The sequence below is a fragment of the Haemaphysalis longicornis genome, unplaced genomic scaffold, assembly GCF_048455015.1.
Source record: "Haemaphysalis longicornis isolate Haplotype H1 unplaced genomic scaffold, Haemaphysalis longicornis Haplotype H1 scaffold_14, whole genome shotgun sequence".
Lineage (NCBI taxonomy): Eukaryota > Metazoa > Arthropoda > Arachnida > Ixodida > Ixodidae > Haemaphysalis > Haemaphysalis longicornis.
The window spans coordinates 52,810,240-52,882,328 of NW_027526245.1; the positions used below are offsets into that span (position 1 = coordinate 52,810,240).

General features: G+C 46.3%; 1 protein-coding gene across 1 annotated transcript; it reads left to right on the top strand.

Moving 5' to 3' along the window:
* The first annotated feature begins 19,253 nt into the window (after positions 1-19,253).
* LOC144165100 (uncharacterized) lies at positions 19,254-41,370 on the top strand. The gene is made up of 5 exons (XM_077695222.1): positions 19,254-19,387; positions 22,992-23,146; positions 25,056-25,129; positions 28,378-28,461; positions 41,179-41,370. Exons 1-5 carry the CDS (start codon positions 19,265-19,267, stop codon positions 41,298-41,300), a joined length of 558 nt encoding a protein of 185 aa, XP_077551348.1. The 5' UTR covers positions 19,254-19,264; the 3' UTR covers positions 41,301-41,370.
* The last annotated feature ends 30,719 nt before the right edge of the window (positions 41,371-72,089 follow it).

The window sequence follows — 72,089 nt, forward strand, 5'->3', positions numbered from 1 at the left end:
AGGGGGGGGGGGGCTTATGTTTGGAAATTGTCTAGGGATAAAAATTAGCGAAAATTAGGAAAAAAAAACAGAGCTAAGATAACAACGTTACCAAACATGCAACAGAGTTCTTAGAGTTATGCTACTACTTCTCTTTCTTAGGCGCTTGAGTGAACTTGAAACGGTGGCAATTCTAGTTTTCCAACTAACTTGGACAAAACTGGTCTGTGACCTCCCAGGACGCTAATAAAATAAGTTAGGCAGTAATCTTATTAATTACAATTATTGTTATGTGTTCCATATTTCGGCGTCACCTTCTTCGGAGATTACGTTCTAAAAAAATAGTGCGCAGCGAAACAATTTAAAAATGCATGGGCAGTATTGCAGTAGAAAGCTTACATAAATGTCATTAGATTGGCGTGTGCACTCAACAATGCTTTCAAAGGAACGGCAAAGTAAGGTTATTTCAAAAAGCAAGAAAAATTTCACGCTGTCCTTAAAATAACAAGCTCTTATATCGTAGGCACCTAACCGAAGCAATTAAAACAAGCAACGCCAGAAAACGGGTATTTGTGCTTGCACGCACATGTAATTTTTTTGCTCTCCACCGCACATCACCGGCAGGTAATTTTATACTTTTTGCTGTACACAGACAACGTCATCATTTAATTAGGGAGCAACGCGGAAAATAATTGTAAATGCTCGCGTCTTTAACATACAAAAAAAGATAAACACCTGTTAGCTTCAGGGACCATCAAGTAAAAATATTTGCTTCATAAATACTCGTGACACCTAAAAGAAACTCGTTTAAGTACACCCTTTAGACGCAAATGGGAAATTGAGGCTTCTAAACACACACAACCGCCAAGCTGCCCATGCTGTTTTCGGTGCTGGCACATTTCTGAAATTCTCCGGTGGCGTGGTCCAGCGTTAGCGCGTCGGGTTCCGCGTGTCTGTCACTCGACCACGAGCGGCCTAAGGGCCTCTCGGAACGCGCACACGTGTTCGTGAATGCGCTACGAAATGAATACAGCAAGGAGGGAAAAAGTTGCAAGGAAACACAAAAGAGGAAGGGGCCAACGTCCTGAAGTTTCGCGAAGTTTTGGGGGGAGCAATCCAAGGAACAAAAAGAGACGAACCCGCCCGGGGGACCCGTTCCGGGAACCGAGGGGTCTCGCGCAGGGAACTGGTTGCCTGCCTCGAAGTCCCCCTCCCCACCCGCATTCCTTCTCCTTCCTTCCTTTGCTGGTTCTTGGTTCTGGGTGGCGGTAGGAACAGAAACTGATTGTAACTTAGCGGCTACTCTCATACAGTTTGTCTTAGATGGACAAATAATTTGTAGTCCCTGGGCATGAAGCACCTTCGCTACTGCCACATGCACCAAAGATTACGTGGGTCGCTTTTAACACTTTTGGTCACTTTGAAACAGACGGCATAAGCTCTTTCATGGCTTTAGTTGACAGAATGGCGACATGCGACCGACAAAAATCGCGAAGGCTGCTCGGATTGCCGCCGTACGGCCGTATGCCACAAACTGGCTTCCTTCCCCGTACGGCGGCTCCTGTGAACATGCGCAGCTGTGAGCGGCTGCTGCGAACAGAAAACAAAAGAAAGCTGCGTCCCTGGATACACTTCGCAAATTTCTCAAGCGCGTAAACATGGACGGCGGACTTTCTGTGAACAGGCTGTGCTAAAAACGTTCCTGGCGGTTATGTGTTTAATGCAAGTGTTAGTCCTCAATGAGTACTCGATCTACAAGGAAACTCGTAGCAACAGTCCCCCGTCCACTCAGCAGGGCCCGAGCTAAAAATTAGGCGCAAAAAGGAAAGCACTAAAATCCATTTTTTTACGTCTTCTTGCTGTCGTTGATTTGTGAGTACATTCCCTTGCACGGCGTAGTTACGGTAGGAAATCTTGCTCGCAGGTGGAGGTAAGCTTAACAACCACGTCCGGATTTTATAAAGGGCATTAGCACTCTTCGATTGCAAGGCAAACATACGTCAATTAATTGTAGTGCGACACCGTACGCGCAAATAGCCGGTATATCGTGCTTACCTTGGCTAGACGGCCAACGCCGCTGCAACGCGCCGTCCAAGTAGAGACTGCGTCCACCCGACGACCGCGCGTTGAGGAGTCCGAAACAGGACAGGCAAAAGAAACGCAGCGAAGGCAGACAAAACGTGAAGGCGGGGTGCGCCGCTCAGCTCGCGCCGCAGGTGCCGGGCACAGAGGAGGAGGTAGTGAGCGGCAGTGAGAGGCTCCGAGCTGCTCGCCCTCCCAAGCATAGCCAGGGTTGTCCATCTAAGGCGAATATTTTTCAGAAAAAGAAAATTTTCCAAGCCTCCACAGCGATACCGTCGTAACAACGCTGGCAAAGTGCAAGTGTTTTCGTACATATATATACTCGTTGAATTCGATGTTTTTTCTTTGCCGATTGCGTTGGAACACCGCCGCTTACATATTTGTACGCCGAGTTTCTCTCTAATACGCAGAGTTATGTCTGCTTTAGGCAGCGCAGTAAGTGAGAGTATCTCCCTCAGTTTCTTTTATTATAAGTAAACATCGCGGAGAAATTCTCAGTACGTTTATTCATTTGAGATGTATTTTATCCGGCACTTCAGATATGCTTTATGTGAATCTTACAATTCAGCAACTGAAGCAGCGCCTGTAGTGTACTCGAAATGTATTTCGGCAAAGCTTTATGAATACATTTAAAATGTATTTTCTATAAGTATTTTTCATGCATTAAGAGTGTATTTCTACCATGTTCGTTCGACAAACGTAAAAGGCATTTGAAATGTATTTCGAATATATTCGGAGTATATTTCCATGCTTCAGCACACTTTTAAAGTATATAGTGCTGCTCTAAATGTAGTTAGGTAAGTGTATTTTTATAATATTTACAGTGCATTTACACCATGATCGTTTGGCGGGAAGAAATACATTTTCAATATATTCTGAATGCCTTAAGCGCACATTCGTGAGGTTCAGTGCATTTTTAATCTATTTGGAGGGTACTTAAAAGCACTGTATTTTTCCCGTATTTTTAATAATGTATTTTCAATATTTACTAAAAATTGAGAAAATGCAATTTTTAATGCACTTAAAATACATTTACAAATACCAAGCATATTTGAAGTGCACTTCAAGCGTACTCGTACGTATTTCAAATGTATTACTTTTCGCTAAGGGGAGCTACGCCATAAATTAATTCCCTCTCCATCCTACCTTTCCCATCGCATTGATCACGCTCACAAAGTAGGTCTCAATTCATGTCTTACGAGAACGTTCGCGCAATCATTTATACCCCGTACATCACGAAACTGGAACCACCTTCCTGCAGAAGTTGTATCGATTACTGATAACCATTTTTTTCACGATACCCTACCTAACATTGTATAATAAGGTCAACTAATCTTTACATAACAAACTGATTGCTTTATTTGCGTTTGTATTATATCTGACTGCTTTTGTTATTTACCTGAATTGTTTATTTACTTGAACTGAATGTATCTTTATATAACAAACTTATTGCTTTATTTGCGTTTGTATTGTAACTGACTGCTTTTTTATTATGTTTGTATTGTAGATTGTAACCACTCCCCTCTGTAATGCCTTCCGGCCCTGAGGGTAAATAAATAAATAAATAAATAAATAAATTTGCTTGCCGTAAAAAAAGAGCGAATATAAATTAACGACTTCTTCAGAATAAAAAAAAACATGTACAAAAGAATTCGATCAGTTGTCTGCATGACAGGTGTTCCTTGAACGAATTATAAAACAAAAATATACAAATGCTCGACTTCTAAGAATAACTGGCAAAAATCAAACAAGGCATCAACATAACACTGCAATCACTTCACTAGATTGCTGTTCATAGCCCCCGTTATGCAAAAATAAAAAAAACGTCTTTTTCAAACTATAGCAAGCACCCGATAATTCGGTCACCGAAAACTTCTCACACCGAACTGTCCGTGCATTGAAATGTCCGTGGACCGGTATGTCCGTGGACCCATATGTCCGTACACCGATATGTCTGTGCACCGAGATGCCCTGCACCGAAATGTCCTACACAGGTATCCGGACATTTCGGTGGAGGACATTTCGGTGCAGCACGTTTCGGTGCAGTCATTTCGATGCACAGACTTTCCGGTGTACGGACACTTCCCAGCCCAGTCTGGCCGTGGTGGGGTGCAGGAACAAATGGTCCCAGAACAAATGGCCCCGGAACTTATGGTCCCGGAACTTATGACCTCAGAACAAATGGTCCCGGACACCTCTTCGGGCAAAATGATTCCACAAAACCTTACGTTGGCTCTTTGTTTAAATATGTTGCATCTTGCTGAAGTATTGTATCGCCTTCTGTAGCAAAAACTGTGAGTAAGCCATCGCTTTATTTTAGTATGCATTTTTGCGCAAATGCAAATGCATGGCGTAACACAGTTGGCCTGTTTCTTGTTATTTTTTATTTGTGTTTCCGCGATTATTTTCCGTCTTTCATTTCATTCTTTGTTGTAGATGTTTGAAAATACATTTTTATTTCTTTAGTTGTTTGCATTATTTCTTACTTTTTTATTTCTTTCGTATTATTTAGTTATTATTTATTTATTTTGTATATATCAAAAATACGCACTACAATTTATCTCTATTTACGCTATTATAAATATTAAAGCGTTACATCCGGTAAATATATATTTTTTTGTAGTTCTTCCCACCCCTCTTCGTGGTTTTCCTTGTCACAGCAACTACACTAACAGCAACTAAGTCAAGGCACGGCCAGTCTTCACGCTCCTTTCTCACTCACGAAGATAGTTTTTGAGTCCGGCCGTGTCCCAGGAAGGCACACCTGTCGCGAGGAGCCGCCGCGAGTAAGAGAGTTTGGTGACAGGCAAAGTTCCGAGATATGGGCATGCCTGATTACGCCTACATCGCGCACCATCGGCTGGGCCGCTGGTCTAACGTAGCTATCACGACATTCAGCACCATGACTAATTTCTTCTAAAGAGGGCAACGAGGGCCAGATCAAGCAAAAGATATATTGTACCGAAGCGAACCACCTACACTCCCCCCGCCCGCTCCTTCCTGTTTGATCTCGCTTTTTAAGGGTCGTCCCAAAAAGGCAAGTCTGGCGGCGTGGTGCATCAACTTGCATCAATGGGCTTTTCATTGAACCATGACAAGTGACAGTCTTTGGTTCTCGCAATTTCTTGGAAAGTAAAGCCTCCAGAAAGACGAGCGAAAACATGTTTTCGTATTTGCGCAAATAAACTGCATATATTTGTACTTAAATGCAATTCCGAACAATAAAGTTTGTTGTTGATGGTGGGTGACCAGTTCCGATGAGCTCACCTGCTGCCTTTAGCGATTGTTACGCTCCCGCAGCACGCCGGAAAAATTAACAAATCATGTTAGCAGCAGTCTTCTAAACCTTCCAGCAAGATGCGAGGCGTATAATTAGCTACATTGCATATTTTTAGAGAAAAACAAAAGTATCTAAGCTGAAAGCTGCCAAATTATCAAGGTCCAAACTCTTTATTAGCGCCACTTCGCTTGATCCTAATTGCAGATATCCAAGCCTTTCAGATGGAGAGCGCAGTAACGCAGCTTAGGTAACGAAATATACCATTCATCGTGTAAAATGTTTTACTGAAATAGCGATAAATCGGCGAGCGTGATGCACTAGTACAGCTCTATGTTGTCTGATATCCAGCAGTACCGGCCTACTCACATTTTCGATACTTCATATAACCTAAATAATACTGCCACAGTAAATAGGCTCCTCGCAAAGGTTCAAGTGGAGCTCGCTTCACAAGCTTTAATAAACAGAAGAACAAAGCAAAGGAAGCGCGGGAGTACATACACGTACGATGACAAATTTGTATGCAGCATTTAACTCAAGTAAATTCAGCCTTAGCAAATTTGTTATACAGGGTGATCGAAGTTAAGTCGACAGGATTTATTTTAGGCCTTTAATTTTACGTGAAGACCACCTCTACAGTGAGGTTATGCGTACAGGGGACACATAATGAGGTGCTAATTATTGATGTCGGTGGCTTAATTACTGAAATTGAATAATTAACTTTTTGTGGCTGCAGTTAGCAGGCATATTTGTATTGAGAAGTTACATGTAGTTTCATTTGGCAGAATTCTTCTAGCGCATCCGTACTACGAGATATCGAACTGTGAAGTTTAATTACCCTTCGCATGATTACGCATGCTAGATAGAGACGACCGGCGCAAAGCTCCTCCCCTTTGTTCTGTTTAGATTGCGGTTCTAGCTGAGTACTGCAGATTGCGATAACGCCAGCCAAGACTGAGAGGGTACCGGTTATCACTTTTTCTTATGCCTTTACCTCGTTGTCGAACTAAACACCGTACACAGCTGGCGCGTCACAAAAGGGAGGAGCTTTGCGCTGGTCTTCACTGTCTTGCATGCGCAATCATGCGAATGGCAATTAAACTTCACGGTTCGACATCTCAGAGCACGAATGCGCTAAAAGAATTCTGCCAAATGGAACTGCGTGGAAACACGCTTGCCCGTAAATTTTTAATACAGACAGTCCTGCTTACTGCAGCCGCTAAAAGTTAATTAATCAATTTAAGTTAATTAAGCTACGGACACCTTTAGTTGCCACCTTACTGTGTGCTCCTCTTGGCGCATAACCTCACTGTAGCGGTGGTCTTCACGTATATCAAAACGTGTAATTTTAAAAATAAATGACGACTTAAGTTTGATCAGCCAGCAAAATACATTGTGCACAAATACAGACATATAAATATAAATACACTGACCCGTCCCTCGTTTTCTCATAGAGGCACTCACGCATAGATGCAGTAGTGGTGGCACCTTTTTTTCCTACTTTGAAGTTGGCAGCATTTGTTCCTGGACTATTTGTTCCGGAACCATTAGTTCCGGGCCATTTCTTCCGGGACCATTTTTTCCGCGACTGGGCGTGGTGTAGTACCGGTGAGCGTATAGCGCGAGAAAATCAACACGGCCGCTGTTTGAGCCGGCGGGCGTGCCCCTGTCATACCCGTGAATTCAAGTGTTGAAAAAAATTCCCCCGCACCTCCCCGAAGGGAATCGTGCAGAAATGTAAATGCATTGGGTGCACCGATGAGTGTGTTGCGAGTAATGGCGTAATTAATGACGAGAGTGTGAATGTAATCATTTATTCATCAGCACCTGTTTGTGTTATCATTGTACCTGACGGCCACAATCACTGCCTTGTGATCGCTAAAGTGCACGGTCAAAGGGTCTTTGAGAAGCATACGCGCGTCACAGTTTTGCGTAAAGACCACATCAATGCAACTCCCGTGAATGGTAGTGCGGCACGTTTTTTCTCACCCGTTGACCATAGACTCGCGGCACGAGGCACACACCAGGTACGACCTGAACGGCGCCAGACGAGGGTTGTCGTCAAAGACCGCGATGATGGCGTCACCGTTCTCATCACCTCCTCTTCCAAACTCGTTCCAAAGAACCCGAAGCGCGTTCAAACGACTTGACTCCTTCTTGATGTTCCCGAGCGCGTAAAGCGTTCGGCATTACGCGCTCTTCGCTTCGCAGACTTGTCTTGTTCTTCTCCAACCGATGATGATGACGTGGAAGCAACTGCAGTGACGTCACCGCCAGGGAGAGGCGTAATGCTCACGTTGCATTGTGTGAACCCCCGACTAAGAAATGCATTCGCATTTACGACGACGACGAAGGCAGAACTAGGAGGCGCGCGCTCACGTGCGCTCGCGCTGGAGGAATGCAGGCGCACGCCGGCCAACGGAGCAAGACAACCCCCGGCTAATCAATGCATTCGCATTCCACCTCCCCGAAGGGGATCGTGCGGAAATGCGAATGCATCGGGTGCACCGATGAGTGCGCTGCGGCAAGCAGTAAATGAGAGAGGCGTGCGCTCCACTGCATTTATATACATTTTCCGAGCGCAGCGAGCGGAGAGAGGGTACGCGGAGAGGAGAGAGAGACCCGCGCAACACGCTCGCCCCGCGCGCGATCTCTCTCTCCCGCCGAGCTCCGCGATGCGAGCGCCCTCACACGCCCGAGCGCGCTCCTCCTCTCCACTCACTCTCCGCTACTCCGCCCGAGCTCCGCGATGCGAGCGCCCTCACACGCCCGAGCGCTCTCCTCCTCTCCCCTTGCCCTCCCCTACTCCCGCCCGAGCTACCACCTGCTCCGGTTGCTAGGCGCGCCACAGCTGTTGCTAGGGGCGAGGAGGAGCGCGGAGAGATAACACCTGCGGGCGCACGCCGACGGAGCACGACAACCCCCGACTAAGAAATGCATTCGCATTTACGACGACGACGACGACGAAGGCAGAACTACGAGGCGCGCGCTCACGTGCGCTCGTTACGACGACGACGACGACGAAGGCAGAACTACGAGGCGCGCGCTCACGTGCGCTCGCGCTGGAGGAATGCAGGCGCACGCCGGCCAACGGAGCAAGACAACCCGAGGCTAATAAATGCATTCGCATTTAAAACAAATTGAGCGAACGCGTGCCTCAAACGACCGCGTAATTCGCGGGTCAAGTGGGAGAGGGCAGCAATCGTTGCATGATAGAGACTAAAGCAGTGGGGGGGGGGCGGAATTTCTAGGCCCGGCCCAACCCCGCCTAGTTGAGACACGGCCAGGGCCAGGCCCGAGCACGACAAAACATTAAGATAAAAGTCCGACAGCATTTAATAAAAGAAACCCGATCCCGCGCACTGTTTTAAGCTCAGCCTGAGTCGGCCACTCCAAACATGAGCCCTCAAAGTTTTTTTTTAGCCTAAAATGAGCCTAGAAGGAGTATATTGAATTTACACTTGTTCAATACTTAGACCTATATGTGTACAACATAAATATCCTGACCTAAAAATGTATCTTTACGGAATATTTTGGTAAAACAGGCGCTGCATTTGCGACAGTCTTCCAACCTAAAGCACAATGAGGATCGCCTAAATGATGCTAAGAAAAGTGGATAATTTTATTTATGCATTTCTTGGACAGATATTTCAAGTTTCGTTATTTCATTCAATTCGTTTCCCAAACAACTCTCTTTCCTACTTGATTTTGACGCTAGCACACTCTGCCAAGAGCTAGTTTAACTTGTACACTCTCTCAATTTAATTTGCCAAGGTTCGTTGTCGGTTAGCACCAGGTGTATATCCAAGTAGACCTAAGTTCCTCCCATGCTCAGAAAGTTTTCTGCACAAAAAGTCGCATTAAGGGCAAAAAGGTATGAGTATAAAAAGCTTTAAGAAAGACCCAAGGGTACTTTGCTTATCTTTGATGGTATGGTCTGCACAAAGTGCGATGTCCAAGTCACATTTGTTCCTTTTGTTTTAGTTTGAAAAACAGAGGAAAGAGACAATCATGTACTCTACTACCAGAGTGCTCTCGTTTTCTGACCCTTTCTCTCCCACTATTGATGAAGTCCATACGTTTTCTTTTGTTGGCTTGAAGGCTTCCTAAGTACAATACGTCATTTTGTTATTTTTTTAGCATCGCCACGGCGACAGACTGACAGCACTTTCGCTTTTTTTTGTTTTCATTTCTCCCAAAGCTCAATGAGCCGAATTTTTGTTGTCAAGATTGCCCGGATTCATTACACGACTGCCGGGATTCAGGGTTTGCCCGGGCAGGCTCGGCCCAAAAAGTGTTTTCGTTCCAGCCCAAGCCCGGCCCGGGCCCGAGAAAATGCATGCTACCCGGCCCGAACACCGGCCCCGGGCCGGGCCGGGCTGGGCTCGTCCTTTTCGAACATCCCGGGCCCGAGCTGTCCCCTAACTAGAGCACAACTGGGGCCGCAATTTCAAGGCCGAGCCCGAACCTGTCCAATAGAGACACGGCCCGGGCCTAGGCCCGGCCCGGGCCTGGCAAACTTCTCAAATGTGGGCGCGAACCCGACCCGAGCCCGGCAGAATTTGATAAAATAAGCATGAGCCCGCCATGCTGTTGTTAAATGTCCTCCCTAGTGCGACAGGCTATAAACATGAACTCGAAGAAGATTTCTGTTAGCTTAAAAAGCGTAAGCACAAAGCGAATACGACTAATTTGGATTTAAATTTCGATTAAACTTGGACCGAACTTTGTACAACTTCAATATCCTCGCTTAGAAACTGTTTTTTCAGTAGTCATGAACTCCATTTTCTACTTCATTTGCCAGTCTTCGAAATCAAGACACACCAAGGATACTTTAAATGATTCGGAGCAAGTGGATAATTTTTGTAATATTGTACTCCTTCAGAAGATACTGCAGCTGTCGCTGTTCCATTACTTCCTGAAATTTGAGCAGACGATGCGTCTGGCTTCACCTCTTCCTTTTAGTATTTTCCTCTTGTTAAGTTGGTAGCAATATTTTATTGGCGCTTCTGTTCCTTTTTGCTTTTCTTCATGGTTTAAAAAAAATTCTTCCCGTAAGAAATCATGGGCTCTGCTTCAAAAATTGGTCCTTCAAACTCGGCACATAGTGCAAACTGCAGGCCGCGTTTGTTCTGTTTGTGTTTGTTTGAAAAGAAAAGGGAAAAGACAATCACGTTGTGCTGTGTAGCTAGAGTGCCGTCTTCTCTGGCCCACTCTCTCCCACTATGCTGATGGGTCCCAGATATTTTTATTGATTTAAAGGTTTTCTAAACGCCATCGTCTTTTATCATATCTTTTAACAGCGCCGTATTGAATTTACACTTCACTTCTTTTTATTCTCACTCAACCTGAAAGATCACCAAAAATGTTTTTGTTGTCAACAATTTATAATTTGAGGCACAGGATTGCCCGGCCTCAGGGATGGCCCGTGCGGCTCGGGGTGGCACGGCCCGAAAAAATTTTGGTCCAAGCCAGAGCCCGGCCCAGGCCCGAGAAAATGCGTGCTACCCGGCCCGACCCTGCCCTGCCAGTGCACTACGACAGACTACCTAGCTGCGCCACCGCACCCAACTGTTTCACTGTCTCAGGGCTGTGCCCTTGCGGTGTGCTGTTTGGTCGTGTGCTGTTTTGACGCCTTGCAATTTTGTCGCGTGCGCTTTTGTCGCTGTGCTTTTTTGACGTGTGTGCTTTTGACGGTGTGCCCTTCTGACGCTGCGCTGTTCTGTCGCGTGCTGTTTTGTCGAGTGCCCTTTTGACGCCGTGCTGTTGTGGCCGTGCTGTTTTGTCGCGTGACCTTTCGTCGCGTGCTGTTCTGTCGGTATACCGATTTGTGCCATTGTTCATGGTGTCGTGTGTCATGGGAATGTGAGTTCTCGTGTGAGGTAGCGCTGTCAGACAGAAAAATAACGTCGTTTTGTATTTGAGTTTGGTATAGTGGGAGAATGCGAAATTCGTAAATGTTATTGCCTTTCATAACGCGGTATTTAGAAAACAACGGACTGGAAGGTGGTCAAGATGGAACACGAACAGTTGCCCGTGAGGACTATTTCTGTAATGCCACATTTATGGTCGGCAACCGCAGCATCATGCTATGCTTGGTCAAATTGGAGCAGCGGTTGCTCGCGCCCGGCAATGACTTGAAACAGCCAAAGCTCACTGCCTTTTCTTACACCTGAATAAAGTTTTGCTTCACTGAGTACATTGCATTTTGATTCTTTGAAGTTGTGGCACAATTAATGCTGAACTGCTTTACCTCCTCTCGAGAGGTCGCTTATATCAACGTAACACTTATAACGAATTCTTTCGCCGTCCCCCTGACTTCGTTGTAACAAGAGATTACTGTATATATATATATATATATATATATATATATATATATATATATATATATATATATATATATATATATATATATATATATATATATATATAGAAATAAGGGTTGGCAGTCAATAAAACCTCGGAAAGCAAAGGGGAGGATGTGATAGGTCATTGAATCAGAGGAAGAATTTGGAAAGAAAAAAAATTGGCGAGAAAATGCCCGCCGGGTTGGATCCGAACAGCCGACCTCCAGAATACCAGTCTGGTGCGATGACCACTACGCTACCGGCGGGGCTATTTTCCCCTCCACTTCCGGGGTACTTATGTTGAGGTATTTTTTGTTTCCTGCACCTGGGGGTGATAGCCAGTGCCACTCGGACTATTCGGGGTGAAGGGGACCTTTATTTAACCCCGGGTCGTGAATCGAGTGTCTACGACATGTCGAGAGTGGTCGACTAACGTTGAAGCCTCTTAGGCTCCCCATGGTACCAAGACTGCCAGAACAGACGCCCTCGCTATGCATGTAGCGAATAAGAATAGGAAAAGAGGGGCTTGTTGAAATAAGACAGAAATAAGGGTTGGCAGTCAATAAAACCTCGGAAAGCAAAGGGGAGGATGTGGCAGGTCATTGAAACAGATAAAGAATATGGAAAGAAAGAAAGTGAAGAGAAAATGCCCACGGGTGGGATCTGAGCCTACGACCTCCAGAATACCGGTCTGGTGCGATGACCACTACGCTACCGGCGGGGCTATTTTCCACTCCACTTTCTAGGGTATTTATAATCAGGTATTTTTTGTTTCCTGCACCTGGGGATGGTAGCCAGCGCCACTCCGACTACTCGGGGTGAAGGGGACCTTCTTTTTAACCCCCGGGACGTGAACCGAGTGTCTACGACATGTCGAGAGTGGTCGATCAGATGAAGAGGCGTCGTCTCAGTTTGGTCTCTTGTGTGACTCGATGGCCTGCAAGTCGTTCACACTTAAGACAGATGCGACGCCTATCGTGCCTATCTTTCTGCCACAGTATTGATGGCTCTTTACCGTGGTAAAACAGATAATAGCGAGTTTTGGCTGACCATTTTTCACGGCCCGCTCCGCTCCGATAGCAAGCGGGAGCGCCACTGCGCATACGTGGCGCGCTTTGCCGCGAATGCCATCGGCTCCGGTTGCGCCGAGCAGGCCGCCGATACCGGAGCGGACCGTCGAAACCGGTCAGCTAAAACTGTGCTAGTGATGCGGTGTAACAGGGAGACTACGTCACTGGGAAGGACTTCGCTGCCACAGACACGCTCTATAAAGCGACTCTTCATCACACTGGCGACACAGAGATCGGGAGCGACGCCGAATCTTTCGTACCCTGCGTGAGAACAGCCCTTCCAGTAAACCCTTCCTGACGTCGGGGCTTCATCCAACCACTCAAGGCACCGCAGCCCTGAGAGCTTGGAAGAGCAACAGGTTTGAGACCCACTAGCGTCCATCTTCGGCAAATCTCCAAGCAGGGCTGGCGCGAAGGGTGAGGCTTAGGCATCATTCACACAAACGTTTTTCACCCCGTCACGTCACCACCCCGTCACCGTCCTTCGTCACAGGCCACGGTTTCTCAGGCAATTTCTCGCTGAAAACGGTGCGACGGCTACGAGAAGCCGAGCTCTACGTTTCCGTTCCGCCAACGCGACGGGACCACGCCCCGCGGCAACACAGCCAATCAGAAAACTTAAATTTTTATGGATACATGTAGCGAAAAGTGAGCATACGCATAAATCTAAACCGTTAGTTATTTTTGAATTACCGCAATTATAGTCCCCCAGCATTGCATCTATCACGACATTTTATTTACTTTCAAGACTAAGTACGCTCAATGGTAGGCTAAGCTGATCACTAGTAAATAAACCCTGCACTCTGACGGAGAGTTCCAGCATGAACGCTACTCCGTTACGTCTCCGTCGCGGTTTTCAGATGCAAAGCATCTCTTAGTCGACCCTCCGTGGTCCCTCGGCGTCCGGCGTCCGCACCTCTCCTCCTTGTCCCCCTCTCCACGCCAGCTGTGATAACGGCGCTCTCCTCTTCGCTGCTCGGCTCGTCTCGTACGAGCTCAGGAAGACACCGGCAACACTGTCGCTCCAGGAGCCCTTAAAGGGGTAGCGTGCCCGTCTCATGCCGGCCCAGGAAGACACCGGTGACACTGTCGCCCCACGAGCCATCTCATGGTCGGGGCTAAGTCCCTCTCTTGTTGTTGCGCCGTCCACACCGCGCATGCGCGTCTCTCCTCCATTCTCCTCTCCTCCAGCTGTAAAAAAGTAGGTGCGCCCGCTGCGTGGCGTTCAGTCTGCTCGGAGACACCACCTGCGCCGTTTCTGTTCTGGTGTGGAACCTCCACGGAACCCCCATGTTTTGCATCACCACATAGTTCCCTTCGGGGAGATGGTGTAATATTTTTACGTGACGGTGCCGTGACGGAGAAAGGGGCGGCTGTGTGAACGATGGCTTAGACGTTGACATGAGGCCTTTTGACGAGAACCGTGAAGAACTCACACTAGAGAATCTTATGCTACTCTATATATGCAGCCCGAGCGGTTACCTCACTCACCTGCAAGATGAAAATTTTTAGACTTCTGCATGAAAGTCACTTCGAAATCACGAAAACGCCGGCGCGCGCTAAGGACCGTGTTTGGTGGCCGACAGCGGCCAAAGATATCACAACCCCACTGGAACACTTCCATAAACGCATCAAGGCGTCCCACAACCGCAATATGCCCCTCCGGCGTTTTTATTTCGACCTCGTCAGCAAGTTGCAATGGACATTTCCTTCTTGAATAGTCACTGGGGGGTAATCGTTAAAGAATATTTCTCTCCGTATTCTGAACTCGCTCGTTTAGAGAAGGATTGCGGGTGGAATTTTTGTTAACTTTAAATTCATTCCCCACGCCCATGGTGTCCCGGAAATGGCGTTATCAGACAATAGTTCGCAGTTATCATTGTCTGGCTTTGTCGAGTTTGCTCTAGTCACCAGGTTCACTAACGCCACCTTGAGCGCGCACTACCATTTATATTAATAATCACGCCAAAGCTTGCGTTAAAAGTACCAAGATTTTCACAAAAAGGATGCCACACATTCCGTCTTCGCGCAGGTCAGCAGATGCGGTCTGCGTGCGAGACGATTCATTTTCCATGCACAAAAATACTAAAGTTTTCGCAATAAAATATGCCCAACCAGTAGAATTAGAATCCACACCATTCGCATAACTTGGAACAGTGCGAGCCCTACCCGTTCAGTTTCAGGACTGTTCTGCTGTGCCGTTTACAAATGTCCTTATGTTTATCGAGGAATGTGATGCCTTTATATGTTTTGCCAAACGGTGTCCAGAGGTGTGTCGAAATTCTGGGAGCCTCTTCTATGCCGTGGGTCACCAGGCCATGCAGTGAACTCCATTTCAGTACATGTAGATATGACAACCGAGGATTTGAACGGCCATTTATTGAGCATATGAGGAAAAGTATAAAAACAAATTTTCAGAAACACTTAAGGAAAGAAGCACCTGTATTTCCGGTTTCAAGATAGAAATTTTTACGTACGGTACTAGCGATAGTACCAGGCGATGCCCGGGTGGGTCAACATAGCAATGAGTATAGCACATTTATTAGTTACTTTTCGTGATTAGTTCACCACAAAATTTTACACAGTTAACAATTTCCCCTGATGACAATACATGAGCTCCTGGTAGGTTAGTGGTGATGGGCAATGGTTGGAACTGGCGTTTTATTGGAACTGTCGAGAAGCAAATTGCAACCAAGGGGGAGAGAGTAGCTGTAGTTGCATTGCACGGACGACTGAAGTCTCTTCGGTATACGGTATTTTCTGGCAAACAGACATGTGAACAATTGTTTTTACTTCCATGGGACGGTCGTAAAGCATGAAGCCTAAATGACCTCTTTCGCCTCATAGAAATGGGCTCTAGAATTGTCAAGCCTAAAGGTTCAGCATTTTCTTCTGTATGTTGATCTCTCATGTTAACCATGTTATCGTGGCGGAGGGCGGGGATGCAATGTCAAGTATGCCGGCCGTGTCCTGGACAAAATCGTAAAACCTGTATTTGGGCATTTTTGTGTTATAACGTCGGTATGAAGAACAATTTAAATTTTTTGGCAGGCTTTACATTTCTTGAGTGATCATTAAAAACACGTATTTCAAACAAATTCTGATTCGTCAAATTAGGGACTGGTCAAGGAAGAGCCCGTAGATCAGTCTTCGTGTTTTCGAATGTCTTACATTCACAGGCAAAATACAATTCCGTATCCTAACATGTAGACAATTTACTGAGAAATTTTTGAAAACACCTTTACCCCTTTTCCTCTATTTGCGGTAGTACCTTTATAAAATCAAGCAGTTGAGGCTGTCTACGGCGTGGTAGCAATGTACAGCAAATATTTCAAGCCTCTGGAACCAGGAGTTATCGGTAGCATTCATCATAACAGGTGCGACGCCAGTTTCAACTCTTCAGACACAACATTGTATTGCGAGAAGTTGTGAACACGTGGTTGCGCCATAACAAGGACAGCATATCTGGTTCTAAAACTTTCGGTGTTCCCTAGAACAAATATGGCCCCGTTTCACATCATTCAGATGGAGCAAAGCTGACACTTGATACCCATTTGAACCACCCCGACGAGACGTACCAGTTGTATCTAGGGGACGTCCTCGTTATTCACCGTTGAGCAAGCCCTCACCTGCCATCATATTGTCACGGGCTCGGTTCCTTGGCTCCTTACTATAAATGGAACCAGTGTCCAACAACCGATCTGCGGGTATGCGCCCTCTGGGATAAGCGAACTCATAGGCTAGAGAAGAAGAAGACGCTCGATGAGTTGGTGTGCGTGCAGTACCTGGGACATCGCGGCTGCCTTGTCTGCCTTTACTATACCGTCCATTTTTGTAATTACAATTTCTAAATACATCCCCTTCCTTGCCACGTCAAAATATCATCGAAGGCAGCGCAGAGTCGGGGTTCAGTGCCCTTGCGCTGGAGAAACATGTTTGCAGTGTGACTAACGCACGGAAACATGCAGGTGCATTAAAGACCTTCAGTAATGCGCTGGAAGCTAAGTTAGGGACTCGTTTGTTTTCCTTCACAGCCAGGGTTGCGTACTTTGTTAGAAAATGTCGTTGGGCAAGGAGCACCGAAAATATTACGCCTAATGCGCTCACGGTGATCGGTGCTCTCGCCCTTCAACTAACTTGCGGGAAAAAAAACCGGGCGATCTCCACTAGCGTGAAACCTGGGGAGGGGCACCGCAGGCTGTGCGTCTGTGTATTGAAAGTGTATAAGTCTATCTTGCCACACGGTGTTTGTGGATATACGCGACATCCTAGTTGGAAACGGAGAACTGCAAATTTTAAAGTTAACGAAAGTACGGAGCGAATTAGAAACGAGCAAGCAAGCAAGAACGAAAAACGATTGTCCCGGTGTGTTCTCTTAGTAAGCGTTTGTGCCCACGTACATTCTTTGGCAAAATAAATAAAAGTTCGTCGCCGAGGTGACTAACGGCTTTTGCCGCGATCATACAACTCTTTGGGGACTCAGTGGAACCGGACGAGCGGTTCGTTCGCTTCACGAGTGCTTCACCCGGTTGGTTCGTTCCGATACTTTTCAAGTACGAACTGCTGAAAGAGAGTCAAAGAACAACAACAACAACAAAAACTAGCACCAGCGGGGACCGAATGACCGACTCCCGCGACTATACACAAGCAACCGAATACGCTAACACTACACCGCACTACCGAACGGAGGTTCGTGAAACAAAACATTGAAGTGTACAGCGTGTAGGACTGTGCGCAACGCGAGAGATTGATTGTAACTGGTATCCGAATTTCTATCGAGAGAACGTGACCGCGATTTGCGATTTCCGCTTTGCTAACGGTGGGGACTATCGCTCAGTTCGATTCTAAGCAGAGCCTCACAAACATATTTTTTTCTCGTAAAGAGCAATAAACTCGTAGCTTAGTTTAGCCTAGTTGAGTTGTGTTGAACATGAGTTGAGACAGGCGGCTGGGTGAAAGGGCAACTCATTGGTTTCTGCAGAAATTAACGCAATCTGAGTGTATTCTTAGTGTTCTCGACAAGTGTTAAGTGCTGTCGGTATCGTATGTGAGAGCGGTTGTCTGTGTGAGTGACATAATAGGGAAACACACCATATTTCCCTCAATCGGCGAAACAAAATTCCGGGTTTCTTAGCCTGAATTCTTCAAGTTAGCGTTGCTGGAAGATGGGGACTGGGAAATGCAGCCGGGTTTTACAGCACTTCCAGCAGCATTGTGGTGCCCAATGCAATTATGTACCGAGTGTAAAAGATAACTTCAAGGCACTTAGCTGCAGCGAGAATTTTTAATTTGCAGTTGTCATCAGCAACTAATACATTTTTCTCGGCTGTTAAACATATACATATTCATTACGACAGGGAATCAACGTTTGCTATCATCACTAATATTCGTCTTATTGTTGACGAGCTTGAAATTCTTTCCCACTATTACCTCACGCGAATCGTATGCAAAGAGACTAAATGCATTCGTTTTGGTTTCCTGTTACTCCTTATAGATCGGCGGGGACGGACATATGGTCCGCATTTGTGCTGCACCCACTCTGCCACAGATACTCCCCTTGAAAATGAACGCGAAGACCAACGGCTGTATTTTAGTCCTATTTTAGTCTCTTTGCCTAACAGTGTAGATTAGACGTTCTATCGCGAACCACTGGCAAACGATTGCCCCGGTGTTTTAATACCGTGACCACATGGTACTACGACGACGACGACGACATAAGACGCATGACACGCCTACAGCCCGAGGACCTACGGTGCTTCGTACCTAATGTGAAGGAGGACTGGCCGTTACCAATGGGGGCCGTGCCACAACGGGGGGTACTTGCACGAATACCTTAGCGCGGCTAGTAAAGCTTTGAACAGTCGGATGTACTTTTTATGTTATGGTCGGATGTATCCGCCAGACATGCAGTATTTTAATATACACGCTTGCTCAGATAGAAATATACCCTACACTTTATCCAGGCGAACACACTTTTTTTTTTTACACGTGTACAACTCCTTCGTGATTTATGCCATGTCCTCGTAAATTTACATAGTGAGCTCGGGTCAAAGGGGTCACAGAATATATTTTCCTTAATAGTATTTCCATGTACCTACGTGAACGAGCATACGGTGGCATATGGTCCGTAAAACGCCCCTTCAAAGTCACGCTCGTAATGCAGATTGGAGGGCAAGTGACACGTGCGACTTGCAAATTTGGATATTTTATTCAATTTTTCTTAGTTGTTGCGCGCGCGTGCATTCCGGACAGCAGCAGCAGCAGCAGTGAGGTGACTCTCGTAACTTAGGCCCTGCATAAAAGGCGTGCCCTTTATTTCATTTTCTTATCGGAAATTCTTTACACGTGCCAGGAAATTCGTGAATAAAAAATTAGCTTTTCAAAAACCCCGTTTCAAACGACAAAAACACTGTTGGAACGAGTGCATGGAAGGTCAGGGTCAACACAGTGAAATAAAAGCCGCCTACCACATACCCCGGCATCATCGCCTCCCAATTGCGGCAACAACGATGGGATCCCTTGAATATCAACTTGTAGCCATTGCAGCCGTTGTTTTTCCCTCGGCGCTTCTGGGGCATGCAGCACTTCTAGGCAACAACCCCGCCCTTGGCGAGTTCCAGAATGAAGGGAATGTGAGTTTTACGTTGACGGGAAACCGCTGGGGGGGGTTTCTTATTGGCTATGACAAGCAGTATTATCTTTGACTACATATCCGCAATATTTATTGTCGAGGTTTAAAATCCCGACTTCTACTTATTCGGCCGCGAGTAAGAACGCACTGATATTTTTGCCAATGTATTTTAGGATAGTAATCAAGACCGTAGCTAAGATATCGTATTTCAGTGTGTTAGTGGTACAAAGTGCTGAGGTACTTGAAATGTTTTCCACGCTTTGAATTGACATAAATTATGGTTACCCACGGAGATAGTGATCAGAGACTGCGTTACCGGTACATCATATTTGCGTCTGCTTCTTCCCTTTCCATCTCTAGTTATTTGCTTCAATCTTTGCCCTTCATGCTTCGGCCTTATTGGTGTATTTTAAGGTCGACATCACTTAGCCGTTACAGAAATTACGCGTTCGTCAGACGCAGTAGCCCTTTCTCACCAACCCATCTGCTATTACAATTACGGGCTGGCGGGCGGCATCTCTTGTCACTGCTGCTCTAGAATCAGCTGTGGCTATGAAAGGGATGCACCTGTCTCTCTCACCTACGTCCAGTGTACCCCTTTTTCACTATATATGCCGCCACGGTACCAATAATGCACGCATAAGTCTCCCTGTAGCTCAGCCGTGATGGCGTCGGTGTGATGTGAGTGCCCGTATTGCCACTGGGAAGTCTGTGTTCCATTCCCACCGTCACAAAAATGTACAAAACTTTCTCCGTAGCCGTTTATTTTTGGTTGCAAGAAGCACTATGAAAATTTAGACATTCATTAGAGCTTTTATGACGTGGTTCCCGTATGTGCCGTCTGCATTTTTGTTACCGCTCGCTGTAGTCGTCGAAAAAAAAACAGAATTCTTTACTGTGGGTATTTTGTGCCTTTGAAGTCAGAGATGGTTAAAATCTGGCGCGATTAGAAACCGTAAATTTTTTTTGGCGTTTGCAGTAAATATTCTTTGCAAAGAGAATTCACTTGCCTAACCATCGCAACGTTTGCTTATCAGGTACTACCACCGCCTAAGAGCGTATGGCTACTGACTGTCAAACTGTGTATAGGAGTTCAGTGATGTGGTGTCAATATCATGAAAAACCACGCAGCCAGAACTTCTTTGACTCTATTTCACGAGCTTTCGTGACTGTTTTTCATATCCTAAGCAAGTCAGGATAAGTATGATCGAATTCACATCTGCTAGCCGGAACCCATCCCATAACAACGACTAGGCTGCGTCATGCGGAAAATTGCTGACTCAAGCAGATGTAGTTTTGGTTATGCTTGTGGAAACAATGCCCGCAGGTGAGTTGCATCCAAAGCATTGATCTGTTGTCATGATGCAGGTGGGAACTCGCCATAAAATATTTTTAACAAATTGAAATCGCCAACATCACATAGTGCTCCCGAAGCAGCCATCGATCATTAGCTGCGGTATAATGCTCATCTGACGCGTGGCATCGACTAGAGGCCGTCGCTCATGTGGAGTACAGCAGAAGCTGTAATTTCAACTAACCGGTTAGCCTTGCTCTCTGACTTCGACGACCAGGCAACAAAGTGAGAAAGTCAATCCCAGGAGTTATTTCTACCATTAGGAGCAATAGTGTTCGCCTGTAAAGAGTGGTATTCCTTCCCTACTAAGAGATTATGCTTTGATGGACAGCCACGTAATAAGGACTCTAGACCATTGATGACACAGGGGAGGGGTTGATGCGGGAAAGAATCATCCTCCAAACGAGGCGTCTCAAACACACTACCCGCGAACCCTTTGATTGCTGCCCGTCCCACTCATGAGCATCTTCGTTAATTTGTTTTTGCTTGTTTTTTTAGAAATAATTCGTGAGTGCGCGCCTTGCTCGCTTAGTCAAGGTCACAAATGGCCAACGACTGCACGAAACTGAGTTCATATCGTCTTTCACGTCCTAACGCTACCAGAGTGGACATCCCTTTGGGCATTTTGGCGATTGGTATCAATGTGTTTCTCGAATCCTCCCACCAAATTCTATTCAAAAATGACCCGAAATATTTACAAGACGTGAGAAAGGACTTGTTTCTTTCGAATGGCAGCGCCGGCTGACCTTTTGTTACCCCCCCACGTTTCAACCCTCTTCGCTGTCCCGGCCCTTGCTGCACTAAATTTAGTTACTGTGGCCCGCTCACTCATGTGACTTTGAGACACCTGCTCTAAACATTAACTTTGGATCCGCTTGAGGCATGATCAGACCCCCCGCAAGGATACAGCGACTGAGCTGACTGATCACAGCCCCCCCCCCACCTTGCATTGATCCTGCCAGACATCTGCGATGGCTTAGGTGCCTATATAATGCTTAATCCAGCATCGCGACCAAGACGGTTTTGAAGCAAAGCTTTCTACCTCTAACAGTTAACGCTGTCGTTGTGGCGTCCGCCACAACAAACTTCCAACGAGGATAAATAAACACTACTGACACCGCCAGACATCGAACGTGGGCCCGAAGAGCAGCGGAGCGAGAGCCCGTCCTCTTAGCGACTAAGCTGCGCCCACACGTGGAGACGGGGGAGACAAACGCTGGTTTTGATTCAGCGGCTGAGGAGGGAGAGGGTACTTTGGAGGCGACACATGCATCAAGAGTGACGGGGAGGCAGTGAGAGATATACCGCACTAGCCGCGCGTGCCGCCCTTTTCCTCACCCTTCGAGAGAAGCTCCTCTCTGTTTTATTTTTGCTGACGCATGGCCGGGCTACAGCGGCGGCGTCCTCCGCTCTAGCCTAGCCGTGGCCGACGCTGCTGCGTTCGGTACGCCACCCCCGCGAATCCCAGTCAACGGCTGGAAGAATCTCTGGTTTTCCTCTTTCTATAGCCACTTCTGTGAATTCAAGTGACGTTGCATGGGTAATTGTTGTGGGTGTCGTTTAAAGCTTCGCTTTCCAACCACATTCTCAGGGTGAATTGGGGCGCATTTTTTGTAGAAGGCTCATGGGGCGCGAACGATGCAAGTTTTGGCTGCCCCGCTGGCAACCTTGAGCCTGATACATTAAATGAGGCATGTTGAATAGATTCTGGGAGTGCCAAGCCATCCAAATGTGTGCTGGCTACTCAGGGCGGAGACGATTTGCAGTATCACGGGAGTTAAGACATAGATAATGCAGTCACGTTATGCGGGTTGTGTGCATCAAACACTGTAAGGTGTTAACGAAGACTTGGTATTTTGCACGACGAAAGCAATGTGTTATATTTCTCCGCAATGCATCTGTGAAGGTAGCGCTGATATACTTCAAGAGTGATAAAAGCTGACTCAACATAAATATCGCCGATACATGCGCGAATATTGAACGCAAGCTAAAAAATCAAACCTACTTCCTCAAGAGTAAGATGATTAAAGAGGGGAGCGTTCTCTCAAGCAACGTGAGTTCAACTCGAAGTTCACAATAAGAACTGCTTCGACCGTCTTGGATTGGCGCTGTCGGATAGACGTTGGCTTCATAACGCGCTTCAGACGTTGGCTTCATAACGAGCCACGCCGGTTGCCTTAGTAGAATGTAGATTATGAAGCTTAAACCAGACCCCTTCAAACTTACTCTAATGGCTCCCTTTTCTTTGCAGTGTTTTCCAGTAAACGAAACCTGGTACATTACCCAGAGGAACTACCTTTTTGACCCATACTTCGGTGGCCTACCCGCATGCACCACCATTAGTGCCGCAGGGCCTTTTGCCAACAACACCGGGAAGTTTAAGGTGCAAGTGGGAATTCTCCCTATGTGAGTATTATTTCAAGGGGCTGGGTGACCCTATCCTACTCGAATCACGTCATGGACCCAAATAGAAATTTGTGGGGATAGATGGGGAACTTGTATTCCTTTCTCGTATATTTATATTAGTTACAAAAACCTAATGCGTAACTGTTCAAGATAAATAATTTAGGGATTACAGAGGTACATGAAGTTTTGCAGCAGCACTTTAAAAGACTTAACGAGAAGTAAGCAATGCTAGTATTTACCATACCGCATTCCAGTGCGATGCCTGCAAACAGGAGAAATGAGATGCATTCCCCAGCACAAGAAACGTACTACGCAACGCTGCCGCCTAACAATTCAACAAGGCTTAACGAAGCACTGACACAAAAATTTTGCTTCTTGGTTTTTTTGTCGCGATAATTAGCTGATGACCTACTTATCCCATGTGGAACCCTCATGTGCTTCTGCGTGCCACGATTTTTTAATTAGAGGCGTTTTCAATGCGGCCAGTCACAGTTTCGGTTTCAGCGGGTGCCGCGAAACGTGAGTTTTGTGTAAACAAAGCTGTTCACGTGAATGTCAGACGGATATCACACAGCAGAACTGCCGTAGCACTCTCGAATCCTCGTCGCCGGCAGTTCCTGCAAATGCCCCCACATACTGATGTCGTGAGCCGCTTAATTAAAAAAGTGACAGTGGACGTGAGGCAAGCTCTGTGAGTGCAAATTGCTTCCGCAGCTAGAAAACGATGCGCGACGCTCGAGACAGTGGATGGGGAGACGCGCGCTGAGAGCAGCCTACCGGTCTGCCTACAGGTCCGCCTACAGATGTGTTCGGTTTAACACTTTCGCGGATATTCGATTGCCGCTCTCTTAAGCGGTGCGGGTGACGATTTTTAAAGCAACCCACCATTTCATCATTAACTCATTTCTTATATGAGCTGCCATGTTTCGGACTTGGGTCCCAATTCGTGCGGTGGTAAGACGATTTTACTGGAGGTTCCTGCGCCGGCTTGCGCCGCCTGCGCAGCGACCGTGCGGCTCGCTCAGTGCGCTTTTCTTGTCCACGGCGCGTTTTCTCGTCCAGTGTAATAAAAAGCAATACAAAGTACCTTGAATCGCTGTAGAACTCAGGTTGCGGCCAGCTGCCCGATGAGCCAACAAAATTCCAGCTCCTCCGCCGCCAGCGATCGAATCGTTCGTTGCTCGAGAGCAGAAGCTCCGACCTCCGATTGAAGCGATGAGCCGGCGAAAAACGCGAGCAGTGCGGAACCGGCCAACACAAACGCGTGACGTGTTTGGATGCTGTTTATTTGCTCCAAATCCTGGGAATGCATATAGCGCAAGTTCCAACGCTGGCTGGTTGGTTGCGTTTTCGCAATTTAAAATTGATTTTCAATATGTTCTAGGCTGTATTTGCTGCTGATATTTTGCAGATGATGTATGTGTGTTCACACCAATCTATCTCCCAAGTTATATCACATTCAAAGTTTTGTTTCAGTACCTATTTAGCATATCGAGTGTTACCAATGCCTAACGCCACTTGCCTTACTCCAATGCCGCTAATGGGTGTGCAGACCTACAAGGAACAAAACGTCACAGTTGGAAACTGACGAATCTGCAATCGTTTTGGGATTTCAAAGTATGTTTTCTGTAGCTTTGCCCGCAATACAAAACTCTTATTTAAATTTTTGTTTTGCCGCCTGCGTTTTCAATGGTCGGGGTTGCTGCAAGGCACTCAATTTAAGGTCATGGTGTCATGGTTCTGTAGGATGAGGCGTTCATGCGACTCCATTTTTGGCCTGTTTCTCAACGATCTATCAAAATAATCTTTCAGATGACATGTTGGGGAAGAAAAATTTTACATCACACCACTTGCTCAAAATAATCTGCTTCCTCCGGTCTTCATGCTTAATCTGTTACGCTACTTCCAGATACGTTACAACAACTCTCAAGTCATCCCCCGGGTACACCGTGAAGAACGTGCTTAATGTGAGGCCTGATCTTCGTAAGTCCCGCACTGCGTTGAGTCCACCTTGCCCTGATTCTTGCTGCTCTGGAATCCCGTAAACACCGGCCCTTTAAGAGCAGTGATCTATAAATTAAAGTGAACCGTAATAATTCTTGTCTTTTCTACAAGCCAGCATATTCCATACTTTTGAAAGTTCTGCTACAAATTAAAATAACGCACTGTGCATTATGGCCACTGGGAAATACTAGTAATGTAAAATTTCTGCATTTGTTTGAGAGCCATAGCTTAAATGAACATTTTACCACATATTATGTGGAAAGCCAAAGAGGGCTTTTCGGCAATCGTATGCAAAAATCATTGTAAAAAATTTACACGAGAGAAATAGACACTGAATTAAACTGCGCCAACCATGAAGTACTGTGCAAAAACGGCGTACAACCGATGTCCAAATATTCCCGGACGTGATTAGGACTGTCCAAAGTTCCCTTTTCAAGTCTGGCGGCTCATCGCTTGGTTTGTAAACGGGAGCTAAAGCGTCGCGCTTCGTGACATCATCTCCGTGCGCCTTGCATCAGCTTAGCCATCAGGTAGCCCGGACATTTCTTTGATAGTACAAGCTGTGTACCGGACATTTTTGACGCCGGCCGCGCATATTTGCTCATAAAGCGTTGTGCAGTACTCACTGTGAATACCTGCTGTTGCAAGTGTCTGTTATATCAGACTTATATTCAGAATGATTCTACTGGAGTCAAAGCGCAGACCCATATTTCTTGAGGCTAATCATTCCAGAGCTTGCTTCGGAAGCATACTTTAGTGATAGGTTTATTGATTGCTTGGTTCTTTGCAAAGGAGTGTCTGCACACAACGTGCGCTGCAACAACATAAGCGTCTGTCTATAAATTGTTGTCCAATAGCTCTCTACGATTAATTACAACACTGTGCGAATCGCTTTTATACAACGAAGAAGCAATTTTTGTGTGTGTAATGTAGCGAAGAATATAAGGCCTCACGTATCCCTGGGAGGTCTGCCGCAGTGAACCGTCATCCGCACCTTGAAACGCAATGCGTCAGAAGGAGGACCTTTGCAATGCTCACCATTTGACAACGTTAAGCCCAAAAGCGTCGGGTGAGTGTTTAAAGTCGCGTGTTTAGGCCTGACGTCCGGTACTACACAAGATGAGCCGTTTTACATTGAAAGCAACGACATCTTCGTCGTACTTCAAGATACTGGTACCGGGTGACAACGTTTGACTTGAAAGCTTGACCATAGGCCTAAAGGGGTCATGCGGACAAAACACAAGTTCCGTTCATTCGAAAGATTGCCTGGTTATAATCATACTGACACCACTTTAACGCAAACTTCGCTCAAATAACCTGCATAATTAGGAAAAAAGGTAATGGCCATGCGCCCCACAAGTTAATTTCCCCAACAGAACCTCTATGATGTGATATGTGCACAGCTGTGTGATTGGCTAAGGCCGGCAAAAGCAAACGCAAATTCGGCACGGCTCATAAGCATACCGAACAAGCTATGTTCACTTAAATGTAATACATCTTCAGTTTACAGCAGTAAAAAATGGCGCGGTAAACAATGAGCGTTACGAAAATACACGTAAGCATAGAAGTAACGATACGCAGTGCTGTTCGTAGTGGGCGCACTATGCTTGTTTTAGCTGCACAGCACTCCGCCGTTTTGAAGTTGTCTTACACGACACTGGCTGATTGGCGTAAGCGACGTTGTATTCTGTGACTATGTGTGTCGAGCCTACTCCATGTTTCACAAAACGACTACTTTCTACAGTAACAAAAACAAGCCAGGTGCAGATACGTTCAAAACAATGCAACGGTGGACAGCTGTTCATGGATAAGTATAGCAGCCCCATCTGGAAGGGCTGACGGCAAGCAAGGCGGCAAGGCCGAATGATGCAGTGAAAGTTCCTTTGAATACCCGTACTTTGACTTCATTTCTGACGTTACGAAAACATACGATCTGGCGGGAAAATCAAAATTTTAAGCTGCATTTATTATATTTTAGTCAACACGGCATCATTGGCTGCCGGTCAAGCGCTGGGGGCACTATAACATACCAAATCTTTCGAAAAAACCAGCTTGTATTTTATCTGCATGGCCCCTTTAAAGGCCGGCAATGAAGTTCCCGCATTACGCCCTCCCTGTACTGTGCAACAACCGTCCCAGAAGCGTGTTATAAACTGTAATACACTGGAGACTTCACCAGGTGGCACAGCTGTTTAATGGGCGTTATTGGCTCTTGGCACGTCCACACAAAAACGCATGATTGACTTTCGGAGCACACACTATTGCGAAAAATACCCACGCTCGCAAGTACTATTACTTCTTAGTTCTGATACGTTCAGGGAATAGCGGCCTTAAGCGTTTCACTTCATATTGGGGCAATGCAACTGTGTGAGAAAAAAAAATACCCATAAATTTGAGATATCTTTATTTTCAGCTGCAAAATCCTTTATTCGAACGCCAGTGTTTCCAACCCAATCTTATTATACTCCTGTGAGATCCACTGAGCAATGTGCCCAGTACTGAATATTGTGTCCACTCGCGATTGCACGCATGTTGGACTGAAGTGGGTTTTGTGCCTTAAAAACAAACCCGCAGTGTATGGCACTTCTATCTTGGCACCAAAACATTTTATAGCGACCCTGCAACACTTTCACTAAGCGTTTTCACTTTTTCCATCGCGTCTGGAACCACTGTGAAATTTATAGCTACCGCTAGCATGGAGCGGCACTTCGTGATTTGGTAGTAGTACCAGATACGCCATCCACTTACGCTTTCTTTTTGTGGCTTTTGTGAAGTTGCTATCGACAAAGCGTTATTGCTGCAACTGAAGGAAATGAGGCCAACAGCCGCTTAATGGCCTTAGTGACGTAATTCGAGCCATCGAAGAACGTCAACACCGGAAAAGAGAGAAAAATCATCGAAGCCAGTTTTCAAGTTATCTGATGAGAATAGAGCAGCAATTTTTGGCTAAGGTACTTTGGGACCCCCTAATCTAAGTACTGCGTGTGTTGGGTGACTACGTTCTGCAAGCATTTAAGATTTCAAAAAGAGTTTAAAAAAGTGTTGCAGGGTTTTCTTAATGCCCTGTTTGTAACCCTTCCCCTGAGTTTGATTTTTATGAATGCGCATCATGATAGAAAAATACGATTCCGCATTGTGTACTAGTATTTTATTACAATGACAGTTTCGAGCACGGTGTTTCTGCGTCTCTAAAATGAACAGACTAACAAATTCATTCTTGCCTGCAGTTCCACTAGTCAACTTAAACGTGACCAGCGTCTACGCGGACTGCAGGGCATGCAAAGTGATGCGCCACAGTTACATCAACCAAGGTGACGTATATGTTCGCTTTTGATACAGGTTCATGTGCGTGATCACTACAGAAATTGCTTTTCCCCTGTTGTAGATTCGGGGTTCCTGCCTCAATATATCCGCGCAATATCATATAAAGTGAAAGAACTGCCTGCTTGGGCCATTCGCTGAAGCTGCACCTTGCTTAAAACAATAAAGTACAGCCCCCATATCAGCAGGGCGATGGTTAACGCGGGAAGCTTTGTCCGATGCAACCTGCCTCAAAGTGAGCGTTAAAAATCAAACTGCTTCGACAATGTCAGAATGACCCAATAGGGTAGACGTCGGCTTCATAACGCGAGCAAGCCTGGATTGACTCCGACCACAGTACCCGTTTTCTTTTTTGAAGCGCTTGATGTGCCTTCACCTTTCATCATCACCATCGTTTTGTGAAACCCGTAGTGCAAAGCTCGCTTTCCTGCTGTGCGTTTTGTTCGGACGTACGATGTCATCAGTGAGGAATGGAATTCTTCCTTTGAAACATTGTTTTACCCATGTAGTAAACCCGATGTTTCTACCAGATCGCAACAGCGGAACGTAAAATAAAGTGAAAGCCCTTCCCACCTGAGCCCTTAACTGAGCCTGCAGTACACTATAAATTGAATACACAAAAACGACAGAGTACATCTACGCTTTTGGATTAAGATGTGGCCGTGACAACGTGAGGCTGCGAGGTGGTACTCAAGAGTTTGTGCGAGAATGCTACAGTGCCAATGTCGAGAGGTGTACATTTCCAAGGAGAATCCCGCCGATGTCATCCCTCGTTATGAAGATATGCCGCGGCGGTGACCGGGCCACCGGTGACTGTAAAAGTAATGTTCAATTTTGTTCAATTAGCTACTACTTCGTCTGCATGAGTTTTTCATTCGGACACATTTTAATACGCTTCTGTTCATATTATGGGCCTTCAACTGGTTTTTGAGAGCCTACCTTGGCTTTCGGTCACTTTTCAAAATTTGTTGCCGCAAAATCGGCGCCGATATCACTTTCGGTCGGACAGGCGTCAGCAATTGTCAAACTAAAGATGCCCTGCCCAAACGTGGAACGCTTGTGCAGACTTGTGAATACAATCGACAGGCACTCGCATCATGTAATGTGTAGGCTTCGGGACTTTTGATATCACAAAAAATACTTCAAAATATCCCAGAGCCTAAGGAATCAGCTTTCGGTATTTTCGAGGACAACTCGTTAAGACTGCGTGATATCCGAAAGATGTTCGAAACTCGTAGAATGCTTGTGTGGGCTTTCGCGTTAAAACGGCTCTTCGGTTTTTTAGCCATCTATTCATTCCCGACGTCCGCTGCACTTGGTATCAAGTTTCTAATGAACGTTTGAGGTTCCCAAGCACCGAGCAATCAATGCAGAAGGACCTCCATTTGTAGTCCACTTATCGCTACAAACCCAGGCGGCATCCTCTAATGTCCCCTATTCAGCTACACCTGACGCAACAACCTGCGAACTGTAGAGAAATTCGAACCCCAACTTAGCCACCCCAAGCTTCATGTCAGAAGCATGTAATTAGCTGGTGACCTCATTATACTCATCTTTTTTTATTAGCTGTGACCTGCTGTATTAGCAGAAACCTGAACCGAGGAAGGTGTTTACAATTCCGAATTCACCTCGCCAGGCTACATCACAATTTGTGCCTATTAACCGTCTGGGAAACGATTAAACATCGCATTGCTTGTGCATTGGGATAGAAAATTTACAGTCATTTTGGGCATTTTAGATGTTGAGTCTGGTGCAAACCTTATATCAACTGGAGTTTTGTTGCCGTCGGCGCTTCCTTCCTGTCCGGGCTCTTGCATTGTTGTGTTGATTACCTTGACCTTTTTATGAAAGAGGATATATCTAACTGCAAGAACTCGATATTTTTAATTGATTTTATTACTCTTGAACCACACTTGTTCTCTTTGACTGATTTCGGCTGAGTCAAACTAAGTACACTATATTTTTTTTGTTGGTCAAGGTAGTGACTCTAAGCACATCACTACTTTCACTTAGAGAATTCATATTTGGAAACTCAAATCCGCGTGACAAGGGTTTCCAGTGTAAAACAATTGACGGAATTCCTGACCGTAAGGGAGTTCTTCTTTCTCACTAATTTTCAGTTACTAAACCTCGTTTGGCGATGTCGGCTTTCCCCTATTTTAATCGAGCAGAATATAATTTAGTTATCAACACAGTAGCCGGCGCCTGTGAATCCATTTCAGACCTTAATGCCATTGCTACTACAATGGTTAATGCGTTTAACAACCTCAGAAAAGTTTGCATATGACTTTCTGCCTCCACCAAAGCAACAAGAAACACCTAGTGGCGTATGCGCTTCCTTCATTGCGAATGTAGAAAGACGGTAGTCGTCTGCCGCCTCTGCCACGTACAACCTTCTTCGCCCTCCGCTTCCAACCCTCACTCTCCTCCCCTCACTTCTTGCTCCTCTTAGGAAAAATTCAACGAAGGTTTTTTAAGTGCGCATGCACTTTATAAGCGACCCCAAACCTTCCACCGCCGGCGGCGGCGGCGGCGGCGGCGTCCGCAGTCCTCCTCTCCCTAGCAACGGCGTGGAGCGGAGAGGAGCGTCGGTAGCAACGGCGTGGTGACGTCACTTCACCACGTGACCGCGCTCGCTCCGCCTCTTCGCCGTGGCTGCGCGGGTGCGCGCCGCTCCCCGCACCGCTCCTCGCGCCGTGACGTCATGGTATGACGTCACAGCGCGCCTCCTCTCCCCAGCAGCTGCCGCGCGCCTCTCTCTCCACCGTGACGTCACACTCTCTCCTCTCCCCCTCGCTCGGCTGCAGCTGCCGTGCGCCGCTGTCCCTCTCCCCTTGCGCTCGCCTCCTCTCTCAGCCACCTGGCTCGGCGCGCTCGGCGCGGCGTACCCCCTATATATGCAGCGATAAACTGCCAGACCTCCGTGGGTCGGCTCGCGCGCGCTCACGGGCGAATGCCAACGGATTTTAACTTTACTCCCCCTCATAGCATCACCCCGTGCATTCGCACCTAACCATGTTCACCCTCGGGGAAATGCTTGGGAGTTTTTTCTAATGCAATCCAATTCTCTAGATTTTTGCACTGCTCGCGCTCCATCTGTTTGGACAGCGACCACCTTTAAGATGCGACGGCATCTCATTCACTCGCCTTGTCCCTCCATGCGGCGTTGTCGTTGTCCGTCCAAACCCCTCCCCTATTCTCCTCGCCGCGCGAGCTGCGCTCTCCGCCGCTCACCCCCTGTCTTCTCCGATAGCGAACACTCTCTAGCGAGGGGAATTGGATTGGATTCGATTGGATTGGCTTGGATTGGATTGGATTTGGATTAGATTGGATTGAAGTGGATTGTGTTGGATTGTGTTGCGCCCCGCACGGGGCACCTTGAGCAATCTTGGTGACGGTACTGGCGATACCGCGGACCCCGAGCCCCCAAACATAAGCTGGATCCAACCGTCGCGATGTGTTTATAGGTGGAGGGTCCGACGGCCACCACGAACGGTGGCCGTCGGAGCCCAGGTCAAGCTCCGGCGGATGGGCTCCCTGTCTGTTCACCAGGCAAGGAGCTCCGGGACCTCTTTGACTACCAGGGTAAGGTCAAAGAAGAAAGTACCCCCGTCTCCTTGCTTTTTCCTATGCCATATGGATAAATCAACCCCCCCCCCCAGACGTAATCGGCCCCCGAAAAGGGGCCGCACCGAAGTTTCCTTTCCATCCCTTCCAACAATCCACAGTCCGAAATCTGACAACTATCCTCGATTCTTGGTTATCGAGGCAGTTGACAAAACAAACCCTGTTTCTTCCATGTCCGTGTTCCTGATCACTAAGTTCCTGGAAAGCATCCTCGGAAAATCGTTCGATGCGAAGAAACTCCGTACCGGTGAAGTCCTAGTCAATGTCAAGACGCAGCAACAAGCCACTAACCTCCTGTCGCAAACCTGCATGGCAGATCTGGCCATCAGAGTCACTCCCCATCGTAGCCTCAACAGCTCCCAGGGTGTGATCTCGGAGACCGATTTGTTGAATGAGACCGAAGCTGATCTGTTGGAAGGCCTGAAAGATCAGGGTGTAACTGCAGTGAGGCGTATCACCATCAGACAATACAATAAGGAAATCCCCACAAAGCATATAATCTTGACATTCAACAAATCAAAACTTCCTGAGAACATCAATGCTGGCTTCATTAGGTGTGGTGTACGTCCGTACATACCTAACCCGCGCCGCTGCTACAAGTGCCAGCGATTCGGGCACGCTACAACTTCTTGTCGCGACAAAACGACCTGCGCGAAATGCGCCGCACATGACCACCCTACTGAAAACTGTGACTCTTCTACATTCACCTGTGCAAACTGTCAGGGGCCGCACGCAGCATGGTCCCGCAGCTGTGAAAAGTTTCAATTAGAAAAGAAAATCATTAACACCAAGGTCACTGAAAACATCACCTTCCCTGAGGCGCGGAAGAGGTTCGCCTCTTTCCCTCTGGGGAGGTACGCCGACGCAGCTCGCCGGGGGGCGGAGCGGCGTCTGGTTTCTGCGGGAACCCAGTACCGCGAGTCGGACTTGGTCCCGCCCCCGCCCCCCCTGGGTTTGCTCAGGCAGCCCAACCCGCCTCCGCACCGCTCGCTGAGCCAGCAGCGGCTGTGGCCGCAACCACGTCTGGTGGAAGCGATGCTGCATCCTCCACTTCCGCTCCAGCGTCCCAAACCACAGGCGAGGGTGCAGAGGAGATGGACTTGGGGGAGCCAGCGGCAGCTCCCACCACCACCGCACCGCCTGCGCCATCCGAGGCGTTCCTGAATCCCTCGGTGGTTGCGGGCAAGGAAAAGCGCACCCCAAAGGGTTCTCGGTCCAAGGAGCCTGATCCCTCAGGCGCTCCGAGGACATCCGAGGATGAAATGGACGTCGGTCCGTGCTTGTCTGCGGTGCACCGCAAGGAACGCGTTCCGACGCCAAAGCCTCCCGACAAGCCAAAAAAGACGAGAATCACAGCCCCGAAAGACGACACATAAACAACACAGTCCAGTAGCTCCGAACACTTCATAATGGGAAGAGAGAACATAGTACAATGAAACTGCAGAGGCCTTTTTAAAAATCTTGACGATGTAAATGAAATACTGCATGCTAATCAGCCAAGTGTAATGTGTGTTCAGGAAACACATTTGAATTCTAAACACACAAATTTCTTCAATAGTTACCTGGTATACAAAAAGGACAGGGATGGCTGCACACACTCTTCTGGGGGTGTGGCCATAATCGCCCGGAAATCTTTAGCATGCCACCCTGTCACTTTAAACACTGTCCTTGAGGCTGTAGCAATTCGAACAATAATATTTAATAGGTTGATAACGGTATGCTCCATATACATTCCTCCTGATCTTGCACTTTCGAGCTCTGACTTCGAGGCGTTGGTCGACCAGCTGCCCGAACCATACATCCTAACAGGCGACCTTAATGCACGCAATTGTCTTTGGGGCTCTACTCGTACGGATGCCCGAGGTCGCCTGATAGAGAAATTCCTTACATCTTCAGGAGCATGCCTTTTCAACAATAAACAGCCTACATACCATAACATAGGACACAACACATACTCATACCTTGACTTGGCTATTGGCTCCGCAGTTCTCTTTCCTCTTCTCGAGTGGGGTGTGGGAACTGACCCATATGGCAGTGACCACTTCTTCACCTCACTAACATATATAGGGAAAGGCCCAAGCAGTTCATCTTCCCATAGTAGGTTCAATGAAGCACGAGATAACTGGAACACATTTACAGAAACATCGAAACTACACTACACAACCATAAGACACCTATACGTGGATGAAGCCGCTCAATTCCTCACGGCGCACATCCTCGACGCCGCCGAAAAGTCCATTCCCCACGCCTCTGGTGCCCCGCGCAACCAGCGGAGGCCGTGGTGGAATGAGGACTGTAGGCGGGCGCGGGAGGCCCAGAACAAGGCGTGGGGTATCCTCCGTCAGTACCCCACGTCGGGCAACCTCATTTTGTTCAAACGGGCCAAGGCGTTCGGAAAACGTGTGCGCCGTGAGGCAAAACGAGAGAGTTGGCGCACCTTCGTTACATCCATTAACTCGTACACTCACTCTCGCAAAGTCTGGACACGAATGCGCAAACTAAAAGGACAACAGACACACAGCCTGCCCCTGGTTAGTACAACAGGGGACAAACTGGAAGACCAGGCTAACACACTCGCACAACACTTCCAACACGTGCCCAGTTCAGCACACTACACGAACACTTTCCTGAAGTATAAAGCCTCTTGTGAAAAGAAGTCCCTACACGACAACAACAAATCACAGACTTCTTACAACTCCCTGTTTTCACTACATGAGCTGAGGGCTGCTCTGAGCACGTGTAAACCCTCAGCTCCAGGCCGAGACAACATTACATACACAATGATACAACACCTACACGCAGACACACTTGAAGCACTTCTACATCTATATAATAAAATATGGCTTTCGGGGCACATTCCACACTCTTGGAGGGAGGCCGTTGTAGTGGCTTTCTTGAAGGAGAGAAAAGACCCGTCGTCCCCCTCAAGTTACCGTCCAATAGCCCTGACGAGCTGCCTGTGCAAGCTCTTCGAGAAGATGATCAATCGCAGGCTCGTGTACTTCCTCGAGTACAACGGTCTTCTCGAGAGCTGCCAGGCAGGCTTCAGGGCGGGGCGCTCCACCAATGATCAGCTTGTTGCCTTGGAATCTTACATAAAAGATGCCCTCATTCACAAACAGTTCTGCATTACAGTCTTCTTTGATATGGAAAAGGCCTACGACACGGCATGGCGATACGGCATCTTGAGTGACTTGAAGTCATTCGGTGTTTCGGGCAACATGCTTAGCACTCTTTCTAGCTACATGCCTGAACGAACTTTCCGTGTAAGAATTGGTAGTGCACTTTCTAATGTACATGTTCAGGAAACTGGCGTGCCTCAAGGAGGTGTTTTGAGCTGCACACTCTTCATAGTGAAGATGAACTCACTCCGTAAGGCATTGCCACCAACCATTTCTTGCTCAGTTTATGTAGATGATGTGCAAATATCTTTTAAATCATGTAATATGTCAATCTGTGAACTGCAAGTCCAGCTCGGCGTGAACAAACTTGCTGCCTGGGCGGACACAAACGGCTTTAAGCTGAACCCCGTAAAAAGTACTTGCGTTGTGTTCACCCGTGTTCGCGGGATCCATGTGGACCCTGACATTACTCTAAACGGCGTGTCGATTCCTGTAAAAAAGGAGCACAAGTTCTTAGGCCTAATATTCGACAACAAACTAACATTTCTTCCTCATCTGAAAATGCTTAAGCAAAAATGCCTAAAAACTATGAATATCCTTAAAGTTGTCTCTCACCAATCGTGCGGTGCAGACAAGCAGCTACTCCAGCGTCTGTATACTGCACTGGTTGGATCTCACTTGGACTACGGCAGCGTCGTATATGGGTCTGCAACGAAAACGGCACTTAAAATGCTTGACCCAGTTCTGCATTTGGGGCTTCGCCTTGCTTGTGGCGCCATTCGCACCAGCCCTGTGGAAAGCCTCTATGCAGAGTGCCACAAATGGTCCCTGTATCACCAGAGGATATACACTGACTTGTTGTATGCCTCTAAAATCATGTCTCTCACAAATCATCCTCTTAACTCGACCATTCATGATGCATCATCACAGCAGCTCTTTTTAAACCGCCCATCTATTCCCATGCCGTTCCCTCTCAGAGTGAGAGCAGAAGCTTCTGAGCTAGCAGTGTCATTTTCATATATCCACAAGACAGCGATCATTGATTTTACTGCACCATGGCAAGCCAGGGATGTTTCTTGTGACCTGTCCTTTGTGCAGTTCGACAAAAACAGGGCACCAAGGGCAGTTATTATGCAGCATTTCCTCTTCCTACAGGATAAGTACCAGTGTGCAGAGTTTTACTCCGACGCATCAAAGACAGCTGATGCTGTGTCTTGTGCTGCGCATGGACCGAACTTTAACATGGCAAAAAGAATGAAGTCCCACAACAGCATTTTTACAGCTGAAGCACACGGCATTTTACTTATTTTAGACCACATTGTCCAGCATCAAATTCCAAAGTCCATAGTTTTTACAGATTCTCTTAGTGTTGTACGTGCACTTTTGTCTAGAAAACGCTCAAAAAATTATGTAATCAATCTTGTTTTTAAGGGCCTTATGGTGGCATACGCCTCAAGTCTTGGAATACCAATATGTTGGGTTCCTGGCCACTGTGGAATAGCCGAGAATGAAACCGCAGATCAAATGGCCGCTGCTGGTACACTCTTGAATACAGTGGACATAGCAACAGTGCCGTACACAGACATGAAGCCACACATTAAACACCAACTTCGCAACGCATGGCAAACACACTGGAGTGAACAGACAGATAACAAGTTACACGTAATAAAACCACACTTGGGAGCATACGCTACTGACTCACACAACAGACACATTGAAGTTACCTTAGCTAGGTTGCGGATAGGCCATACACATGCAACACACTCACACCTGCTCACTGGCTCTCCAAGACCCATGTATAACAGGTGTGGGGAGGGCCTATCCGTAGTCCACATCTTAATTACATGCAAGGCACTCGACACAACAAGACACAGACACTTCAAGGAACTATACAGACAACACATTCCGCAACACCCTTCCTTGTTTTTGGGTGACAATGCCATCGTCTCTGTGCAACGCGTTTTTAAATATTTGTCTGATCTAAACTTTTTAAACCTCATTTCCTATCATGCGTAATCAAAACTGGCCCTATACACCAGCCATCACCATTGCCGCTAATTGATTTTACTGTTATTTTGGCTTTAGTAGCCGCTATTTTCTTCTAGATACTTTTTTTTGGCGCTCTTTGCCCCAGCTGGCCTTGCGCCATTAAAATGCAACCATCATCATGGATTGTGTTGCGTCATAGCCGCGGCAGGCGGTTCACGGCACGTTTCACGCTATGGGAGAATCAACCTAACGGAAGCAACAACGGAACCCCCTATGCGTGGCATCTACACAGGGGTTCCCGCGAGGGGAGGTGGGAGTAATTTTTTTGGTTCAACCTAGAACAGCACCAGCGGGAGCTCTGTTCTTTTTGTGCTTTGTTTTCTCTGGCAACTGCTATAGCCTTCCTGCGCTATTTTTAACACGTTATCTTCTTGACTAGCTTTACAAACCACCAAAATGTGTACTGTTAAGTAAAAGAAGGGGAGCGCTAGCAGCTAATATATTGCCTTAAATGTGCAAATACTTTTTTGTGCCATATAATAGGGACATGTGCGACTAACGTCATCAGTCTTACTAGTTAGCAACAATTCTGCTTAGAGAAACTTCTTTTTGACGAACTTTTTTGAACTTTTGCTCGAGGGCTGAAGCGAGTGGGAGACAGACATACGCACGCTGCATTTTCCGTTCATGGTGCCAAGAAAGACAATCGCCTTTAAACGGTAATTTCTCGGGAACGAATCGTAACATTTTTCATGTATCAGTCCGCGTACGTAGGTTAAGACCTTACGAGTCCACCAGTAGCCCACCGAGCATAGGCGAATTTGAACAGGCCAGGGAAAAACTGCAAAATAAAAAAAACAATGGTTAAGACCTTTCGGAGCACATTTGGATCGCTTACTAACTAGTACTGCTCTAAAATGTTAATAGTGTTGCCCAAAGCCGCAGTACTTAACTCATAATTCACAAATTACTAACGGGGGGCGTAAAACTTAAAGCGCGTTCAATACGTTCTTTTAATATGGTTTTAGCCTCGACGATGACGGTTGTCCCCAGTGTTTAAATCCTACCATTCTCTATCCTGGGATGGTGTCACCTTCAAGGAGAAAGATGTCCTTAGTGTCCTAAAGACCATAACATGAATATATGCCACAGACCCAAAAACTTATTGAACATGTTTCTTGTTTGCTACTTTCCATGGACGTGCCGCTCCAGGGATGGCGATCCTTTTCCTTTGAAAATGTTAAGTTATTTTACAGGGCGGACTCATTTACACGAAGCTGGATATTTGAAGTAATGTATTAGGAAATTGTTTACACTCAGTAACAATAAATATGACTCAGCACTGACCACAGCAGATACCGGTTAGCAGACTGGATATTGATAAATTGGCACTCAATAAAACTGACAAAAAAGACTGGTTAACTGAACATTAAAATTGTAATTATGAACTTTTGAGTTGTTCCTTGCGGCGTTCATTTACACTGAAATAATGATAATGTACTTTATGAAAGCTTTCACAAGATAAACACGTAAAGCGTAAAATTGGTTATTAAAATTAAGACTAATGAAGTAGTTTGAAGATTCGGTTAATTGGATGATTGTGCTGAAAAATTTCCTCACTTTTTTGTGAAGCAATAGTCAGGAATGATTATATGTGCATACGATAATATACGTTTGTAGAAAGTATGCACCAGCATAATACACGAGCAAGGTTAGGCGATATGGTCGGTAGTTAACAAGTGGTTGCTTGTCACCAGAGTTGTATAATGCCAACACTTTAGCGATTCTTTACGAGCTAGGGGCTATACCTGCTTCAAGTATGTTGTTGAAGAACTTACACCAATATTGCGATACTAAGCTGTTGGAGCTGTACAGAAAAAAGCCATCCGAAATACCAGTCGCACATACGACGGCAACTTTGTCTAAATCTCAGCCTTTTCATACTTGAAACTAACCGCACTTTCCGCGCACCGACACATTGAATGCATAATTTATTTCACGGCGTCACTCGGCCCGCCATTACCTGTGACCTACCGAGTAACATTTGGTAAACACTCATGAAAATGCCGCAATAATCTCCTCAACGTTTTACTTTATCGTCGCGCAGTTATTTCCCGCGCACAGAAGAGCTATCAAGTTCTCTGCCAGGCTATGTGGGTACCCTCTGGTCAGATAAACTATGCCAGCAATTCCCAACAACTGAGCAATACCTATTCATTTAACCTATTATGTTATCTGTAACGGCTTTTTTATGTACGGCATACGTGTATTCTTCCAGATGCCCCAGTGTGCGGGAAAATTTTGTTATTGGTGTAAACTTCCATGCATACTTAATCTGCCCTAATCTGGACACCACTATGAGACAGTCTCGTTCTTTTTTTGTTTTATCCCCTTTGTTTTGTGGGCCTCCACAAATCGTTTGCTTTATATATCTGCATTCGTTTCGCGTAAATTACAATATACCGATGCCTGGTTTAAATCCCATACTTGTACTATTTCCCAACTCTAGCTGTAGCCCCAGAAGGGATGCACTTTGTGTAAACAAATAGAATAAAAAGGAGTGCAGTATTTCGATCGGCACCGATAAGCCTGTTTTGAAGTCTGTACTGGCGTGATCAAATTTTCCACAGCTACGGCTGCTCGTCCAATCTGAGGCTGCCGCATTTTTGTATATTTTCAGTAGCAGCTCTTTTCCACACTAAAAATCTAAGGAGGCTACACTAACGCGTAAAACTTGAAGGTAGCAAAGCTGTACGCAACCTTCACGACCATCCCGAGGTTTAGGTCCACGATTGAAGCCGATTTGCTTCTTCTTTAGTGGCGCAACTACCTACACTCCATCGTTGTTCCTATAAGTGGGAGCTTCGATAATTTTGAGAAACTGATAATCATTGGACATAACTTTGTAGGGGTGTAAGCTATTCCGTGTCTTTCTCGTTCCGAGTAAGTGTTCCGACGATTACGGCGAAGGCTGCAGGTTTTTTTTGCGAATCTTGGTTATTCTCTATAAGTGTGTATGCTTGGCTTGCAAACGACACTAGCGCTCGGCATTTTCTTGGTTTTGGTAATTGCCGGGATCTCGTCGCGAGGCCCGTCCTCGCGTACGCGTGCTCGACATTTTGTTCATATTTTAACTGCGGACACGAACATTTACGCTTTGCTATGCAGCTTCGCTTGTAACAAGGATTGTCTATATGACCGTTCACTACCCCTGTCATTGTCTGCACTCAAGTAATTGTTGAAGCACCGCATCGCGCATCGTCGGCATATCCCTTCAAAATATATTTCAGGCGCTAATAAGGATCACAGCTGAAAATAATCACCTCTACCGAAGTAGTGGTGTAGAATTCTAGAATTTACATTCATTTCCCCGAAGCGGTGACTCAATGACTAAGGCGTTGTGCCGCTGAGTTCAAGGACGTGGGTTCGACATAAGCCACGGCGGCTGCTTTCCTGATGGAGAAGAGAAGCAAAAACGCCTGTGTGTAGAGATCCAGAAGGCGATAATTAGTCCGGAGCCCTCCACTACTCCGTGCCTCATAGCCCGGTGTAGCCTCGGTGGCTTCGTTGCGTTAATCCCGACAATCAACCATCAATCAATATATGTTCATTTGCTGGCATCAGGAATTGCCATTTCCAAGAAGAGAAATATTCTGAAAATTCTGGACGGTACAGTGCCCTAACAACTGCCAAGTGAACTGATTGGAAAAGAGACGATGCCCACACATGATACTTATGCGAGAGATGTATGTAAATTGATACGTAAAGTGAGCTGCGTATAGCTACGCTCCCTTTTATTAACCAACGAGCTCGCCCTCAGATCTTCTTACACTTTTTCGATTACCAAGTCTGCTGCACACGGTAAAAAAGGTAGCAACAAGATAATTCGAAACAGCGCCTGCGTTTTCATATTCTTGGTGTTGTTAACACTGCTATCGTAGTGTTTATTTTGATCCCTTGCACTTTCAGGGAAAGGATGCAGCTTGTGGCGTCCAGAGAGGGCATTGGACAGAAAGGATCAGTGTTGCGACTTTGCGTATGATTTGCTGTGCGGGCCATCACCGAAGTACCAACTGTACAATATGTGCTGAAGGCTATCATCAGCCAGTTGCCCTGCGGCTTCAAGAGGCGTTAACTGGTTGATTCATTAAAGAATCTTTGTGGGCCTCTCCTTTTCGTTTTGCTTTTTCCTCCAGTGATGGTAACTTTCAGAAAAGTGCGTCCTAAAAAATAAACACTTTCAAGTATGATAACAACACTAAAGCCACACTTTCAGCCTACATTTAAGCTTGAACAACTCCGACGGCGTTAAAGTTTACTAATGAAGACTGTATTGTACAGTTCGCCTTAAAAATACGTCGATGAGATGAGTTGGCTTCGTAGAGACTGTAACCCCAAAACGCGTTGAAACATGCCCAGTCAAGGGTTTGAATCCACTGTAACGGCGAAAAAGCAAACCTTGTAAATCTGCTGCGTTGATGCTTCTCACCATGCGTTTCTCAGTGCACACAAGATGGGAGGGTATTTGATAAAAGATACACCGATAAATAACCAATTAACTCTGCTACGTAAAATCGTTATTTAGCTCCCGTATCTCGCTAGTGAAGTGCAGGCGTTGCATTCTCTCGGCGCGTGAAAGCGTGACTTATAGCACACACTAGAAAACACGAGCCCTCCACTACTTGCTGAAATACTTTTTAGAAGCTGCGACCAAATCCCCTCGCCACAGACGTACCAGACTAGTTCGGGCATTGATACAGAGGTCACATTGTCCGAAGAGCAGCAGAAGCGGAAAATGGCGGCTGTATATGACTAGAAGCCCGCAGGACCACTGCGATTCCGTAAGCTAGGCTTCTACGATAAGAAAGACAGGACGTGCTTCAAGCTGCCTCCTCATGTCACACTCTCAACCGTTGTCACCGGCATTAAACACGCTAAGTCACCCTGTGTAGAACCGACGTCGAAAACTATAGAAATAGAAACATTAGACGTACACATAGAAAACTGCTTCGTACTGCCGAACGCCTGACGGAGCGATTCTGAAGATATGGACGGCAATACCCGGCACTTGGTCAAGCTCAAAAACCATTACAAGGAGATGAATGAGAACCAACGCATGCCCTAGAACGAAAAAGGGCACGCCCTATGTGACCGTCTAGGGAAGGAGAAAGGCTTGTCAAAACTATGGGGCATTTTCTGCAGTCTCGCTCAGTAGTCACAAATCAACATTCCCATTATGCAGGAATAACGTTAAAAGCGGAACCCCTCATAGTGAAGGACAAAGTCATCCGTACCTTCTTCCCCCACGCAACTTGCCCACCGGTCCACTTGCCTCACTGAACTCGCCTCACAATCCCCTACCCACAAGAAAATCTGGAACAACCCTTCACTATGGGCGAACTTGTCTTAGCCCTGGGGCAAGAAAAACCGCGCTCTTCCCCTGGCCATGGCAGTATTACGTGGCCAGATCTACGTAATCTGCCCACAGCCGCTAAAGAAGCTCTTCTTTGCACAATCAATCAATCCTGGGAGCAAGGAACGGTGAACAAACACCTGAAGCCAACCATCATTCATCCCATTCCTAAGCCTCGAAAAGACTCTCGTCAACCTGGAAACCTTCAACCCATTGCCCTCACACCTACTATTTGGAAGCTCAGCGAGAGACTCATCAACAACCGGCTGCAATACCATCTCGAGCAAACGGCCTGGTTACATTCATCCCAAACCGGCTTTCATCCCTCCCTGAGCACCCACGACTACATCTCGCTACTTCGCCGAGTAATTAATAGACAATCTCAAAAATACTTACCTGAGAGACTTCTGGCCGTCGATATGTGCAAGGCATTTGACAACGTCAGCCTGAATGTCATTCTCCAAGAACCTGCAGCTGCGCTCCCCAGTCAGCGAGCTCAGAACTGGATATGGAGCTTCCCGGAGCACCGACTAATTCGATTCCTTAGCAAGAACTCCCAGCGGGCACCTGAAATTTCCTTTCTTAACAGGGGACTTCCCCAAGGATCACTACTCGGCGCACTTCTCTTCAACTTGGACATAAACGGAGTGGCTCGCGCAAGAGAGCGAAGCACCTCAGCTCGATTTGCTATTTCCGTCGATAATATTGTCTCCTGGACGGAAGCGGCTGATTACAATAGCAAAGAGCGCATGCAATCTGAACTACAGAAAGCAGTATTCGGCCTTTTAAATTCCCTCGCAAAACTTGGTTTGGAGCTTGCACCTGGCAAAACAGAATTCCTAAGTATAGATGGATGGCAATTAACAAACCCGGCCGAAAAACTGACACTTCAAAGGGGCACCTAAACTCTAACCTCGAAAAACGGCATTATTCGACTACTCGGCGTCCAGGTTAGCAGCTGCTACAGTCCCAACGCGTGGACTCGTACCCTACGCAAAACTTGGCGATAGACAATGCACCTCATTTCCCGCATATCAAGCAAATTCGGCTGATCCAGCCAACGGGCCTGTCTTACGCTTGCGCGAGCGGTGGCGGTCGGCAGAATCACTTCTGGGATACCAGCATACAGTCTGTCAGAAAAACATATACGGAACCACGATGACCTGTACCGTGCAACAATCCGCATTGCTGTCCTCGAACAGGCCGCTCAACTGTCGCCACTCACCAGTATAGTAAGGAAACGCAGCTTAGGCACCAGCAACGCCTTGACCTCACACCGCAAGGCCAACCAGTCAGACGATGGGATCTGCAAAACAGCGAAGTTGACCCGACGCTAATACCCCCTTTAATCCCATCCTGGGATCGTCGAACAACCGGTATCGTGCGCCGGAAACCAATCCACAGACGAAACACGCATGTATGAAAACAATATATACGCAAACTTAAGGAACACAAAGGTCCTGATGAATGGGACATCTTCACTGATGGCTCACTTGACGGTGCGCAAGCGGCCATTGCCTGAATATGCCTTGAACACCCTGTCCTCAATGGCCGCCACCAAATTGCGCACACCTACGGCGTCGCCAAAGAAGCCGAGCTCCTTGGAATACTCTGGGCTCTTCAATACCTGCAGCGCTATGCACTAACTAACGCACCAAGTTCAGACTAATTACAGACTCTCAAACAGCGTTACACGAGCTCAACAAGGCCTACACTCACAATTCAACTGCGAATCCCATCATAGCACTAATACAGACCCTCCAGCAACAAGGCACGATTGTTCGACTTCCGTGGACACCTGGTCACACGGTTGGAGCAGATGGAAATCAGCAAGCCAACGATGCTGCAAGGGAGTGCCTCATAACCTCTCCTCCCATGATTTCCAACCCTCCGCTAGCGCCTACACCAGTAACATCGAATTTGCATCGCGAACGCTTGCAACAAGAAAGCCTTAAGCGGCTCCAAGACATTACCCCTCAGGGTTTGCTGCCTGCTGGGATCTCCGTCAGACGGCAAGAAGTAATTTTTATTAACGAGGCGTACGCAAACGCGGCGTATACCCCAGACGTACCGCTAAATTGTATAACGGCCAACTTCCCCCACCCCGGCACGCGTGTGCGCAGGCTACAACGCCCATCCGGTATCATTTAATCTGGCACTGTATGACATTCCACAAGGGCAGTCACCCTGCTTGATAAATGGCCACGGCCATCTGACGTTCACGTGCACTTTCAGCTACGCAGATGTAACGCATCTTTACTCGGAGCAATTTGCCGATACGCACTAGAGAGTTCTCTCTACAAAGCAGTATAGAGCGGGCCTGACCATGTGTTTTTTAGGCGGCACACAAGAACGAAGACGCCCACGAAAGGACCTAGGATCCCACAATGAACTTTAGCGGTATCCCCCTAAATCGCCTCCCTACTTACCTCCCCCCACAAAGGGCTTCGTGCCTCCATTAAATAAACCATATTCGTTCATTCATTATTAGTTCGGATGTGCCAGGACACCTTCGAGGTTCCATGCTGTGCCACATGTGCTATGCTGTGCCACGCTGTGCTGACGTTCCATGTGGTGCCACGATGACCTGAAGGAGAAGAAGAATCCTAGTGCCATGCCACCCTATTTGGTGGCGCTGATGGTGGTGGGTTTTTAGGGGGGGTCTGCGCGGCAGCAAAAGATTGTGGTTCATCCGAAGTCAGTGCCGGCACATGTTGTGTAATAGGTGAAGCTTCTAGATGTGGTGTTCTTTTACACAGCAAAGTTGGTTCTAGCGTATATTGAACATAGAAGAGTGATTAAGTTGAGGTATCATGACCGGACGAGTTGTAGCCAAAGCTGAAAATAGAAGTGTAACTCGCGGTCTCGGTGGTCTGATGAAACGTACATGGCGAGCATGTTCGTGAGACAATGGTGGAGGCTTTCCGCTGGACCATCAATTTGCGGATAACAAGCGCTAGAGAACTGTGTATTGGCACATGAAACAGTAATCGACAACGCTATCCAGAAAGTATTGATCGTTTTCTATGAAAAGAGGGCTAGTTGAAGAAAAAATAAACCCATTTCCATCAGGCGTTACATCTGCGGAAACAAAGGAGCTGCGGCTCTCATAAGCGGCGATTTCCCGAGAATGGCAGAGTTGTCGCTCCGCAATGTCTATGGCTTTGAAAGAGGAATAGTTAGCTAAACATCAGCGGCACGACACTCCCGCTCCCCCCACCCTCCCACATTGAGAGAACTGGTAACCCGCCTTTACTAAGGTCCCTTAAATTACTAAGGTAGCGCTAACCACTCCCTCCTTCGCCGCCGCGCTCTTCTTTTTTTTTGCCCTCACCCGGGGCGCCGCGCGCCCTCGAACTCGGCGGTAGGGCCGCCATTTTTGTTGGCTGCTTTAGAGCAGACGCCCTCGCAACGCTACAGGCCGCCCGCTGGAGTTTTTCTCGCAGTTTGCTCTGGTTTTTGCGCCAAATAGCTGTTTGGTGGCATTTATAGGATTTCTACGGTCCTATTTTGCCAACGCGCACTAAGCGAGGTTGTTTTTTATATTTTTATCTACAAGGAGATATTTATGCGGGGTGGATGTCAATCACGCATGCGCGTAGGGCAGTGTTTGTTTACGTCTGCGGCATGCTTGTAACATCTCAAGGTAGTTAGTGAACGCGAAAGGATTGAACGTGAACATTTCAAACTGCTCGGTTACGGTAATTCGTTTCTTGCATTCGCGTGACTGCACGGAGGGCTTGCGCACGGTTCGCGGCAGTATACAGTGCGCTCCACTCGCGAACGCCGTCGTTCGAGCGCTGCGCTGGTGTGCCTGCATTCGCCTTTGTTACGATGGTTGTAAATAATTAGCAGAGTTCAGTCTGCGCCTGTTTTTACTACCGACATGTCGTACCTTAATTCCTCGCAGTTTAGAGTGATTTGACGTTGTTTTACCAAGCCGCAATTTTTTTTCTCTTCACAGTCTCAATTTGCGCCGCACCGACCGAGGACATATTACGCAGCAAATCGCTGTAATGTCATAAAAGCTTGATTATAATACTACTCGGGTCGCTTACACAGAAAACATGAGTTCACACCACAGATACCTTATACGCAGTCGGAACGCACACGCTACTTGGTCAGACGCAAGCTGCTGTCGGCCAAAACAAGCGCGAATTCAGGTGAACAATTCTTGCGTCAGTAAAACCTTACGACAACAGACTCAACTTCTACGCCGCTGATAATTATGCTGGGAGTTAGGCGCGCCCATGACAAATACACGGCCTGTTATCCAACGCCAAGCTTACGACGTGACGAACTCGCCCCTGCGCGCAATGCCTACTCAGATACGCATTTCATGGTAAGTGACCGCTCAAGCTGGCACAGAATTTAACAAAGCGGGAACAAGCATTCAGAAACTTACCTCGTCAAAGAGTGATGGCAGCGTCGGCTTGAAGTATGCCCGTTCATATCTATGCCACTAAACTTTTGTCCTTTCTGTGTTGTGTTTCCCGGAAGGAATAACGAAGTGTTTTGCCATCCCACACCCTTTTAGCGCTGCCTAGGGCACAAGACATCCGCACCGCGAAGCAACATAAAGCGACACCGATGCGACATTTGTTCGGAACGATCAGCTAATTCTTACTTCGCTATTCGCTGGCTCCTACGATAAAGCCGGCACTGAAGCTGCGCAGCTAAAGATGGCGCCGCAAAGGCGGCATTGCGCAATATCCCAGCCGGTGAGCCGACCACGCCGCCGACCCAGAAAAACAAAAAACGGCAGCTACCACGTGATTTCTCTGCAATGGCGGGCGGCGCTGGCCAGAGATAAAGAAAATATCAAACCACGGAGGAGGGAAGGAGCACGTGTGAGGTCGAAAGGCGGAGAGATAATAGAATGGCGCTACCTTAGTAATTTTAGGGGTCTTAGCCTTTATAAGGCGACTGCAAATTCTATCGGTGAGTCTGGGAACCGGCTGCTACGAGGCCGCCGCCTAGAGACCGCTGAAGACTCTACAGATGTTTCTGTAAACCGGTTTTCACGAGGCCACCGAAGATGATGAGCAATGATTGATAGTGGTATACCTTTGGAGCGGGTGATTTCGCGTCATCTTACAAAATATGTAAAAATGAACTAATAAACTTATGCTTTACACTCTTCTTTTAATTCTAGCACTGCTCTCAGGGCAGGCACAATAACTTATTAGGCACAAAATAATTGTTTCTGTTACAGGTGCGAGCTCTCCTAGGCAGTATTCCTTCCCCTCTCTGATTTTCGTCAAATTTTTTCTTCGTCGCCTCGGCAGCCATGAAGTTAACTCCATCTGTGCCACCCTTAAATCCTAGGGCTTCTCGAAAGTTTGCACTGATATCCTCGCATTGTAACACTATATGCCACCTACAGGTTTTCCCACTCCATTTATTCCAATCGCCATACAATTTTATCCAAGTGCCAGCCAATTTAATTCAAGCACCATCTCATATAATCCAAACGCCATCTAATTTAATCCAGGTGCCAGCGAATTTATTCCAAGTGCCAAACAATTTATTCCAGCTGTTGGAAGGTTGTTGAGGGGTGTTTTGCGGCGGAATTATGGGAGCTTCGCAGGCTTTGATGCCCATGGTGTGATGAAAGCTTGGTGTTCCTTGATGTCTTACGTGCGAAATATCATATGCGCGTAGCTTAATGGACATAATTAGTAACATCCGTAGATCAGGAAGCGGTCTTGTTTGACCCGTAGGTGGCGTGGGGTGATCGTCTCCGAGATGCTCAGAAGTGTTGTCTGCTCGCGTATTGTTGCCCCAGCAGATTTCCAGCGTATTTTTAAGCGAGCAGACGACACTTCTGTCGCCAGCAGGCGATATTTCTGACGATCTCGCAGACGATATCATAATTCGAAAATATTTCGTAACACTGCCGAAAATCATAATGAGTTTTTACCAACTAAATGTTTTAAAGCACTGTTACGCGAGGAGCAGACGATAATTGCGACGCGAGTTACAGTACCCTGGCAAGTCGGGTGGCGTAACAGTACCGGAAAAGAGGATACATCTAAGAAAGTCCCAGACGATCACCACACGGCACCGACGGAGCAAAGAGACCGCTGTCCTGGTCTGCGGGTGTTAGAAAAAGTCCCGAGGAAGACCGAAGAAAGTGCCGGGTGAAGTACAAGTCCGTACAAAGCAAGTCCGTTTCAAATGTCGACAGAGCCCGGATAGTTGAGGTTTATCGGCGCGGTGGCGACTTAAAACGTCTCGCTGAGACACTCGGCATAAACGTCAAGACGGCTAGATCCATTGCAGCAACGGACCGCAGCACCGCAAGAAAACGTGGCGGATTTTCAAAGAAGTTCGACGTGACCGTCGTACACGCGCTGACCGAGATGGTTGGCCGAAATGATTGACCCATCTTTCACCCTTTTTCAGATTCGGTCTGCCCTCGCCGAAACCATGCCAGACCTTGAGATTAGTTTCTCCAGCATCGACCGGTTTTTACGTAGATGGCCACGGCTATTCCCTGAAGTTGGCCACGCTCAGACCGGTAAAGAAACAGCCAGGAAGTCACGGCGAAGTGCCGGAAGTATGCAGAATGGCTGCAAAACGATGGTACGACGGTGTCAATTTTAATGCGTGGTGTACGCGGAATTTTGCAAGAGCGAAGAGAGGTGCTCCGGACGTAAAACTTGTGACGGGCACCAGAAGGGCAAGTATGAATATCCTGCTCTGTATGTCGGTTAACAGCATCGTCCACTGGAATATTGCCGACAAAGTACACTGGGCACGCTTCAACGAATTCCTTGAAGAAGCGTCGCAGCAAGCACATGAACAGGACCCCGACGGCAAGGCGGTCTTTATTTTCGACAATGCTCCAGCCAATCGACGGGGGGAAGTGGCGGCTTTGGCAGGGAGCCAACACACGTACCAAAGACTTCCGCCCTACAGCCCTTTCTTCAATCCAACTGTAGAGGTGTTTTCGAAGTTCAAGTTCAATGTCAAGGCCTACCTAGAGGAACATCGACAGGCCCTCCTGAACGCGGCAGCAGGAGTGACAAAAAAAAAACACGGGGGCTCCATACTTGTGAACGCCACGAAAGCGGCCATTGAGAACATCAGTCGTGTTGAATGTGCAGCGTATAACAGACACAACGTTTCTTTTGTTCGCGCTGCCATTATCATGGAGAATATGTAACCACATTCAATATGATCGCTACATATTGTCACGTGGATATTTATCAAGCCGCGATCCCCTGCTTGCGGTATGCGTTATCGCCGTGAAGGTTCAATCCCCAGCGAGTGTTACGTTCCCTCTCCTTGCCAGCCAGGTGTTCGAAGACGACGACGCAAGTGTGTGGGTCCACTGCTCGCGGGCCAGAACGATTCAGCCATCTTCGCTGAGACTCGCCGTGCTGCCTGTACTTTTCGGTGTAGCGCTACGCCTAATAAACAGGTACATCTCCATCCTGCTGTCTACACCTCCGCCTACTAAGACGCAACAATATTACGCCTAGAGATATCGCGAGGTGTTGTCAAACTGTTCACTTGTTCCTTGTGTGCTGTAATGTGAAATACCCACTAAAAAAAGAATTTCCCATGGTCGAATCATATGGCCGTTATCACCGCAGGCAATTTTATAAGACGTGCGTATCGTGTGTCATGAAAACGAATAAATCAAAGGAGCTTATTTCATACCCGTTAGGCCATAACCGGGTAACAGCAGAATCGGGTTGGGGGGGGGGGGGGGGGGAGTAAATGTGATGAGATGTCTAAGTGAATATTTATCACTCTCAAGTCTGACTGCAACTACAGGTTTTCCGGCTCAGGTTAATCCGAATGTCCATAGAATATTTAATCCAAGCGACAACCACTTTAGATCCTGCGCTAACAAAATTAATCCAGGTACCACAGGAATGTTCAGGAGAGTTTTGGGCGAAATTGGGCACAGCTTTGCGGGCTTTGCTTGTGGCGTCATGAGAACGTGGTGTTTCTTGATCCATTATGGGCAAAATGTCTTATGCGGCCAGTTCAATATACATTCACCAACACGCGAAAACAGTTGCGGTGAGCTGATCGTCTGCAACAGTGCCGTCGATAACACACGTCAGAAGTACCGTCTCATCTTCGCGTAACAATGACTTCACAACTTCCTTTGATAAAGACACATAACATAAATGCCCTTTGCATTTTGATTTTCAATACTTCAATGCTTTCATGCAGTGTTCAGCAATATTTCCGAATTATAATATTGTCTGCGAAATCGTCAGAAATATCGCCTGCTGGCGACAGAAGTGTCGTCTGCTCGCGTAAAAATACGCTGGCAAATCTGCTGGGGTAACAATACGTGAGCAGACGACACTTCCGATGATCTCGCACACTATCACCACTCGCCATTTACGCATCAAACGAGACCGCTCTCCTGATCTGCCGATGGTAGAAAATGTGAATTAGGCTTCGCGCATAAATTTCGCACGTAAGACATCACAGAACACCACGTTTTTATCCCCCCACGCGCATCAAAGCCCACAAAGCTCGCTTATTCCGCACAAAACACCCCTGAACACCCTTCAAAAAGTTGCAATAAATTGGTTGGCACTTGTTTTAAATTAGTTGGCACTTGGATTAAATTCGCTGGCACCTGGATTAACTTCCAGATGGCGTTTGGATTAAATTAGATGGCACTTCCGCTAAATTGGCTGGCGCTTGGATTAAATTGTATGGCGATTGGATCAAATTGAGCGGAAAAACCTGTACTTTCGGTTTCTTTCCCGCAGACCGCGCATACCCCATCATTTTGTAAATACTTCCTCATAAAGCTCTTCATTGCAAGCAACCTGGTCTAGCCTCAAAAAGCAAAGCACTGCCCTGAAAATTACCGTAGAAATTTTCCTTTCTGATATTCAATTTCTCAGCCCTGTACATCTCTAACGACGTTTTATCTTCCATTTTTTTGCTCCATTTATTCGTTTCTCTCTGCTTTGCCTTTTTTTGGTTACCTTGGTTGTCTTCGATTATCAGCTCTTCTTTCGGTATTTCATCGTTAGCCTTCTAGTCTTCCTTAGCAACTGCATGTCCACGCTTTCAAGTATCGGTAGCTAAAAACTTTAGCTGTCCACCTACGTTGATCTTTTGCTCTCAGCCCCCTCTCAAAACATATTTTACTCTGCGCTTCTAGAACTTCAAACGATGCCCAGCCCATACCTCCCTGCCCTGCTTTGTTGGTTGTTTTTCCATGCCCTCCTAATGCCAAACGGCCTACCTTTATCTGATTCACTTCAAGGCCTGCAAGAGCGTCTGAGTTTAGACAGAGTAAGGCATTCGCAAATGTGAGATCCGGAACCATTACACTTTTCTACATTCGTCTCACTACTTTATACTCGTTATACCCCCACAGAGATCTATGCGCTGCGTTTTTAAGTTGCTCCTCGTGAGTTCTTTAATAGTTGTCCACTTCGTTTATTCGCGCTCCCAAATATTTATTTTCCTTCACTTTGGGTAATTCGCCATGCTAGATTTACACTGCGTAAGCGCTAATGCCATTAAAAAACATTATTCCCGATTTTTCAGCGCTAAAATTTACCCCGAGGTCGGTGGCTTCCTGACCGCTTATATTTATGAACCGTTGCATAGGTCTGGTTACCAGCTAAGAGTAATGTCGTGTACGTATAACATTCTCGGAATACGTTGTTGTACCACTTCGCCTTTTTTAAATTCCTTTTAAAATTCCGTGTTCCCCCCCTCCCCACAAGAATAAAGAAAAATAAAGTGGGCAACAATACCCGCTTCAGAAGGCTATGGCAGGCTTAAAGCCAATATAAAATAAATGAACGGGGCTAAAAGCCAAATTTTTTTTTGAATGAAGAAAAGCCAATTTGCAGGGTAAAAAAAACAACTACTTTCCACGTTCTATATGCTCGGGCAGCAGGTACATAGAACGTGAGAAGAGAGTCGGCAATCAAGGATGTGATTGAAAGTAAACAAAGAAAACAGGTAGCAAAATGTCCTAATTGTGAAGTGCAGTAGAAAAAATGTAGTTAGCAGCGTGAAAAAAAAACCTGATAGGCAGCAGAGGGGAAAAAAACATGAAGAAAAAACAAGTACGTATGATGCTTCAGTTATAAAGTTCGCCACAAATGTCCGTCTAGAAGTAGCTTTTATAAATGAAAGTCCAGTTGGGGTATTTCCGTTCACGAGAATATCTAACTGCGAGGCCCCGCTGAAATACCGCACACGTTATGCACAGTATTCACAAAAAATTTTCCGCATTTCCCCGTGGGGAAGAATGTGAAAGTGCGAATGCACGAGTTGAATTTGCGCGGTTCGGTAATGTTCGCGAAAGAGAGATCACACACACACACACACAACTACAAAGAAAGAAAGATGCATTTATTCACAGACACCTATTTGTGTTGTCGTTGTACTTGATTGCTAGAGCGGATCTCAGCTTTAAAATTCCGTGTCAGTACTCCTTTAAGCAGGTGCATTAGCCCTTCTCACTCCCGATTCTTGGCCAATTCCCCACGTGGGTATGTGCCATGTCAGCGGCCAGGCTGCGTGTTCGCACGAGCGCGGACATCGCTGGTGGACGCAGGTTCAGGGTCGCTTAAGAAGTGCATTCGCACTTAAAATACAAAACAAAGCCCCGCCGGGGCACTATAAAGGTAATAAATAGAAAGTCACTGGGTCCAGCGTAAACAATGCACCTCTCACTGCCACTCACTGTCACATGGAACACGCGATAAAAAAAACAACACCACGCTGAAGAAAGGCACGAATTGTCCCAGGGAACAGGACTCCAGAGGGAACACGTGTTTTCTGTCATGTGCACACAAAACACAACTTGAGGAAACCAAAAAACAAAAGAAAAAAACGCGCAATGGAGAGCCGCACAGATCACAAGTGACATGTTGGGCCGCAGGAATGCCCAGGCTTGCAGATGGTACGGCGCCGCATTGGAGACACACCGGCATCACACGTCGGGTAAGGAACGGGAAATGAAGTCGACGAGCTCGATTAGGATCTGGATGGCTTCAGAATTATCCTATAGATGATGAAGGTTTGGCGGTTCAAGCCAGGGTTACTCAATATAGACTGTTGCGAAACTCCGCTACAGAATCCGGGCGGCGCTAGCCCCCCCGCACCCTGGAAGCTGAGGGGCAAGTCCACGCGCCCTGCACCTAGGAGGCAAAAACTGAACTTTGTTAATATTTATTTTTAATAAACTTCACTGGTTTTTTAAGTGCCCCTTTGAAAATCCCTTTTTTCTCTAAAATATTGCGACATGCAATCTTGCTAAAGTAAGTATTCATTCTTACAGATTCAATGAGCAAAATTCTGCTAGTCCAATCGCAGCGCTCCTCGCATTGCATTCAGAGCGTAGTGGGAGTTTCGACATCGAATGCCGCGTTGCGTCTAATAAAAAAGAAAGCGGCAGTTGGCCTGGCATGTAAAAATAGTGCACTTCCACTCATTAGGCGAAAATTAAGGTTTTCCAAGAAATCTGCGCTCTTTTTATGAAGCATTGACTAGCTGCAAGCAGTATCTCCGACTGCGAAGCGATGCGCGGAGCAGACGATAAAAATGCGCTCGTTCTCCAGATGAACAAAAACTGAAATAAAAGTTGCCATTTGTTAATGCATCGCAGGCGCTCTACTTGTTTTAGAAGTAAAAAAAGCGGGAATTTGTATTGGTATCACCGTTATGAGCGACTTCAAATTAATCTAGGAAATATAGCATTGTGACGCACATCGTCTGCATCGTATGTACGCGCTCGCTGTGCGTCTTAGTGAGCACCCATACGCTGCACGTACGAGACATGACGCTCGAGGAGTATTAAATCTCCGAACTTTGACAATAACGGGCAGCTATGCCCCTTAAGTGCTGCGCACTGAACTGTCCCTTCAAAAGCTCAGCCGGTAGTGAGACTCGTTTGTTTAGTGTACCTAAGGCAGCGGAGACAAGACAGAAATGGGAAGCTGTTCTTTTGAAAGAAGGCGGAGCATTCAGCAACCGAAGCAGGGTGTGTTCAAGACACTTTCGTGATGAAGACGTACAGAAGGCATGGACCTATGACATCGACAGCACACCGGTGACCATAGAACGCGAGAGGTGGGCCCTGAAGGCAGATGCACTGCCAGCATTTTTCTTGGCGAACCGATCCTAATCCGAAAGTGCCAATTGCTGCAGTCAGCAAACTCCTGCAGGAGATGGGCTGTCAGTGCCAGGTGCTCCCACCTTAGAAGAACAGTTAATCACCACCGAAGCTGACTCTGCACTCTCAAGCGAGAATAAACTCACAGGACTGCAGGCCGAAATAGCCCAGCTAACTGAACTGCATGGGTGGCGCATACAGACCTTGAACACGGAAACTGTTGCCCTTTGTAGACTTACCATTCAGAACTCTGTAGTTGCAGTTGAAAAAGCTGTCGTTGTGCCAAATAGCGGGCCTGTTGTCATACATTTTTGAGGTAGGGTATTGTCACATGATGGGCTACCTTGTTCTGGCAAAGTAACAACCATGCAAGGTGTTGCAGATTTGTTGCACTGCTTAGAGAAGCTAAATCCTTGCACTGGGCCTGTGCGCACTGCGACAGTTTGTACAGCAAGACCTGCACGGGAATGATCCGCGTCAAAATCTGCCTGCAGTGCAAAAATAAAAAACAGGACATGAAGAAGACACGTAAACACAAGCTGCCTAGGCATTTACTTGCGAGGAAAGCCCTCCAACAAAGATGCGCCCGAGCAAAAGCGGCCAAGCAAAAAACATCAGCGAAAAAATCCTGCCAGAAAAAGGCAGTTACAACAGCTGGTACAAAATCCATAGAAGGCATCATGGGAGTGCTCCCCGAGGCACAGTAACTGGCCTTTCACGCAGCTTTCCAAGCTCAGCAGAAGTCGAAGAAAGGAATTAGGTATAAAAGACAGTGGCTGATGAGTTGCCTCCTGTTGAGAATTTCTAGCCCAAAAGCGTACAAACTGATAGCTAAAATGAACCTCCTTCAATTGCCCTCATTGAATCGGCTGAGACAAATTTTGAAAGGCATGCCTTGTGCATTTGGCTTCAGTGAAATGGCGCTGAAAAGCATTCAGATGCAATTCCAAGAAGACGACAGCTACAAATGCTATGGCACCCTCATCTTGGACAAGATGAAAGTGCGAAAGGCAGTTCAGTTTGACCAGACTACATACAAACTGGAAGGCTTTGTTGACTACGGAGAGGACAATGCAGAGAAGGAGCCTGCTGACCACGCCCTTGTCTTTATGTTCGTACCTTTATTCAAAAACTGGGTACAGCCGATCGGCAGCTTCGCAACTAAGGGTGCAGCACCAGGTGAAGTCCTCGCGCAGTTGGTGATTGAGAGTGTCATGGAGCTGCACAAGCACAATGCTACCGTGATAGCAGTAGTGAGTGATGGGGCCGGCCACAACAAGTTCATGTGGGAACAGCTCGGGATCTCTGGAAGGTGGAAGAATGCCACGAACAAAGTGCCGCACCCGTGCATCCCTGGGCAGCACCTCCATTGCCTGTGCAAGGCACCCCACTTGGTGAAGTGCATAAGGCATCACCTGCACAAGTACAACACAGCTCAGGTAAATAACACTGGCATAACAAAATGTATCTTTCCCCTCACCATATCACATTCCTTTGTGTTCCAGGCTGGTGACTTAGAAATCAAATATGACCACTACCGAGTCCTGTACGAGCAAGAAGAAGGAAGGCAGTTGCGTGTGGTTCCCAAGCTCACCCATGCTCACATCGAACCCGACACATTACGCAAGATGAAAGTCCGCCTTGCCAACCAGGTAGTTATGATCAAAAGCCGCCAATCTGTGGCAATAACACCTATGCAATTGGCCTTACTCATCACCTTGCAGTGCACAATTTTTCAGTTACAAAATATTGAAACAAACGTGTAAATTTAAAAATAAGCAAGGAAACTCGTGCCACTGCTTCGTCTACACTGAATTCAATTACTGTTACTTTCTGGCAAAATAATGAAATTCAGTGGAACTTCTTCCTTCTTGTAACAGCAAAGGCTGCTTGAAACTTGTTTGAGAAAAGCTATGTTCAAGGAACTCTGACAGTGATGAAGGCACATAAGTGGGATAAAAAATCACAGAAATATTATGCACACTCGTTTTGTCCAAAAAATTAACTTCAGGTGTGGATATTTCATAATAGTGATTTTAATTCCATGTAAATTTGGCCGACATCACCACAAATTACTTTTCTTTCTTAAAGACTACGAAGCATGTGTAAATAAATATACTGAGAAACATGGGAGACAGCCTGCCTGACAATGTGTATGACTTGTGATGAAAATCACTTAGAACAGTAGCAACGGTGATGTGAAATAATATGGCTTTAGTGCTTTCCCATGAGTTCGGTGTTAAGCGCAAACAACTCTGGTAATGCACTGCTTAAAGCAGCACTGAAACAGGCAGCCTTATTTGTGCTTAAACTGCACGGCTAAATGTTAAATTCTAGCCTGATGCTTAGTCTAAGTGTAGCAGGTGGCACAACCGGAGACACCATGCACTGATGCAATTGCTGCATCAACCACCTTACTGACCTATTGCAATTTGTCTGTGAATACGAGGCATCAAATTTTGAATTTTTATCCACTTCTCAGTTAAAATTTATTTTTTTTTTGCCACTATTACATTAGCAGAAGTACTATAGAAATAAAGTTTATTCCTCCACCTCCTCCTCCTTGCTTACGAAGTAATTGGACCAGTTAAACAATTAGGCTACATTAAGCTGCCACTAAATTTAGTCCTGCCGGTTCACCAGAATGGCATCATAGCAAATGTCATCTAATCAGCACGGAGGGTGGTGCAAGAGAATCAGCACTTCTGAATAAATTTTTAATAGTAAAGAAATAGCATAAATTGACCTGAAAACCAATATTATGGCTTTTACACGTTGTAATCTTCCATCTAAGAAGGTAAGTAATTATGAAACAGCTCACTTCAGTGTCCATTTAGGTCATTTTGGCACACTCTAGGTTACAGGCTTACATTCTGCTCATACTAACCTAGTAAAGTATGACAGAGGAGCCCACATACATCCCATTCCCATGTTACCCAGCCCCCTGGAACACCTTAGAGAACATATGTGCTCCAAATTAGTTGGTGTAGCCACAATTTAGAGGGGGTACATTGAGCAAGCCATAAATATGAAATCAGCTTTATGTGAAAATTGCAGCCACAACGAAAATCTGTTGCGTGCTGAAAAAGATAAAAAGTAACATACACTCAAGACTATTTCGTCATGCTTAATGTCTTTAATTTGCAATCGTGCAGCTGCGAATCGATTAATGACTTTTTTGCTACTCCACTTGTTTCCTTCTGCTATCAGCTTTTCAGCCGTGGGACTACCTTGGGCCTCGAGTTTTACACACGACAAGGACTGCCTGGACTTGCAGACAGTGAGGGAACAGAAGTTTTCACACTGAAAGTGAATGACATGTTTGACGCACTAAATGCCAAAGTTCCTCAGGAGGCATTCAGACCAGGGTCTGCAAAAAGAGAGGTACCAACAATTTCAAGCTGGAGCCCTGTAAACCTGAATGCAGTGTCAAACTTAATGGGACAGACAACCGAATTTTGTCGAGTATATATTCTCTATCCCAAATGAAAGGGCATCAATTAAAGCACCTTGATGAGAAACGGTTTTCCTGATAACGCCCTAGAACTTTTTAAATCGAATTTTTTGATCTATTTATGTGTCCCTCCCAAAACTAATGCTGCCAACCATGACATAGAGTAGCTCGGCAACATACCTTTGTTTGTATGCGAAATAAAAAACGATATTTAAAAACTTGTTCCCAGCTAAAAAAGTTTGAATCGCAGGCTTTCCTGTTCCTTTATGTGTTTTTTTAATGGAACGGTCTATTTTGCACGAATGCGCCATCTGTTGGGATAGACGATAGGTAGAATCTGGCTTCACGTTGTGGAGGCGGGAAGTTCGATTTTCCGCGGGCGCGACGTTTCTTTTTTTTTTTAAGCTGCCGTTGGCGTATTTGGAAACTGAAATCAAATATTTTGGCAGAACAAACGCCCCTGACTCAGGCAGAATCGTCAAAGCTCCTTCGCTGGGTCTGTTTACTGAACGCTGCCGTTGATTCTGGGCATGGAGGCTCAGTTAGCCACACTGAGAGGCATGCTGAGAGACACCCAGCGACGGCGGGCGGCGTGTCTTTAAAAATTTCAGAATAATGTTTAGAAATACATATGCAATTTAACCTTGTACAAATACTTGTGTCAAAAGGTTTTCAATACGTAAATAAACGTTTCAGCAGTTACAATAGCTGCTAGGTTTGCAGGTCACGTGACAGGGACACATATCGTAGTGTCAAGTTTCAACACTACGAACCGCCACCCTACCGATTTCAGGAAGTTTGCTGCCAAATTAAAATTATTTCCGCCAGTTTGTTTAGAAATTGCTTGTGGTTATCGGGCTATATAAAACGCTGGCATTCATATGAGCTAGAGAACATATACGCGACAAAAATCGGTTGTCTGTCCCTTTATAGGGAATTCACAACAATTCCTATAAATGCTTCCACTCTTTCCTTCACACCTGGAATCCCTATAGTTATTGGCAGCACAGAGTGGCACTGCTTGATTTGCTCGTCGCAGCACATACGCCTGCCATTTCAGTTTTGCTTTTGCGGCCTTGCTCTTTAACGTGAATATTGAACGTGTTCACTGCTGCAACTGAAAAAAATCTGGCTAACAGCCACTAGACTGCTATAATGTAATTTCAGTGGTCAAAGACCACCAAGACAAGGTAAAGAGAAAAAAGTCCTTTGAGCAAGTTCCCAAGTTACCTGATGGCCACAGAGCGATAATTTTTTGGCGGGGGTACTTTGCGGCCCCCTAAACTAAGGACTGGATGTGTTGGATGGTTACATTTTGCAAGCAATTAAGATTTCGAAAAAAGTTCTACAAATTGTCCTTTGGTCCCTTTAAAACTAGATAATCATTGAAATGACGAGTCATGCGAGTGCAGAATTTTTTTATGCATGTTGCGCTTAATATGCTTCGGTAAATACAAGCAACATAACCAATGGAAAAAGCTTTATTTTTTTAATATAGATGCAATATGACCATGAAATATAATGAACAGATTAGTAGGTCATAATAACCACACCAATCCCACACCATGTGGGGATTGGTTGAAGTTAATGTTTTTCTCATGTTCACAACAATTTGTACTGCTGTGATGCTGATTTGGACAATACATTTTGACACCATTTAGTGCTCGGTACAATAGCACACTAGTGAAGTGGCAGCATGAATACAGAGTACACTAAACCCCTTTACGTGCCATCTATAGATTGAGAAAAAGCGTTTGATTTCGAGATTTCGTGCTCGCCTCAGCCGTGCTAGAAGCACTTAAACAACACAGAGAAGGCATCCATAAGACTTCTAGAAACACATATAAGGAATGCCTGAGCAGGATAACCCTCCACAAGCTAACCGATAAATTCCCAATCCGAAAAGGAGTAACACAGGGAGATACAATCTCGCCAAAACTATTTACCGCATGTCTGGAGGAGGTAGTAAGAAAGCTTTACTTGGATAACACATGATTAAGGATAAATGGGGAATATAACAGAACGTGCTGTTGGGCAAGTTGGTACATACTGAATGTGAGGCTTAGCGCAAAAAAGGTGAGGACGGTTTGCAACCGTCCTCGTCTTTTTTGCGCTAAGCTTCCCATTCAAATGGGGAATACTTGAGCCATTTGAGGTTTGCGGACGACATAGCCTTGCTGAGTGAGACTGCAGAACACGTGCAAACAATGCTTGAGGAGCTACAATCAGAGCGCGGCTGTGGGGCTACGAATAAATATGAATAAATATAAAGGAATGCAGAATAGATGTGCCAAAAAATGCCCTCTTCAGTTTAGGAAACAAAACGCTAGAAAGAGTAAAAGAATAGAACTACCCCGGGCAGCTGGTTAGTGTTGACCCAAACCACGAGAGAGAAATTGAGTGCAGAATAGGTATGAAATAATGAAAAGGAAGCTGCCTCTGTCCCTCAAAAGAAAAATCTTCACATAATGCTGGTGATGGGATACGGAGCTGAAACTTGGCGCCTTACTAAACAGCTGGAAAGCAAACTTAGGTCGACTTAACGAGACATGGAACAACTAATGATAGTAATAACACTCAGGGTTAGGCAACGAGCTACCCGGATTAGAGAACAAACTAGAGTCGACGATACCATGGTACAAGTAAAGAAAAAACAGGACTTGGGATGGTCATGTAGTGAGCCGAACAAACAATCGGTGGACAATTAGGGTAACAGAGTGGATGTGAAGCAGGGTTACTCTGGATGTGAAAAGATTGGTCTAAAAGCAGGGGAAGACCATTACCCAGATGGAGAGATGAAATTAAGAAATTAGGGGGTAAACTGTCGGCTCGAGCAGCGCAGTTAAGGAATGGTAGGAGGTCAATAGAAGTGGCCTTCATCCTGCAGTATACCTGAGTAGGCTGACGATGATGGTGATAAAGCAGCATCACAGTTTGGTTCCAATGTTGCCTCGCCGCTCGCATATAGCGATTTCATGGCTATAATCAGATAATGATCGCCCCTATTTCTAATGCAGAATTCTTTCAAGAGCTCCGCGCTATCTGGTACCAGCTGGCGCATTACATTGAGGTTCAAAAGCACGGGTCTTAAAATGCATGGGCAAGTGGACTGATCACCACCCTTAATGACTTCATATAGAATGACAAAAGAAGCAAAGTTTTATAAATGCACTTGCTGTTCCTGCCTGTCTAGCTGTTGGGAGTTTCGCTTCAGTGCAGGTGTGGAGATTGCAATAAGCAACTAACCACACCGAAGTCCAACACTTAGAGAAGCCACTTGTTCAACTATGAACCATGCATTTTAAAAGTATAAGGTAACATTTTCAATGTTAGCTACGGCTATTATCCAGTACTTAAAATGAGAGTTCACAGGGGCCATTTTGTTTCTTTACTGAAACATGTCCTATGTGCACAAGAAATGGGGTCAGCATTTTGTTATCTGTAAAACAATAAACAATTTGTCAGCACTCACAACACTGCTTACATCAAGGCTCATACAAGCACAACCTAACATGGGAAATCAATGTAATGCTGCTCTTTGGTTTTCTTCCCCAGGTCATTGACAATTTCCTGACTGTACTGGACAAAACAGAAGAACGGTTCCACTCGACGCAGGAGAGAATGTTTGCCTCCGTGCAAACAATGCAGTCCCTTCGTGTGTCCCTTATGTCCACCAGCGACATCCTTGCCAAACTTTTCAAGGAGGGAGTTAGTTATGCCCTAACTGCAAAACTCAACCAGGACCCTGTGGAGGTGAACAGTTTAATTTTTAACAGATATACATCCAGTTTAATACTTTAATAGATGATACTCCGTATTTTTAACTTCTAGCACCATAGCTTGAAAAAGCACTGCAGTGACATCCCTCTACCATGGGAGGGGCATGGAGGAGGAAAAAGGGAGCAGAGCAAAAGGATCACAAGGGTTTTTTTTTTCTTTAACTGCATCAGCACTACAGTTACTGTTGTACGTGTGCATGCAGTTCGACTTGAAACATTCTTATATTTATTTGTGGATGGCATGAGGTATAATAAGACATTCAATGTGATTGTGCAAGAAATCAAAGAAGGTTCGAATAATTATAATAATTTCCACTACCTCATAATGGATTGCTAGTCTATTGTTATGCACATACTTAAACAAGGCTTGATTCACACACTTCAGCTAATCAGCTCACAACAACATTTGCACTTCATGAATTACCTGGTATACTGCATCATTACCAGCCTGTTCGTTTCACTACAGGATGGACTCATCCATGTTCCTACAACCAGCCCTGCCTTATGATTGATTTTTTTTGCTTTCGATTATTTTTGTCATATTCTCATAGGGTTCATTCATTGCCTTTATTTATCTACTTCCAGTCCTGGCTCTCAGTGGAAATATATTTATAAAAACTTATAAAAACAAAATTGCTCGTACGTGGAAGCCCAGTGTTGATGCCAAAAAGTAGCAAAAATGTCAAATGCTTACAGATCCTCCCTTTACAAATTTCAGAGATTCTTTGGCACCGTCTGTTCATTTGGAGGCCATGAAGACCACCCCACAATCGTGAACTTCGCGCGCATTTCCCGCCTCATGACTATCTACACTCCCATCAAAGTGGCAATCAAGGGGAACGTTGAGGATGGTGGCAGCGACATTCTCCCTGCTCTCGCAGACTCACATGAAGCCTTTGCAAGAGACAAGGACGCCTCAGAAGAGATTCTGCATGCCCGTGTCGAGGAAAAGCTGCATGAACTTTGTTTTGACTGTGCAAGAGCAACAACGCAGAACGACCTCCCTTGCTCAAGCCAAGATCATGACTACAGCAGGGTAGCAGTGGAGGACTCCGTTGTGTACTACCTTGCTGGCTACCTTGTTCACAAATTCACCAAACACATGGAATGTCCCGAGTGCTTGCGCGACATAAGGATGGATGCGCCAACTGCACCTGAGGCATCTTTGACATTCGCTCGCTCCTTCAAGGAGCTGAGTCTAAAGCACCCAACACAGAAGATGTTCAGCTCTCTCAAAGCCATTGAAGGGACAGTTGAAAATGCGCTCCATGAGTCTCAGTTGTGCAGCGACATTTTCTGGGTTGTCTTGGACGCTTTGGATGCATCAAAGTTTCCGATGCAAGGGTGGAGTGCGCACAAAGACAAGGTCACTGCAAGCATACTAAAAGCGTACATTTTGCTGCGCCTTCATTTTTATGCTAGAGATATGTCAAAGACGCTGAGTAAAGCGGAAGAAACAGCTAGAGCACGAAAAAGAGCAAAGCTTTTCTGAGTTTCCACTTCAGTGGGCATTAGCGTGAGTATTGCTGTATGCCTTAACTGCATTGTTCCCCTCACATTTTTGGGCAAGATTTGATGTTTATGTTCAGAACTATGTGCCCTGTTTGCAATATGTTTTGGAACAAGTGTGAAATAGAACAACTACGAACAGTGTTTGTTTCAGTTTTAGGTAAGTTCACCAGATATCAAAGGCCTGTGTGAGATACTTGTGCTTAGTTGGTTAGTCTTGTAAGCTTTAAACAAGCTTGTCGTCTTACAATGATTTGTTACAAATAAACAAGTACAAAAACTGCCTGCTTTTGACATGAACCGTCACAGCATTTTCATTGCAAAATGAGCCTTCACAACTGAATTCCTACTCTGTTGCCAGTAGTGTTCGCAGAACATGAAGGTTCAACAGACTGAGCACCAGTTGTCTGCCTATAAAACATAGCCAGCTTTCAAGGGGGGCTTTTTTTAAGAAGAGGGGAGATATTTTCAGTCAAGCAGGTTTTTAACATTTGGCTTGCTTTTTCACCTTCCCAGGTTGCCAGTATACTGTACCGGGTAGTTATCACAATACTGTCACAAAATGTCATCTGCTTATCGCACATTTTCCACTTGTTTCAACTGTTCTGACATATTTGGCCATTAATACTGTTGTGAAACATGCAACCGGTAGCCACACCATACTTTTCAATTTTCTTGTTTCTTTTCGAATAAACTACTTTTTATTTTCTGATTAATAATCAGTGTCATGAGTTTGTCATTGTCTTTATGCCAACAACGTTCTTCCTGTATGCAAGTTGTTTACTGCCTATTTGGGGGCATTCACTTGTTCTCAAGCTGTCTTTACTGCCCTTTTCTTTTTCTGTTAATGGTTTGCCTCCACTAACAAGCAGCAGTCCTTGTCGTTTTAGTCGGTTTTGAATGGCCCCATCATTGATGAAATGCAAGTTGCGTGTATGGCACACACATACTGTGCAAGGGAATGTTGCAGAATCATGCATCAATGACCACGCATCATTATTATCTCGCTCCATCAGGGTTGAACTGCTATCGGAACAACGATGACCCCAGCACAATCGCAATGCAAGGTGTTCGTGGAACTGACATACTAGATGTGCTATGTACAAATTTGTCAAAAAGTTTCATTTGCATTAAAGCTTAGTCAGTAATTCTGTCTATATGGTGTGCCTTCAAAGCCCGTTTAAATCAAATGTATTATTTTTGTTCGCCGCTGAAAAACGCGTGTCTGGCACGGCTGGGTCATTAATAAAGCACAGGAAAACTTGGCCCAAGAAGGAATGGAGGAAAATGTTTTCCTGTAAGTTTTCGCCCCTCGTCACCCAAATCATCGAAACCACCTCCCTGTGCCTGCTTATCAATCGCACGGAAGAACGTTGCGCTATACATACGCACACACACATTGCGAACTGCCCCAATTCCAGATTTTTTTTTCTGTGCCCGATTCTGTATATATGCTTCTATGTGCGCTTCTATGTGCCTCGAGACCATTAACAGCTCGTATCCGAAATGATACAGTATTTCTGCGTTCATTTACCTGTTACGATTGCCATCACTCTCCTTTTATATTTTGCGCCAGGTAAGCGCAGTCCCCTTCCATTGCCCTTCTATCGTATCTTGTTTTGTTTTTACGAAGCTACCTAGCATCGTACACATACACAGCACATCGCCAACGACATTGGAGAAGCATAAGGCTTACAATCAAAGGGAGAGTTATGGCTCACTTAGACAACAGTCTTCATTCAGGTTGTTGATAGACGCGGCTTACTCAGACAGCAGAGGAAGAATATGCCAGGCAAGCAAACGCACTACACCACAGCCATGACGGCTGAGGCAACTGCGACCAGAGTTGCTGCGACTTCATTTTCATGCCCGCCGTGCCCGCCGTTCCTAGCGGATTACGCAGCCGGTTTATTACTGTTTCAACTTTCTGTCAACAGAGGGCGCTCGCGTCAACTTGCCCCTGCGCGCCTCGTGTGCAGGGGGGCAACCGCAGACCGGCTTTCAATACATGGGGCCTATGGGGAGTTTCGCAATTGTCTATATTGAGTAACCCTGGTTCAAGCGGTGGCCGCACAATGCGAAGCAGTCGTTGAATGTATGATGACGTGTTTGAACACTGCGTCAGTTAATCAGAGACGGAAGTGGCGGCCGCACCGCAAAAACACAGGCAGTCCAGCGTAAGTTCGAGACGGAAGAAATAGTGAGGGAATCGGCCATGTCCAGTTATAAGGTGGGTACGGTGTTTTTAAATGGCGGAAAAGAAGCAGGCAGATTGAGAACACTTGGCGTCCAGCGGAAAAAGTATGTGTCACTGTTGTTTGATGACCACGCCTCCTGCCACAATAGGCAACCTGCTTTCAATAGCGACGAGCGGACCATATGCTCGGGTATTTTCCCGCACACATCCTGTCCTCTCGTAGCAGCACTTCACGCGACTGTGTCGGCGATTTCGTTCGCCCACACGTTAGAGTGCGCTGGCACATGGTACAAGGCCAAGGAGAGCGAGCTCGAGAGCAAGAGAATGTCATGTTTCAATTGGTAGATTGTGGAGGACTGATTGAAAGGATTGTTGAGTGCCAGACGTACAGAAACACTGTCAGAGTATATATTGACAGGAGAGGAAGGCCTATTGTCCAGGAGGAACTGGGTGAGTTTTTGCAGGGCTATCACTTCAGCGTCAAAGCATGTAGTGGGAGAAACTAAAAGGAACCTTCTTATGGCGTTCACGCAGTCGGGCCCGTTCAGAATGACAAAGGCTGCTCCAGCCGCCGTAGGTGTGTGGGAACCGTCTGTGAAAGCGTCTGTGAGATGAAGTCGCTGGTTCGCCTCCGCGCTCGTCAGGCGGCCACTTCGGACACGAAGACGTCGCGCAGGGTGAGTGGCGAGACCGATGGGAAGGTCTACGTCGGCAGGTCTGAAGGAAATCGAGTGGAATGTGAATGATTGTCGATGATGAAAAGAGTAAAAAGATGCGCACAGCGATGTAAAGGTGAATGTGTAACGGTAGCGCATTGGCGATGACCTCAAGGGCTGCGGCCCTCGTCATGGTGTGAGCTCCTGTGATCGCGAACACTGATGACCTAAGCAATGAGTGAACTCGAGCTTTCAGACTATGTTGTTGATTTAAGTGCCACCAAGCGGTAGCGGCGTAGAAAATTGCAGGAATGATGACCAGATGATGCAGTTGACGCAGATGAGAACGGTTGACGAGGGTGTGCATGCGTGCAAATAGAGTGAGCGAAACAGCCATTTTCTCAAGAATTGATTTTAAATGGTTGGTGTGGGCCACAAAGGTCAAGTGGTGGTCAAATATCACTCCTAGCAGTTTCATTTCGGTGACTTGCTCGAGGGTCACACCATGAAGTCTGACGGTAGGCTTCCGTATCGGACCTGGGTCACCTCTTGAAACCAGGAGGCAAGAACATTTGGAAGGGTTTAGCCTTAGCTTCGCATTCTCTGCCCAAGTAGTAATCTTTGCCAGCGTTTCGTGGGCAATGGCTTCTAGTTGACGGCGCGTGCGCGCGTGAATGACGATAACCCTGTCATCTGCGCAGGCCTGTAAATACGTGTCTTCCGGCATGGGAATGAAGAGCATGTAAAAAATATAGGCATTCCACAAAAGGTGGCTAATGGGAGAACCTTGAGGAGACCCCTTTGTTGTGACGGGGGTAATGTTTCCTGAGAACGCCTCGTAACGAACGGTGCGCCCCTCAAGGAACGATTTTAGCAGCTCATAGATGTTTCGAGGGCAATTGTGTGAGCAAAAAAAGTACAAAAGTCGGGGGTGCCAAGTAGTGTCAAATGCCCCAGCTAAATCAAGGGATATAACAAGAGACAGGCCACCATAGTCTCGATGGTGTTGCAGACATCTACTCAAATCAAACAAAGCGGTTGTTGTGTTGTGTCCCAAGGTAAAGCCATACTGACGTGGATGAAGAAGTCCGGAACGGTGTAGAAAATAGTAAGATCGTGAATTTAGCATTCGTTCTAGCAGCTTCCCAATAATCGACGTAATGCATATTGTCCAGTATGAAGAAGGCTCCGTCGACGGACCTCCAGGTTTCAATAATAATTTAATGTGGACTTGCTTCCAGTGAGGAGGAAAATAGCCAAGAAGAAGGCAAGAGTTGAACACGTGAAGCAGGAACAAAGATATGGTGAACAAGAAGATGAACCATGGGAGTGGTGATGCCATCAGGTCCCCAAGCAGAACCAAAATTCAGTTTTCTGGAGGCCAATCGGAACTCATCAAGAGTAAAGAGCTCGTCGTGGACTTCCATGTGGTATCTAGTTGTGGCAATGACGACCCTCATTGCTATGTAGGCCAGGGTCTCATCTTCATGAAAATCAGAAGGGAAGTGAGTTTTGAGGAAGAGACCAGCTGACACTAATGTGCTTGTTGTCGACGTAACATCCGGTAAGTGCAGAGGGGATAAAACAGAAGCTACTCGGTGCTTCCGAAATGCGGCATTGAATGGTTGCACGAACAACCTCTTGCAGGACGCATCTGCACATGCCTGCCTTATGGCCTTATCCTTGGCGATCTGTATGTGCTCTCTGTAGGCGGCGAGACTCCTGTAATAAACAATACGATCCGCAAGAGTGGATCCCGGCAATGCTGATACCGCCTCCACAATACTCGCACCGCCGATCTTTCCCTCGCCAGAGCGTCGCTCCACCACGCGTTTCCCCTGTGTTCCTTCAGAGGTCGTTCAAAGTTATTTTTTAAACTGGCTAATTTGGAATAGAAAACTTCAAGAACTGTGTTGAGGGCGGACTTCGTAGAGACATCTTGCGGGTTAAAATTTTGAATCCAATCATCTGTTGCCAATTCCTCAACGAAATATTGTAATGATGCCTTGGTAAGTCGTCTTTTCAAGGGCAGTGGAAACCGCTGCAGGCCGAATACTACGTACTTGTGATCTGATAAAGTTGGCTTGTCATGTACATTCCACAAACAATCACCTTCCAAAATGGGACCGGAAACAAGGGTAAGGTCGATCCAAGACTCCGAGTAGGCATTTTGAAAGTTCGCTAGCGAAGTTGGGTCATTCAGTATTTTGAGTCGGGTTGTGTGGATGAAGTGGGCGATCTGGACGCCGCGGGAGTTCAAAACATCGCCTCCCCAAATGGGATACCGGGCGTTGAAATCTCCTGCCAATATTACATTCGTAGCACAGTATCGTTCGAGGACTTCATTATTTCGAGACAAAATATAATCCATCGCCACTGATGGCGCAGCATAGGTAGCGATGAGAAGCATGCTGGACTGCGGATTTTGAAGTCGCAAAGCCACAATATAAGAAGCACGGTGAGAGGAAAGACATCGAATTTACGCCGGGGTATGAGGACCATGCATCGGGGAGTGTCTTGATGCAGAAAACGACGCCAATTGGGTGTCACTCCAAGCACGGTTGACCCGCTGGCATATGGGTCACAAACAACAGCAACATCAATGTGCTCTGCTTCGACCAAATCAACAAGATGTGGAGTTGCCGAACGAGTGTGGTCTAGGTTTGTCTGAAGAAATTTGAAAGAATCCATGTGGAATTTTGAGCGGTCGGTTGGAGCTGTTGTGCTAGGCGGAAACGGTAGAGGGCAAGGTAGATGACGGAGTGCTATCATAAATAGTTTTAACGCATGCGGGCAACCCTCCCTTCTATTGTAAAACAGCGCGTTGCGTTGAAGGTGTGGTTGGAACGTCGCCCTGCGGCGCGACACTCCCAGCACACAACGTTCTCTTTGTCGGCAAGGGTGCAGTCTTCTGCGAGGTGATCACCCGCAAAGTACAAGCAGCAGACACTCTCCGAGTTGCATCGTAAAGCGACGTGGCCGTATGTGCAACAACGACTGCACGCCGTCACGTAGAAAGTTTCTTTAATGGGACAGGACGTCCAGCCGATCAATAAGCGATCTTTCGCTTTCAGGATGTGGTAGACGGACGACGAAACTTTCACAATATAGACGTTGTTACCAGTAGGGTTTTTAAAGTAGGTCCTGTGTTTAAACTCTTCTTCGCGGATATTCACCCCATTGCGAGCATTGATGTTCGTGCGCAATATACCGGGAACGAGTCTGGGGTCTACACCACTTATTTTAAACTGTGGCAAACGGCGTGGAGGACGGATGACTTTGATGGCTGTTCTAAGCTCAGTATTTCCTTCGATGGCTTTCTCCAGATTGTCAATGAAAGCTCGGTCCGCAGACACTACCTTCAGCCCGGTGCGGTTGGGAATGAAGGTTACCTTGTTTCACTGCGAATCCGGAAAGATCGTACCCAAAAGTTGATTTGAGCAGGGTAATAGTTTTGGGGCCAGGATGAATACATGGAAGAAGAGGCTTAATGTGCAGAACGTGGTTTGGGACCATTGCAAAAGGCAAAACTTCTCTGTCTGGGTGGTGCTGAACACTCTGAAGGGAAGGATAGAGTGATGGTTCGGGGACGCGTGCATTGCACGCAGAGTCCCTGGGGCTACGCAGAGCATTCGCGAAGGACTGCCGCGGCACAGGTGGTGGATTATGTGGGGTGACTTCTTCATGGCGGCCCTCAGCTAACTGCGATCGTAGCTCGTCGATAGTCGGAAAAATTTTCCGCCGCAGAAGAAGACGAAGCTACATCGCCTTGCAATAATTGCGTTACGCTGGACCCTAATACACTTTTTTTACTTTCATTTCTAAGCCTGCCATATAAAGCATAAACCATGTTGGCCTCAAAGGGCATCCTTGTTTCAGTCCACTATTAGTGTTTACCTGCTGTGCGCATTTCTGCCCTTCCAATGTCAGCTGCAGTCTAAAAGATAGATCTATATAAGGAACTGTATGAACTTGTAATCTAATCCCTGGAGTTTCAGCATTGTCCACAGCCGTTCTCTGTTTACGTTGTCGTATGCCCCTTTAACCCTGTAGTGCTTGAACGATGAAAACAACCGATAGGAATTTTAATGCTTGAGTACAATATAATTTGTGACTCAAACTATACAGAAACGCAAACATTTTTTTTCTCTCAAGGTTATAAAATTACATAATGCATCATAGACGCATAAAAAGTAAATATCTATACACGTACATACACAATGTAGGTATATAATGTATCACATACCCATTTTATGCAGGTTGATGTTTCCCTACATAAAACTTATGTATCTAATGTATGGTATATCAATAAAAAAGTGTATCATATCCGCATTGAAAGTAGGTGTATACCCGCCGGGCGTGCTTACGATGGACGAATTCATGTTTGAAACTGTATATGGGGCTCCATAAGGCAGTTATTGAAGTATGTTTTATAAAACAACGCCTAGCGGGTATCATAAATGATACAGTGGAGATTTCTCAGAGGTCGAAAGGGCCAGCTGCGAGCAAAGAAACGAAAGATGGCGTACGACTGCTCAGGGACGACTGAGATAAACTTAACCACACTATCTCCTCTTGCGTATAATTTGTCTCCCATGTGGATTTTCTGCGGATGTTTATCGGGTGACGAAAAAGACTTCTGTGTTCACTGAACCGCTTTTGTCCAGCAAAGGAAAGAGTTGCTTTAAACAAAAACCTCACAGACTTCCCGCCCCATGAAGGGGCTACACTAAACGTGCAGAAATATCGCCTACCTTCCTGAGAGGCTCTATATTGCCATATACTTTAGACTGCACTCTTTGATGGCCGATTTTTCGAGATGTGCCGATGAAGTTACAAATGCGTAAGCGCATTACCTGTTTTGTGAAATCGTAATATTTCAAGGGTTTCCAAGCGTTAAGGCATACTTTCGCATTGCATCTAGAACAAAATACCGTATTGATTTCGAAGCTTAAGATATAAAAAGCGTCTCAAGAGTGACTTCAGGAGGGGTCCCGGCCGACGCTTTTTAAAAACTGCCAGAGAGAGGCGCTGAGCTGTTTTTGAGGGTACTCTTTGGCTGTCAAGTCGCTCCGCCCGGGATCAAAAAAAGAACGGAGGTCGAAGTATGTGCGCCTCGTTTGTATTGTTACGAAGCGGCAGAACGCAGGAAATGAACCGTGGAAGATGCGAGTGATGTGATCTCTTTACACCATGTACACGACGTCGGCCATGAGAGAGCCCGCAAAGATGATGATGATGATGGTTGCATTTTAATGGCGCAAGGCCAGCTGGGGCAAAGAGCACCAAAAACAGATGGTTAGCTACAACAGTATAAATGTCTATACTAAAATTGAATAGCAACAGAGGTAAAAACAAAGACAATGGAGATGGCTGGTGTTAAGAAAGGGGCGGGCGAAGAGAAGCAGAGAGGCAGGAGGCCACCGCTCCGAGCAGTTTCTTCTTCTTCTCTTTATTCCTCTACCTCTTTTTCTACATTCTCCCCCCACCAGAAGATGGAGGTCCCATTTCTAGGAAATGAAGTGCCTGCACCGGTCTCTTAATTATCTTCCCATCCTGCGTCTTCAAGCTACAGGCCCGAGTGAGCCCGTCTCGTCCAGGAAAAACTTCTGTAACACGGCCCAGCAACCAAAGGCTCCTGGGGGTGCCAGTTGCCTCCACCAAGACCACGTCACCAACTTGTAAACTTCGGTTGGACGCACTTGGATGATGATGAAAGGACCTCAGCTCAAGGATATGCTCTCT

Coding starts and splice junctions, on each gene's coding strand:
- LOC144165100 (XM_077695222.1), top strand. CDS start 19,265: ATGGGATCCCTTGAATATCAACTTGTAGCCATTGCAGCCGTTGTTTTT. Junction 23,147..25,055: donor CAAGTGGGAATTCTCCCTAT/GTGAGTATTATT, acceptor CGCTACTTCCAG/ATACGTTACAACAACTCTCA. Junction 28,462..41,178: donor CCACAGTTACATCAACCAAG/GTGACGTATATG, acceptor TTGCACTTTCAG/GGAAAGGATGCAGCTTGTGG.